The 72089-nt window shown below is 42.0% G+C and overlaps 1 protein-coding gene and 1 long non-coding RNA gene across 2 annotated transcripts; one reads left to right on the top strand and one right to left on the bottom strand.

Annotated features, from left to right (window-relative positions):
* Positions 1–3491: 3491 nt before the first annotated feature.
* LOC148758702 (uncharacterized) lies at positions 3492–26021 on the bottom strand. Its single transcript, XR_016020909.1, has 4 exons — positions 24793–26021; positions 10650–10777; positions 9179–9354; positions 3492–8962 (listed from the first exon to the last, which is right to left on the bottom strand). It is a non-coding gene; the product is annotated as an uncharacterized LOC148758702 (long non-coding RNA).
* Positions 26022–34753: 8732 nt separating this feature from the next.
* Positions 34754–71766, top strand: TMED10 (transmembrane p24 trafficking protein 10). The gene is made up of 5 exons (XM_019733650.3): positions 34754–35027; positions 53545–53656; positions 59448–59521; positions 68131–68257; positions 68673–71766. The coding sequence occupies exons 1-5, from the start codon at positions 34803–34805 to the stop codon at positions 68792–68794; spliced, it is 660 nt and encodes a 219-aa protein (XP_019589209.1). The 5' UTR covers positions 34754–34802; the 3' UTR covers positions 68795–71766.
* Positions 71767–72089: the final 323 nt, after the last annotated feature.

The following is a 72089-nucleotide window of genomic DNA, read 5'->3' as shown; positions in this document are numbered from 1 at the left end:
TGATATATGGTGGATAACAGCTCATTTTTTCAATTGTAATATTGCAATGATTTTTCTCGAACTCTGGATTTTCTTTTTACCACATAATGGTGACTTAGTAAACAACAACAACAACGTGTTAGTTTTGTAAAAGTGTAATATAGCTTTCTTTTTCTAAATGTTTAGGATTTTTTTTTTGTCCTTTTAAAGAAATCTTTGTATACCCAAAGGCTATGCGTATGCTATCTTATAATTATTTTTAAAAGCTATTTTATTTTTACTTCCCACATTTTTATCTGTAATCTTCTTGGAAGTGACTTTTGTATATGGTGTGGTATAGATAGGGTTTACATTCATTTTTTATGTGGATTTTCAGTTGACTCAGCAGCACTTATCAAAAAGCCTGTTCTTTGCCTGCTGCTCTGAAATTCTGCCTTTTCATAAATCACGGATTTGCATATGTGTGGTTCTTAGAGGTCATCTTCTTGACCTCATATCTGAGCAGGGCTCTCTCAGTTCTCCATGATATTTTGTGTGTATGTAAATAGATTCAATTCTAGTATAATATATCCCCTAACAGCCCCTAAAACAAGATATTGTTTCAGGTCTCCCCTCTAGCTTTAGGCTACAACATTTCTCTTGACTGTTCTGGGAATATCAGAGCCTCTATAACAGTGTCTTTAAAATCACATGTAATAATGCTGATGATTAGTGGGCTGCGAGCAGCTGGCAAGTCTATGCTTATATATCCAGGCCTCAACTCTTAGCCAAATATTGTTCCTCCCAGAGACCTCTAGGACATCCCCAAAGCACACCAGAGCACCCCTACTGAACTGTTAGCCAACAGCTTCCGTATTTCATGTGGATGGAACCTGTTGCTGTGTTGCCCCCTCAAAGACAATTGTATGGGCCAGTCCATGTGGTTTGACATTTGGTTTAGAAAATACAGTCACTGAAGCCACCCATGACCATAAGAACAGGGGACAGGTCTATGAGGTTGCTTTGCCTAATTCCTCCCCCACCCTCATATATATGTGTGCACACACATGCAGTCCTTCTTTACCGGCTCCGCTGATAAACATAAAGGCCTGTAACAGGGGACAGAGAGTTTTATTTTTCTTCGTGTAAAAAACATTTGTGGAATAAAAGTTCCCAAATGGGACTCTGGGTACACCCAAGTCACACATTTCTTTTGCCACCATTTTGCAACCCTGGTCAGAATTTCCTTTGGCCTCAGAAAAAAGGAGGACGGATTTCTCATGGATCAGGGCATCTAAGCCCAGGCACTTGGGGACAGGGACAGAAGAGAAAGTGAGGGTGGCATGGCGGCTCCTCTCTGTGCCTTTGATTGAGACATTCCTTGTGCTTCCTGGGTGTAGACACCTCTCTCCGAGCCTATTCTCTTGGTGCTAAATGGGTGTAACAATTATACTGACCTCATGGGATCATTTTAAGGATTATATGAAATAATGTACGTAGGGCAGACAGCTCAAAGCTTAACACACAAAAAGCTATCCAGTGCCCTTTAGCTATTACCATTATTTGACCTTTAATCAGGCTTAAAAGGGGTCTTTTAGGGTCTCAGAAATTGGGTGGAAATTGGTCCACCCCCAGAGTTTCTGGTTGTTCATCAAGTCTTAGGGTCTCTGGAAGGTAAGTAGGTCTGACAGACACCTCATTATAGCCTGTTCCCCAGTTACATCACCCCCCACCCCAGGAGTGGCAAGGAAGGCATTTGGCAAGAAACCCAGGAGTGAGACAATAGGTGTGAATGATGAAACAGGAAGTCTGGTTGGGAAGCAAGTGCCAGCAGTAACTAGTCATGTACAACACTAAGTCGGGCTGCTGCTTGGGCGCTGAGCCATCACTCAGCTCAAGCTTCAAGGGGAAGTTTCGTATCAGTGCCCCCAAATTAAAGAAAGTAGCCCTTCAGGTTATCAGGGAAATAGATTTAGTTGGAGATAAAGGGCTCATTTGAGACAGCACAGGCTTTAGCCTTCTGGATTCAAATCTTAGGTTGCCCAGTTACTGTGTGACCTTAGGTACATTATTCAACCTCTCTGAGCCTCAGCTTTCTTATCTTTGAAAGGGGCAGGGCTGTTGGGAAGGTTAATTGGGATAACATGGAAAGAACCTAGCACAGCACCTGGCCCACTCCATAAATGTGTGCCCCTCCCACTGTGCCTCCCAAGTGTCTGGGACACCCCTCCACCCTTCCTTGTTTCCCAGCTAGAGACAGTTGACTGCTGCCTGAGATGACGCTGGTTCTTGATTATTTGATATTGCCACATATCTGGCCTTATCACTGCTTATTGACTGTAAGACTGGCTGCTCTCTGCTCCACCTGGCTCCTTCCTGCCAGGTGGCTTGTCCTGACGCACTTGGACAATGGTGAAGGGTTGGGCCAGGTCACCTGGGGGCACCAGGATTGATGTGGGAAAGTTTCTGCTTAATATTCCAAACTTATGAGAAGGAATTACTTTAAAAATACATATGTATCTCTGTGGCTATAACAGAGAGCCCTTGACAAGTCTACCTCCCTAGGGTACCCTGGCTCCATCCTCCCTATGAATGCCCTGCATGGTCCTCCCTCCACCATTTTTGTGGTTCCCAGGCTTCTCTTCAAATTCCCTGTGGGTTCTTCTTCCTCAGCCCATCTCCCAAGTGTTGGGATTCCAAGGGTTCCACCCTGAGCCCTCTTCTCTCATCCTCCTCCACATGCTGTCTGGGTGATCTCATCCAGGACCTCAACCACAACCACTCTCTGTTGATTTCCTAACCCATCTGTCCGATTCACACCCCTCTCCTGACCACAGCTTTGTTTATACAGCTGCTTCTGGAACATTTCTACCCGGTGGTTCCATAGCCCCTCAGACTCAACGCTACCACCATGCAAACCCAGAAGCTTCAGCAAACCTCCCAATGGGTCTCTATCTTCTGTGAATTCTATTTCCTTAGTCTCTCTTGACTGTCTCCCTCCTTTCTATGTCCATTCTGCAGTCTGCATTTCAGGCTGTCCTCTTATCTCCCCTGCAATACTGAACTGACTTCCTGACTCTGGCTTCATTCTTCATAATTGTCCCGAGGGAGATCTTTCTTTCTTTTTTTTTTTTTTTTTAAAGATTTTATTGCGGAAGGGGAACAGGACTTTATTGGGGAACAGTGTGTACTTCCAGGACTTTTTTCCAAGTCAAGTTGTTGTCCTTTCAATCTTAGTTGTGGAGGGTGCCATTCAGCTTCAAGTTGTCCTTTCAGTCTTAGTTGTGGAGGGCGCAGCTCAACTCCAGGTCCAGTTGCCATTGCTAGTTGCAGGGGGCACAGCCCACCATCCCTTGCGGGAGTCAAAACCGGCAACCTTGTGGTTGAGAGAACGTGCTCCAACCAACTGAGCCATCCGGGAGCTCAGCAGCAGCTCAGCTCAAGGTGCTGTGTTCAATCTTAGTTGCAGGGGGTGGAGCCCATCATCCCTTGTGGGACTCGAGGAGTTTAACCAGCAACCTTCTGGTTGAGAGCCCACTGGCCCATGTGGGAATCGAACCGGCAGCTTTCGGAGTCAGGAGCATGGAGCTCTAACCGCCTGAGCCACCAGGCCGGCCCCGGGAGATCTTTCTAAAATGTAAAATCTCCTCTTAAAATCCCTCAAGCCCTTACGATCAGTCAGGGGCCACCCAGGGAACGGACACCACACCAGCTCTTCTAACCGAGCTCATTTAAGATTAATTTCAGATCAATTGTTTACTAAGTCTAAAGTTGTCAACTAGGACACTGAAAAGACAAAGAAAATGCTGAGCTATCACTGAGGTAGCAACTATAGAAAGGCTCTCCCACCCACCCCCAGGGCTGTGGGCACAAAGTGGAGAAGTTGGGATAATTACTTCCCATTACCTTAACATTGGAAAGAACTAGTTTGCTGTGTCCTGCTCACCTGCCTGTCCTTCTGTAGACACAGCACTGGCTTCCCCAGAGCTCTCAGATTTCTAAACTTTTCTACACGTGCTGCTGCTGCCTGGAATGCTGCTCTCCATCTTTCTCATCCCTCAAGAAAGGCTCAGGAAGGCTTTTTTTTCATTCAGGAAAGGCTTTCCTGACCACTGCCCCCCACTTCAGGGAGAATTCAGTGGTCCCATTTCTTAAGGGTTTCCATAACATCTCGGTCGTGTCATCACACTGTATTGTCATTGTCCTTTTAGCCATCTATGAGCTCCATGGCGCAGGACAGAGCAGTCCCTTCGTCCTCTGCATCTCCAGCTTTCAGTACAATGCCTGGAACATATAGTACGTGCTCAATAAGGTGTTGACTGTTAAAGTCAGACACACATTTCCTCTCATGTAAATAATCTCTTGCCTGCATTCCCCATCAAATCCATCCTTCCTAAGGGCAGCACTGATCACATCTGTCCAACGATCAACAAGTCTTCAGTGGCTCCCCATTGTCTGAGGAATAAAGTCCGAACTCCTCAGCATACCATGTCTGGCACGCGGCTCTGACTTCCCTATCTTGGCTTATTGCTCCCTACACCCCGCATGTATCATGAGCCCCTCCCATGCTGGGCCGTCCACTATTTCCTCAATACCTTGAACTCTCTCCTTCCAGATCAGAGTTCACTTGGTTGCTTTCACCAGGAATGCTTTTGGGGGCTTCCGTTGCCTGTTGCAATTCTCCCCAACCTTCAAAGCCCAGTTCATAGGTCGCTTACTTTAAGAAAGCTTCCCGCATCCTCCTTTAGTGGTAGAGGATCAAGTCTAAATGTGTAACAGGCCCTTCCCATCCCTGTGGGGTCTGGCACCTACTCACTGGTCCGGCTTTATCTCTCTCCACTTTCCTCCTTGCTCTGTCTGCCCTAGAATCCTGGCTTTCTCGGTCCCTGGGATGTGCCGTGCTCTTTCACGCTGCCGAACCATTGTGCAAGCTGTTCCCTCTGCTTGGAAGGCTGTTTCTGATCGCCCTTCATCCCCTTCACTTTCCTGAAATCCAGACCAAGTGAGTGTTCTCTGTTACACCCTCTCCCTGTGTTTCTCCTTTTATTCAGCAGCTGTCCCTATGTCTATAAGGTAGACTGTATGCTGCATGAAAGCAGGCCCTCTGTGTCTCGTTTATCATTATATCCCTGGCAGTTAGCCAGTGCCTGGCTCACACTAGATGCTCAATGTAATAAATGTTTATTCACTAACAAGCTCGCTCATTCATAGCATGCTCAACAGTCTGCAGCGAAGTAGTTATTTCTGTACATTTCTCCCCATGTTGATCTTAAGCTTCTTTCAACAACAACAACAACAACAAAAAACCTTTTTATTTTGGACATTTTCAAAGATACACAAAAGTCAAGAGAATAATATAATAATCCCCCTTTTCCCATCAGGTTGCCTCGACAGTCATCAATATTTGGCCAGCTTTCTGTCATCTGTTCTAACCTGTTTTTCCCCTAGATTATTTTAAAGCACACCTCAGACGTCATAAATTAAACACGTCTTGAGGGTTGGGATGTCTTGTTCATCTTTACTTTTCACATAGCCCTTAGCTTACCGTCTGACCCCTAAGAGATGATAAATGTTTATTGCATTAATTAATTAGAGAAAAGTGTCATTTATTCACAAATTAACTCAACAAAGACGTATTGAGCAGCCACTATATGCCAGGCACTGTTGGTACTGGGGAGGATAAAGTGAATGAATGAATGAATGAATGAATCAATCAATCAATGGATGATGACATTTTAAAAGTACCCCATAGTACTAAGATCTGTGCAGATCATTAAACCAGACGAGGTGATAGCAAGTGCTTAAGTGACATTCAAACAGAGTTCTGAATGGCAAGAAGGAACTAGAATGGCAGCTGAGGGGAGAAAGTGGTCCAGATATAAAGAAAAGCAACTGCAGTGTCCCTGAGGTGGGGCGGCTTAACTGTCGGAGGAACGGAGAGAAGGGCGGTGTGGCTCGCTGAGGAGGCTGGGGGCAAAGTGGCAGCAGCTGAGGTCTGAGGAGCAGGCAGGCCACATCCTATGGGACTTTGTAAGACAAGGCAAAGAGTTTGGGTTTTCTTGAATGTTTGTTGGGCATCCATTAGAGGCTTTTAAGGGGCAGGGTGGGGTGCTACGATTTGTTTAAAAGCTCATTTGAGCTGTGGAGTGAATGATACACTATGAGGGAGCAGCAGCACAATTGCAGTAGCTTAGGAGAGAATGGTGGTGCTTTAGACCAGGGTGAGAGCAAGGACAATGGGAAGACCCAGGAGGGATTTTGGAGCCAGAGTCAATGGGTCTTGCTGAGGGACTGGATGTGGAGATGAGGGAAAGATTCCTGCTACAAGAGAAAGGTCACTAGGCATCAGTGGCAGGGGAGGAGGTGATCAGGAAGTGCCACTGAGTGAACAGCAGTGTGGCCATACATGACACCAAGTAGAGTCTGCTAGGCTCAAATTGTTTTCTTTTAGAGGCTTCCACACCAGCCTCAGTTTCCTCTTCTGTCCAGTGGGCATGGTCATACCATCTTGAGGGTTTCTTTTGAAGGTTGAATGCAAAAGTGTGTCAAGGGTCAGCAGTGTCTGGCACAGAGAGTCAACACACAAGAACGTGTGTTTCCCTGTTGTCCCAACCCTAAACACACCTCTCAACTCATCAGCCTGAGGATTCATCCTGGGGAGTGGGTGTACTTCCGTCCCTCCCCTGGGAGTGTTACAGTCTCCAGGGAGAACTGGTTTACCCACTCACTTGTTGGGTAATTCTTGTACTTTTGGTGCTTCCAATAGGAAGGGCTGGGACAATAGGGAAATTGTGGCCCTAGGGCTATAGTTTTCTTAGATGAGTGAGACCCAGACCTCCTGGGGGACCTGGACTTCATGAGAGGGGGGCAAGAAGAGAGGGAGACCTTAGGCACTGCCCCTCTGTCCCTGTGGGACCCAGAGAAGCAGGACCCCGAGGGACCCACTGCTCTCTGCTCAGAGTTCCTCCCTGCCCCTCAATGACTGAGTAAGCACCATGGCCCTCGTAACTTGCCTCCACTTGCCCTTAGGGGAAATGCATCTGGCCCTCCTAGAACTAGAACCTACAGCAGGGACCAGGGTATCCGAGAGTTGTTCCTCTCATCGATCCCCCTCCCCAACAGAGCACAAGTGCTAATCTTTTTCTTTTTTTAAGTTACCTATGTATGTGTGTATACACACAAGCACACAGGTATACACACATATGTTTTATAATTACGCATATGCATAGAAAGACAAAAGAGACATACACTAAAATGCTAAAGGTGAATTTTCTCTGGGTGGATAAACGATGAGTGGTTTTCACTTATTTTTGGGCTTTTCTGTGTTTTCCACAAGGCAGTGTTTTCTAATAAAGACAAAATGTTATATAGTTAAAGAATCTCTAAAATATCTTTCTTTCAAAGAGTGTACAATCTTCCACGATTCTAATCTGTTCCCGAAACCGTCTCCGTGGGGAACGTTTGTGAGCAAGTGATATTAGAGAGAATTCATTTCATTCATGCCTGTATTCAGCAAATATTTGAGTGAATAACAGGTATTACTGCTGGACCCGATGGTAATCCAAGACATATAAAATACAGTTCCTGTCCTCAGGAGCTTTAAAATTCAGATTAAAAAAAAAAATTAAAGAAGAATACTGCAAGGAAATAAGTGAATGATGCAAAAAATAAAGGATCTTGACGAGGAAGAGATGGCTTCCAGCTAGACGCATCAGAGACAATTACACACGAGAAAGGGCATTTGAACTGGGGCTGGAGGGGTGGGCAGGATGTGGATACGGGAGCAGGTGGCAGGGTATTCAGGGGCAAGGCGAATGGCATAAGCAAAGGCACAGAAACAGCGAAGTACCAGGAATGTTTGGAAAACAGCAAATAAAAGACACTGTTCCTTGGCTGCCATGGCTGACCAGTAAAAGTTTGCTTTGTATAAATGCATATATACTCTCTAGAGAATTTGCTCGGAGTAATTTTGTAAAGTAGATGAGGCAGTAGCATACTCCTATTTCATAGGCGGGGAAAGTAAAAGTCTGAGGCAGCGATAGCCTCTATCCAAAGCCCCCAAGTAGCACCGTAAGACACAGCAAGAGAAAGTTCTCAGATCTCCTGACCCCATGGGTGTTCACACCTAGGAAAGAAACTGTGGCTAGAAATAGAGGGTTTTTCATCAATGGAGAAAACCATGTCACTGAGAATATGGAGCAGTATTCCATTACTCACAACCAGATGACCAAACAAATCAGCCCCTTGTGTGTGTCAGTAGACTGTACATCATTGCTTGGGCATAGAGAAAGGTGTAGAAAAATATATACCGTGTCGTCAACATCTGTTTGGGTGGAGAAGGGTACAAGAAAGAAAGAAAGACGGTGGGAAAAAAAGGAAGGAAATGAATAAAAATTTTAGAGACTGCAGTTGGGAAAAGTATATGTACGTACAAATATGTTCATTTGCAGGCATAGTTTATAATGGCAAAAATGGAAATAACTAAAATGTTTAGGCATAGATTTTAGGTAAAATAATTATGGCATATTTGGACCACAGAAAAACTTTTTAATCCTTCCAAATGATAAAGAGCATATACAATCATTCACATGAAATAATGTTTAGAAGACAGATTTTTAAGTGGAAAAAAATTATTTAATAGTATGGAGAATATGAATCCAGCTCTTCATGTTAATTACCACGTGGAAGCCACTTCAATGATGGCTGTCAATGGCTATAGGCTTATATTATTTTAACATTTTTTTTTTTTTTAAGATTGGGAAAATTAGCAAGAATTCGAATCTGCTTTTAAGTTACATTTGCTTGTTTACTGGACTTAATCTCAGGCGTTGTCCTTCCTTTCTTTTCCTAACTGATCTAACGGCCCCCTTGGAGCACGATGGAGGACTGCGGCCCGTTTCCTGAAATGTCCCACTTGGGGGATGACTTGTCCTGCTGTCCATCCTCGGGCTTATTCACAACAGATTCTCAGCCCCAAAATAAACACCCTTGGTGTTTCCTCTTCCTAAAGGGGAAGCAAAAGGCCCTGGTGAGCAGAGGGAAGGGTGAGCCCTGTCTAGACCATCATCCAGGGGGAATTCTGTCTACACAGTTCCCCCTGGAAATCCCCAGACTCTGCTGACTCAGGCCCCCCATTCTGATGGTGCCTCAGATCCCAGCCATCCTTCTTCCTTCTCCAGCACCCTGCTCCATCCCGTGTCCCTAAGGAAAGGTAACTAACCTTAGAGCCAGGTAGTGCAGGGTGACCTTTTAATGGAGAATTTGCTCAGATGAGGTAACATTACAGCTTCCTTGATAGATGGCCTGTCAAGTCCAGCGTTGGGCCCTGCCTGGAGATAATCCTCTCCTCTCTGCTCTGGGATGAAAAACAGGCTGGGGAAACATGGCCTGAAGAGACTCAAAGAACAAAGAGACACTTCAGGAATGCAGATAAACAGGTCTCATTTTTGTTTCTGAGTAAAAGAATCAAGTGCAATGAATTTTAACCACGGGCACTTTGCCCACCCCCTCATCCCCCATCCCCAGGAAAAATTTGGGAACGTCTGGTGATATTTTTGGTTGTCACAACTGGAGGGGGTGTTTGTGTACAGCTGGCATCCAGTGGGTAGAGGCTGCTAAACATCCCACAATGCACAGGATAGCACCCACCCCTGTCAAAGAATTATCCAGCCCCAAATGTCAATAGTGCCAAGGTTGGGAAACTCTGCTCTAAGATGTGTTCTCTGCTTTACAGATGCAAAGAAACGCGTTCTGGGAAAATCCCCAGACTTGGGATATCTAAAAAGGAAGACCACTGGGAGGAAAATTTTCCTAAAGATAAGAGCCATGTTTCCAAGCTACCACTTCCCATCAGAACATGGTATAGCTCTATTTCAAAAGCTTTTTATTTTTTTTTATTTTTTAAAGATTTTTATTGGGGAAGGGGAACAGGACTTTATTGGGGAACAGTGTGTACTTCCAGGACTTTTCCAAGTCAACTTGTCCTTTCAATCTTACTTTGGAGGGCGCAGCTCAGCTCCAAGGTCCAGTTGCCGTTGTTAGTTGCACGAGTTGTGAGAGTTGAGGAATCGAACCGGCAACCTTGTGATTGAGAGCCGGTGCTCCAACCAACTGAGGCATCTGGCCACCCTGGAGTTGAGCAGCAGCTCATTGACTTCATTCTAGTTGTGGAAGGCGCAGCTTGCTATCCCATGTGGGAATCGAACCGGCAGTCCTGTTGCCCAGAGCTTGCACTCTAACCAACTGGGTTACCTGTGTGCCCCTTAGAAGTATTTTTTAAGTGATTGTCTTATAAGTACAAGAAAAAAAAAAAAAATGTGGGAAAGGGTAGAGGATAGGAAAGTGAAAGGCTTGGATTCTGGCCACTAGCTTTGGTCTGATTCTGAGCATTTGGTGATTAAAGACAGACTCTTTTATCAAGAACCCAGCAAATAAAGCAAAAAGTGGAATCCGTATTTGTCTTGTTAACCCTTATAATTGTTTGGAACCTTAAAAATAGCTTTGACCATGCCAGAAAGTGTATCAACACAATACAAAGTGAACTACAAATGTAATAACACTTGAGTTAATTTAACTAATAGGTGGTCAAATGTCTATGGTTGCATCAGTGAAGACTTGAATTAACTATGTCTGCAATGATCACATCTGCCAGATCTTCGCTTTGCTTCTCCCTACAAATCCTCGGTACTTACTTGGATATCTTGAGCTTCTGGTATGTTGCTGTTAGATGTCCTCCTCCTTGGAATCCTTTCCCAGGATCTGATTTGATTCACCAAGCATGTACTGTACCCTTCCAATGTGCCCAACAGTATGGTAGCTGCTGTGGATACACACATAGTGCATGGATGTGAATTTGGGATTAGTTTAGGATTTTGAGACTAAAGACTTAAAAAGAATGTGTTGTCTCTGATGGTAGAGGACACTACCGTGTTTCCCCAAAAACAAGACCTAGCCGGACCATCAGCTCTAATGCGTCTTTTGGAGCAAAAATTAATATGGTCTTGTATTAATTTTTGCTCCAAAAGACGCATTAGAGCTGATGGTCCGGCTAGGTCTTGTTTTTGGGGAAACACTGTAGGTGAGGGAGTGGGTCCTGAATCGGACTGGAAGATAATGACTCAGGACGTGAGATTATCAAGAACATCCCAGGGGAAAATGTTCATGAATTTGTTGGACGTGGAGAGTTGGGTCTCAGGTGAGAACGTGAGCTCAAGATCTAAAAGTGGAAATTTTCATGTAACAATGAGTCCATTGAGAGGGGCAGAAAATGGAACAGAAGCCCAAGGAGCAGATGTTGAGGTGTAATTCATAGTTGAGGGGTGAGAGGAGGAAGAGAATGCAGCAAAGGAGATGATTAAGAACAATTAGAGAAACAGGAAGACAATCAAGAGAGCACAGCACTGTTGCAGTTGAGGAGAGAGAGTTGGTGTTTTTTTTGGTTTTCTTTTGGTTTGTTTTTAAGGGACAGTCAAAAACTGTCAAATCTTCACGGCATGAACCCTGAGAAAATGACCCTGGGATGTACAACTGTTCTAGTTTGCCCAAGGCTATCCCGGTTTTAGTACTGAAAGTCCCACATCCCATAAACATCTCAGTCCTGGGCAGACAGGGCAGTTGGGATGTGCAAAGCCTTGAGCAAGACACAAAGTTGGGGTACCAAAAATGAATAATTCAGCAGCTAGTAATGTCGATACATACCCTCTAAAGGACCACATTTTTAAAAAAATTCTGCATTGGCCACATCCTCTGAGCATGGCCCTGGCTCGGACACAGGCCAAGATTAATAAGCTAAACTAGTTGGAATCAGTCTTTGAAAGCCTTTGATCACTTTTTGAGGTTTTTAGCCTGGAAGCATTTCCTATCATAAAATTTAGTTAGCCGAACTCTCATTTGGCTCAAGTACTGTTTCTCTAAATTGTCTCACTTAGATGATTGCTTTTACTGGAAACCCAGCTGTCAAGATAGAGTTGATGGGTTTCAGAAAAGAAAGTATGCCTAAAAACCGATGTACCTGATAGAGAGATTAAAGAAAACTAGCTCACTCTATCAAAGTTGTAGATCCAATTTTGAGGAAACCGAAACAGATTTGGGGAACTACCAGGTAGATTTCTGACAACTTCCAGAAGCCCGTAGCTTTCTGGAAGACCAAATGTGCTATGTTTTTGTGAACAGTTGTCGCAAAGCTCTTGTTTTTGTAGTACTTTGTGATGCTTTGGAAATCAGAGGAAACTGGGAATGATTTTCATGTTTTTTGTTTTTGTTTTTTGCATGCTTTTGGTTCTGCCCATTTCCTTTAAGCTGGAGTCCAGAAGCTGGCTGCCAGGGGGCCAATTCAGCCTGTGAATGGGTTTTGTTTGGCCTACACGGTGTTTTTTACAATTTTGAATTAGCTGCCAGCATTAAAAAATCAGATTTCACCAGGAAAAAAAAAATCCGGATTTCCTGCTTTTCTTGAAAAATTGGAAGATCTGAAGACGTTGGGGCTGCATGTACACATGGCAATAATCCACAGGAGCTGAGCAGCAGCAGCCCCCTTTGGACAGGACATGTGCCCTTTCCTTGGCCCTCTCCCCACCTATCTTTCTACCTTCCTTTACTTTACCTGCTAGGCACATCCCAAGACTCCACAGAGAATGAGGCTCCCAAAATACCTCAGTCATTAGTTCTAAACCACTTGCCTTGACCTGTTTCCTGTTTTATATCCCAACATGTTCCCAAGCGTTGGAGATTCTGATGTCCTAACTGATTTCCTGTTTGGGTATTCGACTCAACACCCTGGCTGGACACCTGGCACCATTCCCCCAGGTTACCTGTGCTTCCTGCCTCTGCCCCTTTAAATCAGGCAATCGCACCCCCCTGTTCCATGCTGCTGGCAGCCACAAAACCAAGCTACAGGCACCCCTGCTTGGTTTGCTCTCACTTTGTATCTGTCCCTGCTCTTATTCCCCACTCACTACTTCTTTCAGGGCTCACCTGATTGCTCATCCTTCAACTTTGTCTCCTGTTTCCATCTTTGAAATCATTCCTTGGACTTGACCTTAGTGTTCAGCTCTTATTTCAACTCTTGGTTCCTCTCTCTTAAGCTCTGCTTGTGACTCTTCCTACCTACAAAATCTTCAACTCAATCACCTTCAGCTCTTAGAAATAGAGTAATGTTAGCTGCTATAACAAATACCCAACATTTCAGTGGCTTAACATAATAAAAATTTATTTCTCACTCACACAACAGTCAAATGGGAGTTTTCCTGGCCTGAAAGCAAGATCCATCTCCTTCTAGCTGTGTTTCTGCCGTCCTTATGGGCTTCAGAATCCTCCTTATCTGGCTAGTAGGTAGCAAAAAGGAGAGAGTGGTGAAGAAACCCCTGCTTCTTAACTGCCTTCCAGCCTGGCGGTGACACGTCACTTGCACTCACATTCCATTGGTGAGAACTAACCGTGTGTTCCCACCTAAATGTAAGAGGAGATGGGAAATGCAGTCTGTGGGTGAGGTGCCATCCCCCAGTGACAGTGTCATGCAATGGAAGGGAGAGCCTGAGTTTGGCCATCTCTGCCACAGCACCCAGTCCAAGCAGAGGCCCGCATAGCTGGTTCCTTGGCTGAGCGGCTATCAGGCCCCATTGGGAGCACATAGGAATTTGCACATTTCTCTCCAGGATTATAGAAGTCTCCATGGCAGAACTTTCTATGGCAACTGACAGAAACCCAAATCAGCCTAAGAAAAAAGGGCATTTGTTAGCTCACATAACTGGGAAGTTCATGGGATGAGGTGGCCTCAAGTATAGTTGGATCCAGACATTTAAATATGGAAGTTAGGTCTCTCTCTCTCTGACCATTTCCTTATCTCAGCTGAGGCCTCTCTCTCCTGCCGATTTTCTCCATAGGGCGGGGAAGGTGGCCAACAACTGTCCTTGCATCACATCCTCCCAACTTCATACTATAAAAGGAAAAAGCCCCTTCTCATCCAACTCCAAGTTTTAAAAACCACAGAAAAGGCTCTGATTGGCCTGGCAGGGCTCACAGTTCTACCAGGGAGGCAGACAAACTGTGAGTTCCTTGCCCACCACGTTGGAGTGGGAGAAGAACAGCTTCCTTAGGGAATCAGGCACTGGCAATGACTACACAGACCTTTGACCACGCAGCCTCTGATGATACCTCTGTGGCCAGCCCAGACCCCGGGCCTCAGAGCAGGTCCGGGGAGCAGCCCCCTGAGACCAGCGCACACTCACTATACACTATGTTAGTCAAAGCCATGGCTTCCATAAGAATTAATAAGGATCTTCATGACTTTCCACGAATTCACCAGAGTTGGAAAAGGCCTGTTGATAAGATTTTTACAAGATCTGAAGATTTCATCAAGTTCCACCAAAGTGATATACCTACGCATATCGGAAAGTTCATGGTTTTTTAGGCAGGTATTCACTTCAAATGCTGAAGCACCTTCTTTATTCACCCATCTAACAAATTAATTAAGAATCTACAATGTGCCCAGTGTGCAGTCAGATGTTGTATGTGCAATAATGGATAAGTTCAAGTTCATGCCCTCCCCAAGCTAGCGTCTCTATTATATAAGGAAACACAGTTGAGGCAAAATGTGATACCATGACAAAGTCTTTAAGATAATATCGATACACAATGGAACAGACAAAAGATATCCTGAATCTTGAGTATAGAAGCAAGAAATTCTCAAGAATAGAAGAAATTCGTGAGGAAATAAAGGTGAGGATCAGGAGCAAACTCATGGTGCATGGCAAAGCACTGCAGAGTCTAGGTATCACTGGTATGCTGTCTTGCCAATATGCCATTGAGACCAGCCATCCTCTAACTTCTTTGATTTGCTACTGAGACTTTTCCCCATGAACACACATTTCTAATATTTCACTGTTAAGGCAATGGCAGTTGTTTTACATTTTCAGAAACGTGTACGACTGTTACACAAAGTAAAGAAAACCTATATAGTCTAGCTCTGAATTCTCTTAATACTCTTTTTATTTGGGGATCATTTTAGATTTACAGAAAAGTTGCAAGGAATAATACAGTGAGTTCCCAGATACCCCTCCCCAGTTTCTCCTGATAGTACATTTGTCAAAACTAAGAAACCAACATTGGTACATTACCACTAACTAAACTCTCTACTTTATTCTGATTTCACCAGTTTTTCTACGAATGTCCTCTTTCTGTTCTAGGATCCAATCCAGGATACCCATTGCATTTCGTAGCTCTTGGTTTTTAAGGCTCTTTGTTCTTCAGGCTGGGTCAACTCTGCCTCTTTTCCTCCTTCCTGCCAATGCTTTAGACATTTCATGGTTCATTAGCACCTGCTCTAGAGTATGAGCAAGGGAAGAAAATAATTTTGAAATGCAAATTAGCCAAATGTTGTTATTTATTGGTTTGTGGCTGTTAGCTCAGTTGCTAATAAGGCCAAGGTTATTGGCTTCATCTCTGTAGATGAGTCAGCCAGCTTAGCAATGACAGGAGAAATTTTGTCCTACGGCTATTATTTGCACCCTAAACCCTGTCTAGCTTCTCTTAAATGCAAGCTTTTTGCCACAATATGGTGGGAGTACCACCCTATTACCTTGCTATTCAAAGTATGTTAGAAATGGAGACTGTCAGGTCCCACCCAGGTCTAAGGATCAGAATTTGCACTTTAACAGGATCCCCAGGTGATTAATAAGCATGGCCACTCACTAAAGGTTTGTGGAGAACCTGTGTTTGAGGTGCTGGGGTTTCAAAAGAAAGAAAGAAAAAAATATTGACCATCATAGAATCTACTGTCTGTCCAGTAGGAATTCCAGACAAGCAAAAGGACAACTACAATTACAAAGGCAATTGTGATGGTGAGGTATTGCTGGAGAACAAAAGAGAGCTTAATCTCCAACTGGGGCACCAGAGATTTTTCAGAGAAATGTCATATTTGAGCTGAGACCTGAAGAATCAGCAGATTTAGCCAGTTGAAAGGGAGGAAGGCACAGGGGTGAGGGTGGAGAAAAACAGGTTAGGGGTGGAGGAACTCAGAGGCAAGAGAGACCATGGTATCTCCTGGAAACTGCACACAGTGCAAATGGCTAGAGCATCAAGTGCCAACACTGGAGAATTTTCTCTCTGTATGCGTCAGTACCATCAGCACACATTATTGAGCACCAGCTATAGGCTACGCACCATGCTAGGTGTTGGGGATATAGGTAATAAATGTCACAGTCCCATTAGATATGGCACTCCAGTCTCAGTCAGGTAAATGTTGTAATTACCCAAACAACTGGAGGGAAGAGGTACACGATACATCAGAGGCCATACAGGACACTTCAAAGATCTACCTGTATTCACATAGGGTCCATAAAGTGTGACAAATATTGAGAGGCTAAGGGAAGGGGTCCCAGCTAAAGTATCCTATAATAAAAGGGTACGTGAGTTCTGTAGAGCCAGGAAGTAATGCTGAGGTCAACACTGCACAGGGAATGGGATGTGTATTAGTTTTCTATTGCTGCATAACAAATCACTACTAACTTAGTAGCTTAGCAAGATAACCACGTGTTAGCTGACAGTTCTGTAGGTGAGAAGTCCAGCAAGCTCAGTTGGGTTCTCTGCTTAGGTTCTCACAAGGCTGAAGTCAAGGTATTATCAACCAGGCTGGGCTTTTACCTGGAGGCCCTGTGGAAGAAGCCACTTCTAAATTCATTCAGATGTTGGCAAAATCCAGTTCCATGTGGTTGTAGGACTAAAGTCCGTTTCCTGGCTGACTGCTAGCCAGGGTCTGCTCTCTGCTCCTAGATGCTGCCGACATTCCTCAGGTGACCTCCTCTATCTTCAAAGCCCACAACAGTGCTCTGACTCTCCGTCATGCTCTGAACCTCCAACTTCCTCTTCTGCTGTCAGCCAGAGGAAGCTTTCAGCTCCTAACCGGCCATGTGATTAGATTAGGCCCACTTGGATAATTTCCCTATCTTAGATCAACTGTGTCAAATAACATAATACAATCTCAGGAGTGATACCATATTCAAAGGTTCTGGGGATTCGGACCTCTTTGGGGGGGAGAAACCGTTTTAGAAATTCTGTCTTCTATAGGAACTAGGGGTCAGAATGGAGATTTGGAACCCTAACTAGGAGGCGTTGGTCTGTAGCCCAAGTTCCACATGAGACATGCGGTGAGGGTGGAAATGAAGTCCACATTCTATGGCCTCCTAGGGGGTGTGCCTTTGCACTGTTCTGATGCCACAGAGTCAGAGAAGTTCTCATAGCCATTCCATGATTTATCTGATCTTCTGGTGATCACCGTCACTCCTATGGTCAAGCTCCTCCCTCCCCCAAATTAGGGCAGTCTGCAAATCGTCTCACCATCACTGTGAAGGGTCTCTGTCCCATGGCAGCCCAGATCTGGAGCTCAGTCCAGTTCCAGTCTTGGTATAAAAAGCCACTCCTGTGGTCCTGGTGGGAACAGCAGACCTTACTGAAGTTTGATACATGCACCCTATTACCCTCCCAATAGCACCAAGTACCCCTCTCTTAGAGGTTTTTCACGATGCTTATTTCTGTCCTCTCTGTTCCCTCTCTAACTTCTCTCCTCACACTGCTTTATCTCTTCCTGATCATCAGAAGCCAACCCCGTTTCTCCCTTTATCATATGCAGAGCAATTCCATTTTCCCCAGCCCCCAAACTTCTTTTGCACAGCAGCCGATTTGGCTAAAGCTTTGGTGTTACCACTTGTTAGGATGTACAAGATGCAGTCCTCAAATCAAGACCACTCTCCTCCCAAGTCCTTGTTTTTCTGTGGCAGTGAGGTGATGGTGGTTTCCTTCTTCCAGTCTCACACGCTATGGATGGAAGTGCCAGTGTAATGGGAGCAGACGGTTGGTGCACCTCCCCAAGCAGGTTACAGGGAAGCAAAGACCTGAAAGCGTGACTGGGAGGGTGGAAACCAGGTCCTAACTGAGGGGAATAGTTTTTATCAGTGAGGGAGCAGAGAGTGAGAGAACAAAGGCCTGTTTTAGGAGGTGAGGAAGTAGCACAGAATTGGACCTTGAAGGAAAATTAAGTTTCAAGTAAGTGGAGAGGAGGAAACAGCTTTCCAGGCTCTGTTGACAGGAAAGGCTGGGAGGAAGACTGGCTGCTTCTTTTCAGTTACTAGACCTCTGAGCAGAGTGGAAGGCAGTCACACTGTCACAGAACATGCTGGGTGTTAAGGTCAACTGGTAAAAGGCACAGAACACAAGACTACTACTGGACTTTACTTCTACAGTCAGCGAGGTGCCACTGAGGCTTTTGGCATGACACATCAATTTGTGCCACCAAGGTCACTTTTATTGACTTAGCTGGTATGTTTGCAAGTATATACTTTCAGATTACACAAGACCTGCCTTCGCACACATACACACACACGCACACACTCCTCCCATTCACAAGAGCAACTGTATGGTAGTATAAGAACGTGCATCAATCTTATTTTTCCCTTTGGCTTAGTGAATTCTTAGTTCCCAGGGAATCAGCAGCAGAGCTGACACTGACAGGCAGGCAGTGTGTTGGATACAATTACTACTCCCTACTCCCAAAGACCACCATTCTTTTTAATTAATTGCCTCTCAGCACCCAGTCCCACTTTTACTGTTGTTGTTTTTTTTTTTTTATAGCTAGAGAGCTATAAACTGTTTCTTATTCTCCCTTGCGGCTGGAGTTCTGGATGATGCAAATTAGATTCCATCAATTAGATCCATTCATGAGAGATACAAGGCAGAATAAAATCAGGAGTCACCTTCCTAATGCTTTGGCTATGTTCTGCTGACAAGCAGTAACAAGGCCATGTGGACATCTGCAGCAGCATGGCCTTGGACATCTGGACCTCCGCAGGGTTCATTTCCCAGATCCACAAGTGTCAAGTGGGACAGGAGGCAGGGGAGATGGAGGCGGGTACCTGAGCCCTGGATTACAGCCGTGGCGGTGAAGCCTTAAACCGAGCAGTCTCGTTAGTCGCGTTCCGATTATGGAGCAGTCACAGTTCTGGCAGGTCAGTTTTGTGGTGCTCTGGTATTCATTCCAAGAGGGAACTCAGTCCTCCAACACTTCTCATATTATAAATTATAAAATCATTAATTTCCTTCTTGCTTAAAACACCTTGGGTGGCTTCTGTTTCCCGCTCTGACCCTTAACTTCTGTAACAGGAGGTTATAAGAGCATAGTTTTCCACTAAATAGACATCTCAAAAAATATTCTTATGGTTGACATCCAAACTGATGAAGTGAGGGGTCTGGACCACATGCCTCTTAGTATATGGACTTTTCCAGGATAATGTTCCCAATGTGTGACACATACACGGCTAATGAGACACATCCCTCTCTCTATGGGAGAATTTTAGCTAACACATGGATGAACATTTACACAACTAAAAAAAACTTTTTTTTTTAACTTTTATTTATTTTAAGTGTGTTTTTCCAGGACCCATCAGCTCCAAGTCAAGTAGTTGTTTCAATCTAGTTGTGGAGGGCACAGCTCACAGTGGCCCATGCGGGGATCGAACCAGCAACCTTGTTGTTAAGAGCACCGCACTCCAACAAACTGAGCTAACTGGCCGCCCCAACTCTATTTTAATATATGTGTATTTATTTTAATGTGTACTACAGGAAAATTTACAGGTAGCAATCAGATCTGATTTCGTGAATCAGTGACTTCGTGAATATTAATATTGTTTATGGCAAGGCTAGAGTAGGTATAGTGATAATATTAAAATATTCAGTAAATAACAGATAGCTGGCACACAGATCTGGCAATAAAGAAACACATGAGGATGGTATTCAAATGACTGAGGTTAGGAAAGCCCTTTCCTAATTATTCATTCTTATGAATCCCCTCACTACACAAATGGAGGGGAGAAAGCTGAGACCATAAAGCCTGTTCTCCCACCTGCACCAGACCCGACTCCCAAAGACCACCATTCTTTTTACTCCCAGATATTACTGAAAGTCTATACTTCTCTACAATGCCCCGGAGAGAACACCCAGAACTTGTGGGTTCTCACACGCCAAGGCTGGATCAGCCCCTCAGCGGGACCAAAGGGTGGGGTGGGGAGGAGAAACTGCAAAACGAGCCTGGCTCCAGGAACAGTATGTATTCAGCACAGAGCCATAAGTTCAGAAATGCCAAACTTGGGTGTGTTTGTTATGGAGACTTACTATAGCGAAGGGGAGGGTAAGAACCCAGGATCATTCTCCTCAAAGGGAAAGCTGGCAGAGTCATCTCCCAAGAGTCCCTATCAAAAGCCACAAGTCCCAGACACGCTAACGAAATCACTGGACAGCCAGGAGCCACCCTACCTCTTTTCCTTGTTTACATCCCTTGGACCTCAGAAGAGATACTGCCGATATATGACTCTAAATGTAATGAGCACAAATTGCAGCTACTCAAAATCTATACCTTGATAACACTTAACTGCAACAGCAGAGAGATAAGACAAGAAACTGGACTAGAGGACATTTAGAAAAAAGGGTCTAATAGGTCACTGATTTCCAAATGCCCAGCTACAGATCCAGTGTCCAGCTGGCGCTACAGAATAATGACCTGTCTGGGGGTTTGGTGTGTGCTTTTAGAATTTGTTTGCAGCTTTAGAGATATAATTGACATATAACATTGTGTAAGTTTAAGGTGTACCATGTGTTGATATGCTTATGTATTGCAAAATGATTGCCACCGTAGGATGGGTGTGTGTTTTAAAATTATAGGTTCCCAGTCACCACCCAGTGCGAATTCTAGTTTAGGTCAGAGATGGACTCTTAGGATGGGTGTTTTTAATGAGCTGCCCCAATCATTGTAATGTTCTGTCTAGTTTACAAACTACTCTTTGAGCCCTTGTGCCTGATGTCTCGTTGCTTCCCCCTTCCCTTCTGGCCCAGCCTGGTTCATTCCTTCCAGGTTGGTTGACTCTAACAACTTGCTAACCTGTCTCCTGCCTCTCTCTTTCTTTAAATACTTTAGAGCCAAACCAATGACTCTAAAGGACAGAAATATCACGTAGTAAAGAGAAACAGGATTTAGTGTCCAAAAAGAGCTTTACTTCTTGGGGAAAGCCATGTAAGTTCTCAAAACTGCAGTTTTCCTCACCTTCAAAATTAGGGGTTAATAACTGTGCCCATATTACTGGGTTGTTGAAAGAGTAAACAAAATTATTGATTCAAGCACCCAGTTACATATGATCTAAGTTGATCACATCATTTCTATGCCCAGAAGCATCCAGTGGCTACTAAAGCAGACTTGTCTTGTCTGTCTGGCTAGCATCTCTTCCTTTGGGTACTGTCTCCCTTCCCCTGTTCTGCAAGATTCTGGAGGAACACCAATCGTAGGTCCTCTAAGGTGGGCACATGACCTAAGCTAAGCCAATCAGACTCTCTCCTAGAATTTGAATGTTGAGTGGGAATCCTGGGATGAGAGATTTAAAGTTGAGTCATGAGTTCATCTTCTGGAGATCCCCTCTGGCCTGATCAGTTCCTCCTTGAACTCTGTAAACTCCCCAATATCCTTTCAACAGATTGCCCCCTTTTTCTTTTCAGTTAACTCAGAATTGGTTCCTGTTTTCCAAAACTGAAAAGTCCTAACCGATCCAGCTCCCCACTGTCTACAGAATGAAGCATGCATACTTCTCATTCTGTTGTACAGATTTTCCACATTGTGTTTAGATCTCACTTAACGGCCCCTTGCTAACTAAGCTTAAGCCCCTGTGTCACAGTTCCCTGTGAACTAGTTATTAGATTGCATTTTATGGATAAGGAGGATGTCTAACTCATCTCTTGTATCTTGATCAGATTTAATTAAGAACCAGCTCTGACGTTTAAAAGAAGAAAAGGCATTCTGTGGCTCAGAGCAGAAATGGTTCCCAGAGACTAGGATTACAGAGAATCTGGGTACAAACCAGGTTTTGTGCATGTTTTAAAAGGTATATTCCTAAGGGTATATTCTATTCCTTTGGCTAAAAATTACGTTTTGAGGTTTAAGATAGGGGGCCCAAACCAACTAGCTCACTGATGCTCAATGAGGCCAGACATCTCTGTGTCTATATAACCCTTGGGGTTATGCATTTCAGTGTTCAGAAAGGTTATTTGTGCCCTCAGGACATCCTGATGACCCAGGAAATCTAACTCATAAGTACTGAGTTCTGGGAACTTAAATCATGCAGACTATATGTGTGTGTGTGTGTGTGTGTGTGTGTGTGTGTGTATGTATATGTATATACTATTTCTTTCTCTCCCTACACACACACACACACACACACACACACACACACACACACACACATACTCACACACACATAAACAAAAGGAAAAAAAAGAAAGGACTGCAAATTCTTAACTGATCACAAATAAAATTAAGAAATGAGGTTGATTTTAAATTGATCTGGTGGCAAGACAATTATTAGTAAATTATCTTTCCTTCTTATCTGTCCTGTTCCTTCCGTTATTAGCTCCAGTCACCATTAGCTCCAGATAGCCATTGCTATCTAGGGCCCCACTCATCAGAGGTTTTTTAATTCCTTAATAGTGGAGACAGGCAATGACTCAAGAACGATACAATGACAAGGTAGCCTTGGAGTTCAGTAAACTCAGGTTTACATCCTGCTCTGGCACTTGTTTGTAGTTTAACGTCAAGCAAGTTTTCTGCCCTCTCTAGGCCTCAGCTTCTTTATCTGTAGAATGGGGATAATAATGCTGGCCCCCTATCTCTAAGATTCTGATTCTGTGGGACCTTGATGGCCATGGATCTTTGGAATTTTAACAGTGAATTGTTGTGTAGATTAAATGTATGAAAAGCCTTAGAATGGTGCCTGGCAGAGTTAGTGCTCAGTACATGTTTCTTTCCCTTCTCCTTTGATGCCCTCTTCCCTGTTCATTTCCACTCCAGACCTTGAATCACATTGTATACAGGTATATATACATAAAAACTAGATTTTCATATATAAACATATTCTATGTACACATTCACTCATTTGTTCAACAAATAGTTATTAAGAATCCTTTTGTGCCGGCACTGTGATAAACCAGTCAGACAAGTTCCTGTACTCACTGGCTCTTCCTTGCTAGCAGGGGAGTATTCCTTGCTAGCGCAGGGAGGTGTGAGTGTGGGGAGGAGTGTCTCGTGGAGTAAGCAGGTGAGGGAAGGCTTCTCTTTTTCAGGGGGCCGGTGAGACCCAGAGGATGAGAAGGAGCCAACCACCAACCAGCCTGGGGAAGAGCATCCCAGGCCCAGGGTAGGAGCAGCTTGATGTGTTTGAGGAACAGAAAGGGTCAAGTGCCAGGAGGGCTGGGGGTGAGAGGGAATGGGGGGGGGCCTGCTGGCTGAGATGAAGAATTGGGATTGAAATGTAACATACTGGAGATGCTGCAGTGAGGAAGGGATGGGATCTGATTTGTGTTTTAAAAGCATCACTTTGGCTGCTATGTCTCAGAGTGGATTGCAGGTAGCTAGGATAGAAGTCCCTGGGACTACCACACAAACATCCTACCAGACACACGGACTCCCACAGTTAGAAAGGAGCACAGAGGAGCTCTGGCAGAGAGGCACAGGAACGCCTGGGGAGTCACCAGCTTGGGGAACACTGGTCCACATCCCCACCTGCACAGTGCAATCACCTGGGGACACTGTTATCCAAATTCTAAGTATCCATAGCCACCAACCACCCTGGGCTAAGAGAATCAGAATCTCATAGATGGGAGCCAGGCTGATGGGATTTTTTACAAAACTCCCCAGTATATTTTATGTGCATTCAGAGTTGAAAATCACTGTGTCTGGGTGAACGCTGCAGGACTCAAGCTCTTGCTGCTGCCTGAGGCAGCTTTCCAGCATCAGACATCCTGTTACTATAACATTCTTTTTCAGGGTGGGCTGAAATTAGCCTCCCTGTACACCCACTCTAGTGGGGCCAGCCTCTCTCTTTTTTCTACTAAAGTTACCCATCCCTTCACCCCCATCGCCACGCCTACCATCACCCAAAGCAAATCTCAGCAAAGGGGATTGAAGGAACCCAGAAATGGGAACCCTGCATAGGAAAGGAGTTGTCAGGCTTCTGGGACTCTCCCCCACCCCACTGCAGGGCCCATCTAACGGCTCTTGCATGCAGGGACCACTGCATGTGCTGCTCAGAGCCCAGCCGTCCAGCACCAGTGAACAAGTCCCCGGGAGGCAAATGAATGACTGTCCTCTCCCACCCAGCCCACACGGAGAATTCTCTCGAGAACTGGAAGAGGCTTTAGCATAAGTAGTTTAATTCTAATTTAACCATGGGTTGGCAGGGGAGGGAGCCAGGCTCTAAATATAGTCAGTCTTGTATATCTAAGGCTTTCCTAGAAGCTTGAGAGAGGGAAAGAACTTGATCACCTGCATTCTGGCAGGCTCTGGGTTCTATAACTTACAGTCTTCACAAAAACTCCATAAAAGTTGTTATTCTCCTTTAGAAATTAGGCAACTGAGGTCCAATGAGGAAAAGTCACTGGGCCAAGGTCGTGCTAATGCTCCATGAGAACTGAGTTGGCCTCACACTAAACGCCAGGCTCTGTCCACCACTGCACGATGTTTCCTCTTGGTGTCCTTCTCTAGAACCATCCTTCAGTGGAGGGATAGTCAGCATCACCCTTTCCCTGGGTCACCCCATTGGAGGCCAGGAGGACACCTGAGCCAGCTTTCTAATTCCTCTTACTCCCTGCTCATCACTTTGTGCCCCCCTCCCCCCTGCCTTAGTGCCCTCTCCCAGTGCCAGCCCCTTCAGGCCCCCTCTTTCTCCCTCATGTTTCCTACAAACCCAGGCCAGAACACAACAGCCATAAAGTATTAAGAAAGAACCAAACATGGAGGTTGAACTTACTTACATGCTTTGATGGAGGAGCAGACGGAGGGAACTGTTTTTACTCCTGTGTCTTGACATGTCGCAGATTGCTTTGCCTGGGTGGCTGTGATTTTGCATACTGACTCCTCAATGGTGAGGAATTTCCCAACCACTCCAGGCCCCCAGGGATCTCTCCACCGCAGGCTGTGGCCACAGAGTTAGCACTTACCTAGGAAATCAACCTATCCTGTACTGTTCTCTTGCTATTGCATACGGACACATTATGACTGGTCACCACCACCCTACCTTAAACAAAGGTGTTGTGTCTTGTACTCCATTTGTGTTCCCCAACACTAGGGCCTACTCCATTTATACCTGAAAGGTGGCACTACACCTACTCCGAAACTTCATAACAGCACAGAGTAGAGAAAGACGGCATTCTTTACAGCATTTTGCTTTCAAGGCAAAATTGAATCCCTGGAGGAAGCCACTCCTGTAACCACATTCCTCTCCAACCTGAAGGAAGCCTCCTCCAGCTCCTGGAAGATTCTGCACCCCCCCCCCCCCCCCCCAGGAACTCAGGAACTAATGTCTGTATCTCAGGTGCTCTGCCAGGCCATTTTCAGATCTTATCTTAGTTAATTCTCACAACAAGCCAGACAGCATTATTCCATTTCACAGCTAAGGAAACTCAGGATCAGAAAAGGTAAGTAACTTGCTCCAAGGTACAGACAACTGATAAAGGGCAGAAGTGGGATTAGAACCCAGGTACGCTGGGCCACAAAGCCTCAGGCCATCTGATACTCATTTCTGTGCTCCATCTCCACCAGATTCAAGGCTTCTCAAGGTGGAAACCAGGTTTGGGCTCCCCACAGGCCTTAGCCTAGGGCAGGGTCATAGTGAGTGTTTGCTCAGTAAATTATCAGAGGAAGTTTACCATGATTACCTATTGTGTGAGAACCAGTATTGGGGGAAAGAGGAAGTGTTTGTGTAGTGATAAGGCCTGTGTGCCTGGCCCTGGGCCAGTGACAAGAAGTGAGAGGGTAGATAGCGGAGTGGCACAGGGTGACAGGCCCCTCCCTGACTGGGGCTGAAGGAAGGGTCGGGGGTGGCCCAGAGCCCTGCGATTTAATGGAGGATGGGAGTGGCATCTGAGGGTTGACTGGCTGTTGGCTCCCTGGCATGCAGACCCGCTGGAAGGAGCTATAGAGACAGGGAAGGAAGAGGGAGGCAGGCTCTGAAGGGACACAAGGGCTACCTGGGTGGAGTGGGTGAAACCAGCCAGAGCGGCTGTGTGTGAGGAGGCAGGATTTGGGTTAGGGAGACCCAGGGGGCAGATGTCGGATTGGAAGGAGCTCCCCAGGAAGATGGAGGAGAAATATGGTTTGATTCAACACCTCTAAAAAGAGGACATCTTCTTGGAGGGCCCAGACCAAATCATTATTCTTACTGACTCGAGGAAACAGAGGCACAGATAGTTTAGGTAAATAGTCTGAAGTCACACAGTGGGTAGCAGAACTCAGGCATTCTGACTCCAGGGCCACACACTTACATGTTGCCTCTCATCAGCTTAAGTAAATCTAAGACATCTAGAGACACAGCGGAGAACCAGTCATGGCGTTCGCAGCATAGCATGGGGCTTCCCAAACCTCTGGTGCATTAGAATCTCCCAGGGAGATGTTCTAAAATACATGCTCCAAGGCCCCAGGCCCAGAGAACCTGACTCTGGCAGCAGTGACAGTGGTAGGGGCTGGAGCAGGGAGAACAGGAAATTGTATTTGTAACCAGCTCCTTGGGGGATTCTGATGCAGGCGGTCTGGAGGTAGGGGGAGAACACATGGGCAGTGCAGGGATAACCAGATGGCCCAGTGGAGCCGATATCTAGGTGGCATGAAGTGGCAAGTTCTCTTGGATAAGGTAGCATTTGACCTGGGGTTTAAGGATGGTTAGTATTTTGTACATCCCTCTATCCTTCTCCATTAGGAGGCTGTATTGAACTGTGCGGCCCCAGAAGATTGTGCAAGTCCTAACCCCTGGAACCTGTGAATGTCACTTTATATGGAAAAAAAAGTCTGCAGAGGTAAGTAAGTTAAGGATAGCGCATCCTGGGTGAGATCATCCTGAATTACTTGAGTGGGTCCTAAATCCAATGACAAGGGTCCTATAAGAGACAGAGAAGAGACATGGAGAGAAAAGAAGTCTACTCGAAGCCAGAGGCTGAGATTGCTGTTGTGCAGCCACAAGCCACGGAGTGCCTGGAGCCACCAGAAGCTGGAAGAGGCGAGGAAGGATTCTCCCCGGGAGTCTTTGGATGAAGCACGGCCCTGCTAATAACCTGATTTCAGATTTCTGGCCTCCAGAACTGGGACAAAATATATTTCTGTTGTTTTAAGCCACCAAGTTCGTGCTAATTTGTAATGGCAGGGCTCGGCAACTAATACAGGGGCTTTCATCCTAGTCACCCCATGGGGAGGTGTTTGCAGGTAGACTGAGTGATGAAGGTCACGGCCTGCAGACAGCGCCACTGTGCTTGCTGAATTCCCAGCCAGGACAGCAGGCCTTGAGGAGGTGCTGGAGCACAGCAGGTAGTGATGTAGCAGCATCACTTTTGTAAACTTGCGACTTCCCCACTTCTTTTTGGATGCAGGCTTGTAAGAAGTCAAAGAAAGGCTCTTTCCTCAAGTCTCACGTCTTACAAATGGGAGTGTCAACACCTAGAAAGTGTAATTTCCAGCTCAAGGTCCAGTGGGCCGAAGGGCAGAGCCAGGACCCCTGTCTAGAGCACACATCTCTGGTGAAATGCCCAGTCCACAGCTCTCACTGTGGGCTTGCCGTGAAGCCCTGATTATTATAAAGCTGTTACTTTAACTTCACTTCAAAAGAGTTGATTATTTCTAATGATTTTGCTTGGTGGTCGATCTTTCTTGTCTCTGACCAACATGTGGGTAGTGGCTTTTGACCTTGAATTTAGAGACTTTGCTGGTTCCCTTCTCCATAGCTGGGTCTTCTGCTTTAAGGACGCAAGCTGAACTATCTTTGGAAGCCGCTTTCGGAAATGCAGAAGTTGGCCATCTGTAGAACTGACAGCACTGGTTGTGGTCAGTGAAACACACAATCTTGGAGAAGTACTTCTTTAGAAAGCTTATTAATACTTCCTTTGCCCATGTGCCACAATGACTTTCTGCAAGGGAGAAGAAAGGCTCCCTCATGTGCCTGCAGAGAGAGCTTCCTCCTTATCTGAAGCCCTGGCTTCCCATTCCTCCCTCTTGACTAACACTTGAGCTGGTAGAACGTGGCCAGCAGAGGAATGAACCCTGTCCCCAAGCTGGTGTTCCTGGTACTCTGCTCACCAGAGGACTAATTTCACATCGGGTTCTAGGAGAAAGGGCAATAATACTTCAGCAGGAGAAACAGGGATGTAAGTCAAACCGAGAAGTATTTATTGAGTGCATGCAATTAAAAGGCATTGAAAGGTTGGGTGCTAAAATAGGAATGAGCAAGGGTTAGGTTGGAACACTAGTTTTCAACCCTGGATGCTTGTTGGGTCACAGGGAAGATTTAAAAAAACCCGATGCCCAGGTTGGACCTCATACTATTAATATTTACATCAGAATGTCTGGGGGTGGGAGCCAGGCATCAGCACTTTTAAAGATTCCCCAGATGCTTCCAAGGTATAGCAAAGTCAGGGAACCACACAATATGCTATTCCCACTGACCATACCCAGATATTTTTTCAGTGGTCTGAGTTGGGTCCTAGGTAGGTTCTAGGCAAAGGCAGTTTTTAAAAGCTGCTCAGGTGAAGCGTGCAGAGGTGATTTGAGCAGATAATAAAGGGAAAGTCATACGGGCATTAGCAAAGTGCCTGCGGTTGGTGCTCTTTTCCCATATGTAAGGTCCATCTCTCTCACAAGATGGAGTTTTTGTTGAAGGAGAATGAATTTTTGTGAATCTCAAAGACAGTTGGCGATGGTGGACACCAGATACTTACAGCTTAGTAGCTTAGCAAGGAAAATGCACTGGAGAGGAAACCCAAAGCTCTCTCAGAACCAGGAGAGAAGGCCGAAAACATTGTAATCCCCTGCTCTACATCACCAAGTTTTAAGGTCTCAGAGCACTTTCGAAGTAATCTCAAGCTCTCTGAGGATCTGTGTGTGTCCGGTCTTCAGGCATGGCTGTGTCTAGGTGCAGAGTGTAACTAATGTTTGGGGGTAGATGCCATTTAACTCTCTATTAATCCTCCCTCGGAGGGCCTCAACTCTGGGTCTACTTCACAAAGTACTGAGCAATTTACCCATTTCTTTCTTTCTTTTTCAATACATTTTTTTTCTTTGTAGCATAAGTGACAACAGATGTAAGGTAAACATTTCCCATCTTAACGTATCTGACCCTACTTCCTTCTCCCCTGGAGTCCCATCTTTGCAGCTCTTCTTTTTTGTCCCTTAGTTCCTCCATTCCCGGCTGATCCAGTAGAATTCTTTTCATCTCATTTCCTTTCCTCCAGGACTTTTTCTGCACTGGGCTCTAGGGCTGGTGTTCTCCACAAGCAGACAGTGCTTATGGGGCAAAGAAGCTATCTCCCTTCTAGTCTTCCCCTTTCCAACTTTGGCTTGTTCTTTAGGCATGTGGATAGTGGTGATGGTTCATGTAACGGTTCATGTGATGGTTCTTAGGTTTTCTGAAACTTATTTTTTGGGGACACATTTTGTATCTTTTGATTGCGTCATATCTAAAGTTCTTCCTAATACCTTTTTTATTAAATCCAGACTTCTTAGTGCTCTCAGCTCACATATATCACTAGAAGAACTTGCATCCTCGCAATCAGGACTTATAGGCAGTAGCTTATAAGGCAGGGGCTTGATAGTTTATCTCGACAATGTCCTATAGACAGCATTGATGAAGGATATTGTCATGGAGAGTTGGTGAGAGGGTTTATGTTTCCCACCTAGGAAGAAAAAATTTAGCACCATGGGAATCTGGAGAGGAAGATAAACTTATTTTTCAAGCAAAGTGAATTGAAGGGTGATGCTAGTAGATGCTACGTTTCACATGAACTATTAACCTCTTTGTGGATGTTCTGTTTAAATTTACTTAAAACCCACAAAAGTTGTATTATGAATGTAAGTGAGGGTAGAAGACGACGACCCAGGAATCTTAAACTTCTTAGCAGAATGGGAACTAAGTAATAAGTACCACGTTTTAGCAAATGTAATGACAATTATGTCTGAAAACTAGTCTGTAGTTAGGAGCTCTCGTATCTATTCTCAACCCTAACATTGCCTCATAGTATGGCTAGAGGAAAGTCACTTAACAGCTTTGGACCTCAGCTGCTCCGTATGGAAAATGTCAATTAAAATACTAGATAGAGGAACTAGCATTTATTGAGAAACTGCTATATGTTGATGTGCTAAGTGCTTTATATGTTGTGTTATTTCATTCCTTCACTCAGCAAATATTTTTGAACACCCACTATGTATAGGATATTATTCCTGACCTCAGGGATCTATCAGTACAAAATGAAGATATTGTTCTCTTAGAGATTCAATTCCAGTGGGGCTGGGTGATGATAAACAAGAAAAGAAATAACAAGCTACTCTGAAATAGTGGCAAGTGTATATAGATAATAAAACCAGATCACATGATAGAAAGTAACAGGGAACAGGGTTACTTATGCAGGGTGGGCTCTCTTGGAGTTGACATTGGAGTTGGGACCTGAATGATGGAGCAGTCTGCAGAGTCCAGAGTCCATGGGACGAGATCTGAAGAGCAGAGCTCCAGGTAGACAGTAAGTGCAAAGGCCCTGATGCAGACAGTGGAAGCTGTTTAGAAGGCCAGGACAGTGAATGGGTGGGTGTGGTTGGAGGAAATGATCATCGGGTAACATGAGATTAGAGGTAGGGAGAAGCCAGACCACAGTGGCATTTCGGGCTGTGGTAAGGTATTTGGACTTTATTCTGATCGATTTGATTTACACACACACACACACACACACATACACACACAAAATCACTCCAAGTATTTTAAGGAGCATGACTACAGTGGGACAAGAATGGAAGCACAGACAACAGTAGTAGGGAGGCTGTTGTCTTGCTTAGGTGAGAGAAGAAAACTTTTTCTGTAAAGAGTTAGATAGTAAGTGTTTTAGGTTTGGTAAGCCATCTAAGCTCTCTATGGGACATTCTTCTTCTCCTTCCCTTGGTCCTGTTCCTCCTCTTTCTTCTTTTTTAACAACCCTGTGAAAATGTAAAAATCATCCTTAGCTCTTGGGGGATACAAAAACAGGAGGTTGCATGCTAAATTTGGCCTGCCTAGCTGGGCAGTAGTTTGCCGTCCCCTAGCTTGTAGAGAAGTAGAAACTGATGGCCATAAATTTAGGACACAGGACTGGTAAGATTTGCTGATGAACTGGCTCTGTGTGGGAAGGAGGTAAGAGGAAGAGGAAACAAGGATGGTCTCAGTGAATAAGTAGAAGGTCGTGTAATTTACTGAGATGGGGAAGAAGCAGATTTGGGAGTCGGGGGAGAGGGGAAATTAAGAGTTAAGTATGAGTTGCCTATTAGTCATCCATGTGGAGATGTCAAGTGGGGACCCTGATACAAACTCTGGAATTTAGGGGAGAGGTCAAGGTTGGACATGCACATTTAGGAGTTATCAGCCTATGGATGCATTTAAAGTCATGGGACTGGATGAGATCACCCAAAGTGCAGAACAGAGGTTCAAGGACCAGGTCCTGGGGGGCTCTGGAACTTAGAGGACCCATAGGAGAGGTCCTCGGAATCACCCTCTGGGTCAAAAAGTATGACATGACAAATACTGCCCAATTGCTTTCCAAAAGCGTCTTTTGTATCTTCACAGAACCCATCTTGTGTTAGCTGTTCAAATACACACAGTGAGTGGGACTGTACACACGAATGGGTAGGAATATTGGAGTGAGGAATCCTTTACTGCTTTTGCATTGGAACTGGGGAGTCTTAAGCCACACTGGAGGATTAGTTAGGCTGGTTAAAGGAGGCGCTGAGAGGCCGGAAGTGCTTCCAAGGACTTACAACCACAGAATCGCCTAGCAAGCTTATTACAAATGCAGATTTTTAGTAAGAGCTTCGGATTCAGTGTCTGGGGTGAGGTGTGTTTTAAACACGCTCCTTCTCATGCAAAAGAAAAGGTTGAGAAACCTGTTTTAGGGATAGATTGGGTAGAGGGTGTGTCCTCGTGGCATCTCTTCACCTCCAGAGACTCATGGGGGCTTCAGGAATCTTAGGTGGGTCTGGCTGGGGAAGTTTCAGGATGGCGGGGGGGGCGGGATGGCAGAGGACTGTTAGGCCAAGAAGAAACATTTTCTCTAGTTGTAGGACTCTTTCCATTTGCTCTCCAATTCAGAAAGAGGACTTTTCCCCCACACAGATGTAAAATGGTACCTTTTTAAATGCAGATGAAATTTAAAAGTTTGAGTTCCCTAGGAGTCTCTACTCTGCCCTCTAGTTCCACAGCATAGAGGGGAGAATATTTCTGTGTCTTTATATGGAAACACGAACACACATTTCAACTCAAAAAGAAGATATGCATGTTGTTGGTGAAACTGAAATGCTATCTACTCTTTAGATACATTATGGATTAAATAGATTTGCATGAAAATAGCTAAGGAATAATGTAAGGAATTTGCTGTTAGGCCTTTTGCTAGGAGTTAAGGAATAAACCTAGTATTCATTGAACCAATATTTATTTTGCCTTCTAAGTGCCAGGCACTATTTCAGATTTAGAAGATAAAGCAGTGAATAGACAAAAAATCCCTGCCCCTCACAAAACAGATACCCTAGTTAGGGAAACAGATTCATAAACAAGATAAATAAGTAAAATATATGCTGTGTTAGATAGTGGTGAGTGCTAAGTAGAAAAATATAAAGGAGGGATAGGAAAGAGTTAGGGGCTCAGCTAAGTGAGAATATACAAGAAAAGATTTGAGAGGTGTGACTTAGGAAAGTAACTTAATTTATCCAAGTCTCAGTTTCTTCATCTGCTAAATAATAAATAATAGTGACTTCCTGAAGAAGGCTCAGGCCTTCAGTCTGACTTTGTCACTTTTAAACTATGGGAATTTGGGCCTCTCAGAACCTCAGTTTCCTTATCTGTGAAATGAACTTGCCCAGCCTATGTCACACGGTTTTGGGAAATGTCAAATGAGATAATATATGTGAAAATATATATATATATATTTTTTTTTTAAGGAGGGCGCAGCTCACAGTGGCCCATGCAGGGATCAAGCCGGCAACCTCGTACTATCAGCACCATGCTCTAACCAACTGAGCTAACCAGCCACCCCGCTGAAAAAAAAAATATTTTTAACTTTTATTTATTTTAAGTGTGTTTTTCCAGGACCCATCAGCTCCAAGCCAAGCAGTTGTTTCAATCTAGTTGTCGAACCGGCAATCTTGTTGTTAAGAGCACCGCACTCTAACCCACTGAGCTAACTGGCCGCCCCCTGAAAATATTTTAAAACGTAGAGCTATTATATAAATGTAAGATAAAAATTTGAGGGGAAAAAACCCACACAGCTATTTTACAGATCGCAAATCTCTTGCTAAGGGTCAGTCAGAGCAGCCTCAGGGCTGAGAGTAAACAATGAGTTAGATAACTTCTTGGTACAGAGTCCCTACACTGCAAGGAAAAGGCCACAGCAAATTATCAGGATGTACTGACTAGACTAGCAATCTTATCTTAGGTCAGGGATAAAATAATCAAACTAAGTGTTCCTAAGTGGACACCTCATAACATAATTATTAAATGGCATGTCAAATTCTAATATGCTTTTATAGCTCCTTTATATTTGTTCTTGTTTATTTCAGTTCCAAGGAGAAGGAGAAGAACTAGCTGGATTGAAAGGAGTTATAAATATAGCACAATCATTTAAATTACCAAGAGCAAAGGAGTCGTCTTCAGGGGTATTTCTGTAGATGCCCAGTAAACATTAATCAAAGTAGATGATTCCAAACACAGGCTGTTGTGTATTCCTTTTAATTCTTCATATTGTCTTCAGCCCTGAATATTTGATAGCATCCCAATACAGGTTTGTTAAATCAATAAATATGTTGGTACACACGCATGGTATAGTGTCTGGCACATAGTAGGTACTCAATAAATACTTGTTAAACAAAAGCATGAATGATTGTCGTGTAAATTTGCTTCCTATAGACTAGCCAATTTGATTTGTAAAATGGTTCTGCATTTAAAACACACAAATACTGCCTTCCTTTGACAATTCTTAAGCATTAGGTCCATGTCTCAGACTGGACTAAAACACAGTCTTTTATTCAATTTAAATACAAAATCCAAATTTCGTTTGAATATTACCTAGCATAGCAGGCGCTCAATGTTTGCTAAATAAGATGCACATTTAGAAAGCAAACAGTTACTCCAATCCAAATACCCTGCTGGGGAGCATGAACTGGCCGCCTGCCCAGCTCACATTCACCAGGTGACGTCCACACCTTCTTTGAGGCACAGACTCCCGCTCGCCTCACAGACAAATAAGAATCTTTCCGCTCAGCCCCTCGAAGTTTTCCTCTGAAATGCTCTATGTCCCAGTCGTCACACAAGGCGGCAGGGCCCGGTGATTGTGAAGCCTCCGCTTCCGCTCCAGCCCAGAGCGCCTCCGTGGCTGCCGGATGGCTCAGCGAAGGGCCTTGTGGCTGTTTCCTATTGGGGCTTGGTTGCTATGGTATCACCTACCTTAACACTTACTGGCACTACTTCCGCAAATTAAAGGAGAATTACTTCCAGGGTTGCCCTTACTTGCTATGGCCGACTGGGCAGTGACCGAACGCAACAAAAATAAAAATTTTGCGGAAAACTTATAAAAGGTCTTATTTAACCACGGTAACTTGTGGATGTGACGTGGAATTATAGCTTTTCTTCCTTTTTAAAACATTTACTATGTATTCTTCGTCTATTTGCCAGTCTCCAAAATGGCGCCGGCAGCATTGGTAGGCCAGAGGTGAGTCACGTGGGCCCTCCCGGTTCCGGCGCCGTAGAGGCCGGGGGTGGCGAACAGTCTCCGGCACCATGTCTGGTTTGTCTGGCCCACAAGCCCGGCGTGGCCCTTGTCAGTTAGCGTTGCTGCTTTTATTCCTGCTTGGTCCCAGCTCGGTCTTCGCCATCTCCTTCCATCTGCCGCTTAACTCCCGCAAGTGCCTCCGGGAAGAGATCCATAAGGACCTGCTGGTGACGGGCGCATACGAGATCACCGACCAGTCTGGGGGCGCTGGCGGCCTGCGCACCCACCTCAAGGTGCGGCACTGGGCGGGACGGAGAGGGAAGACCGCACGCGTAGGCGAGGGAAGGCTTAGGATGGGGAAGGGAGGTCAGGCCGGCGGAGGCCCGAAGGGCGGCCTGGCCTCCCTGGAGCGCGAAGGGCGCGCTGTCGAGACCGCCCCCTCACTCCGCTGGTTGGCGTTTTTGGGGCGGGGCTGGGCGCCAGTGCTGGGGAACCCACAGAAGGGCTGCGAGGCCTTAGCGGATGTGGTGACAGCTGAGCTGGTGCAGCCTCGACTTTGGTCGTTGTCAGCGCCCTGTACCTGCTTTGGTCCTAGGTGCCTTGATCTGCGTAACTTGCTTCTCCAAAGAAGTCTTTGGATGTTGTTATTTGTGGGGATTGCGTCCGAAGACACGTTGATGCTGCAAGAAGATAATGGAGGCATTGAAGCTTACTGTGAATAATGAAACCTATTATTTATTGAGCATTTGCTGTGTGTCAGGTGTTGTGCTGCTTTACATACATTACCATTTAGTTTGTACACTCCTGTGAAGGAGGTACTGTTAGCTTCATTTTACACAGAAGGAAACTGAGGCTCAGAGAGGTAGTAGAATAAACTGGTGTCAGAGCTGGAATTGATTCTTAGTTTGAGTTGAGTAAGGTGAAAGAAAAGTGCTGCAATTTGATTCTCTCCAATTTATTTGTGATTGGTTAACGTTGATCACTGGTCACTAAATGGTCTCAGTCTCTAGTCCTTTACTTTCTGGTACCCCAGAGTCTGGACTTGACTAAGTTTTATGTTTCAACGATACTCTAGGATGGTGACAACTACTACCATAAGGCCAGTTTGCTCCCATTTTGCCATTAGGCTGACCAGAGCAATTTTTGAAACGTAGTATAATTTGATGTCAGTCACGATTGATTGTGTTTTAGGTAATTTTATTCATTTACAGTAAGCAGGTGGTTTTGTTTTTGTTTTTAACAGAATGGGTCTTAGACTAAATAGGAAAAAAACATTTTTACCTTTTAATAGACTGAGGTATAAGATGGCCATAATTTATGTTTACGATATTGGAACCTAGTAATGGTAATAGATGCAATTTACTTATACTTTATTTGGGAGACACACACTATTTTCAGGGCTATTGCTCAGTGACCCATCCTTTTATTATTCTCTTCAGGTACCAAACTAATGCTTGGCGAAGAATGCCATGGTGACACAATTTTAGAGGCTTAGGTACAGTGTTTTGGGGGTCATGCTTCTGGCTCTTCTAAGGATATAGTGCATAGAATTTGAGCAATGAAAGAGACTGCTCTCATCTCCAGTGTTGCCCCCTCTGATTTGTACTTATATTTTAAAACCCTTTAGTGGCTTAGTATTGCTCATCCGATAAAGTTTAAATTTCCCAACAGGCTCTACAGTGCTCTTCATGGTCTGTTCCTGAAACTTTGTATACTTTGTCACTCCCCATTTTGCATTTTACATAATAAGCTACCCTGAACAGTCCCCTAAACTCACTTATTTTCATCTTACATTGTAACCACTTATGTTTATACCTTGTCTTCTTTATTAAACTGTTAGTATCCTGAGGGCAGGAATTATCATAGTTTCATGTTCATGTTTTCCAGAATGTCAGTCATACTGCCTTGCTTCTAGTAAGCACTTAATAAATACAGGAAGCGTAGCATAGCATGGCTTTATGGGAATTATATCTGTATCCAGAACTGTGGAAGGGGCCTTAACAGCAGAGTCTATTTATCTACATAACGTGTTTCTCCGAAAATAAGACCTAGCCGGACCATCAGCTCTAATGCGTCTTTTGGAGCAAAAATTAATATAAGACCCAGTCTTATATAAGACCGGATCTTGTAAGACCCGGTCTTATATTATATAAAACCGGCTCTTATATTAAAATAAGACCTGGTCTTATATTAATTTTTGCTCCAAAAGACACATTAGAGCTGATGGTTTGGCTACGTCTTATTTTCGGGGAAACATGGTAGCATTTTGTCATTACTCAGTTGCCCCATCTTGTCTGCTCTGTTCTCTTGCTGCTAACCAGCTAATCAGACTACTCCTGGGCTCCTAAACCCAAATATCAAGTAGATAACATATGAATGAATTGGGCCAGGTATAAGGAAAAACGGTAGCAGTGCTGATAAAGGGATAATTGGGAGCAGTGGAAGCTGTTAACATGGAATGGCCAGTACTTATCTCTGACATGGGCCTTGTTGTCATATTTGCTTTTTCAAATGAAATCAGAAATCCAGATTTTGATGCAAAAGCTCCTGATTTTTTAAATGTACCAACTAATTCACATTGGTTCTGGCATTGTTTTGTTTTCAGTTTTATAGAGAAGAGTATGGTCAGTCCACCACATACACATTACTGAGTTTCTAAGATCTTGCCACACTTGGTTCATTTTAACTGCTTCTTCCCTCTGCTCGTTTTATGCTGAATTGTTTTAAAGTAAATCTCAGATATCATGGTATTTCAGTCCTGCATACTACATGAATCTCTTAAAAAATATGAACATAATCACAGTGTTATGTGGTTATAATCACACCTCACTAAATTAACAATAATTCCTCAGTGCCATCTAATAATACCCAATTCATATTCAGATTTCTTCACTTGTCTCAAAAATATCTATTTAAGGGGCGGCCAGATGGTTCAGTTGGTTAGAGCGCGAGCTCTGAACAACAGGGTTGCTGGTTCAATTCCCACATGGGCCAGTGAGCTGCGCCCTCCACAACTAGACTGAAGGACAACGACTTGGAGCTGATGGGCCCTGGAGAAACACACTGTTCCCTAATATTCCCTAATAAATTAAAAAAAAATCTATTTAAAATTAATTTGTTTTATCTCTCAAGTTTCTTTAGAGCAATCCACTCTCCCTCCATTTTTAATGCTTGCGGTTGTATTGTTGAAGTCAGTTGTCCTTAAAGAATGACCTACATTTTGGATTTGTCCATTTGCTTCCTTGAGGTGTCGTTTAACCAGTCCTGTCCCACATGTTTCTTAAAAAAGAAATCAAATGTGAAGATGTAATTAGATTCAGCTTTATCTTTTTGGGTGGTTTTGTGTATTTGATGTGGCCCCATGGCAGACCACATAGGAGTACTTTTTGTGCCCCATAAGTGCTGCTAAGATTGATCAGTGTGTTCCGGTGTGTATTAGTGTCAGGACTGAAATACCATGATACAGTGTCTTACTGCTGCTGTGACAAATTACCACGAACTTAGTGAGTTAAAACAAAACACATTTGTCTTACAGTTCTAGAGGTTAGAAGTCCCAAAATCAAGGTGTCAGCAGGCTGTGTTCCTTCTCATTTTATGAGGAGTCTCTAGAGGAGAATTAGTTTCCTTGCCTTTTTCAGCTTCTAGAGAGCACCTGCATTCTAGAGGTGACGCCTTCCATAGTAACATAATATCTGCAAATCTTTTTCTCCCACCTATCTCTCCCTCCTTTGCTTCCATCACCTCATCTCCTTTTTTAATTAATTAATTAATTTTTTATTGGGGAACAGTGTGTTTCTCAGGGCCCATCAGCTCCAAGTCAAGTCGTCCTTCAATCTATTTGTGGAGGGCGCAGCTGAGCTCCAAGTCCAGTCACCGTTTTCAATCTTAGTTGCAGGGGGCACAGCCCACCCTCCCATGCGGGAATTGAACCAGCAACCTTGTGAGAGCTCGCGCTCTAACCAACTGAGCCATCAGCTGCCTGTCATCTCCTTTTTTGATTCTCCTGCTTCCCCTCTTTTCCTTATAAGGACCCTTGTGGTAATCTTCATATCTCAAGATCCTTAATTCAATCCCATCTTTAAAATTTATTTTGCCATGTAAGATAACATATTCTAGAAATTAGGATGTGGACATTTGGGGGGAGGTGCCATTACTTTGCCTACCAACGTGGTAACAACCTGAAGCCTCAGTTATAAAGCTTCCCGTTATTTTTTCTCTTAAGAATCTATTGATGACTGTTGTGTGAATTTGTTTCATTAAGGTTGTGAAACGATTTTCTAATTCTATTATTCCTTCCATATTTTTAGCTGGAATTATTCTTAAAGAATTCATCAGTTAAGACCATTTGGTCACCCTGAAATTTATAATTCACACCGGAAAGGCAGGAAGAATGCAGAATTTTAATTGACATTTTTCAGAGTAAGGAATTGTTGTCTGTCATTTGCAGCGTAGTCCAAAGAGTTAACTATTATTCTGACACCGTGTTTTTGTTGTTTGTTTCAGTTTTTAGAGTCATTGGTTTAGTCAATTGCGTTCGTTCTTTATGCTCACACTGTCTCTGGCTCCCATATTCTTTTGACACAATCCCATTAAGCTTTGATAGCTTCCCTGTTTTGTGGAACAATAAGATGGCATAGGCTCATCTTTTGTATGTCGAACTTCTGATCTGGAAGCAGCTATTCCTCCAAGGAGTTCTGGTTCCTTTTTGTGGGGAGTGCTATTTTAGAGACCACAAGCTAGGTGTCATTTTCAAAAATTTAATATACTGTGCAGACCACAGAATACATTTGTGGGCATGATCCAACCCCTTACCACAGTTTACAACCTTTTTTGTAGCATCTGTTCACTTAGTTCTGCTTTCTCTTAAATTTTGACCACTTGTGGTCCAGACTCTGCCTCAAGGATTCTTTCTATGCATCACTTCAGCTTCTGAAGTGCAACTCCTGGATGCATGAATCTGATTGGTTCAGCTCCTTTTCTGCCAGGACACTTTCTAGGTCTTCTCTGTGGTCATATGTCTACCTCTGGTTCAAGCAGTTCTGGTTTGTGTTGAGGTTGGAAGGAGAACTGGAGACTTTGTGTAGTGTAAAGCCTGGCCAACTGGGCTTCGCTTTAGTTGTTGCTCTGAATGAGACAGTCTCTCTTAGAAGGGTCTTTGGAATGTAGTGCCTTGATTGACCTAATTTACTTTCTTCCTGTCCAGGACCCCTTAATGTCCAATCAATACATCAGTGTTATATATCACTCTATGCTATAGTTGTATGTTTACCCATCTCCTCAGATAGACTGTAAGCGCCCTGAGCAGAGACTGTTTTATTCCTCATTGAAATACCTGTGTCTAATACAGTGCCTGGCATATAGTAGGACCTCAACGTAAGTAATGAATGAACAAATGAATTGCCACGGTCCTAGCCTCATCTCTGATCTTTCCCATGCCCTTCCTCCTCACTTCGGTCCTCCTACTCCCATCTCGTGGTACTGAACACCTAGCAGTTCTTTGAATACAATGTTCTCTTAATTGGGACCAGTCTTTGCCTGTACTCCCCCCCCATCTGCTTCCATTGTGTCATATTTGACATGGCACTTTTCATGTAGTGGGTGCTTGCTTTGTGAACTCCTCAATGTCTTATTCGTCGTTGTGTCTTTAGTTTCGTGTTCTATGTGCACATTGTACAAGTGAGTTAAATACCTGTCTTATTGATCTGCCCCGTGGTGTAGTAGAAAGAGCCTAGATTAGGAATCAGATTTGAGTTCAAATCCCAGCAGATCCACCACTTACAGGGAGTATGGTCTTGGGGGAGTTACTTGACCCTCCTTGGGCCCCTTATCTGTAAGATGGGGATGATAGAGCTTATAAAATTGTTAGAAGGACCAAGAGATGGGTGCTTTATTGCACAGGGTTCATTATGGTGGGCCAGAGAAGTTAGTAGTCTTTTCTTTCCTCTATTGAGTGAAAATTGAATTGCTAATCTGACTTCCTGCCCTAAATATCGATGCAGTGACCAGATAAAGAATATTTTAATGAGAGGAATTCTGAGTGTTTTGTTTGTGATTCTCCCATTCATTCAATAAATACTTAATATTTAATATATGCCAGACATAGCTGGCAATATAGAGATTAACAGCAGACAAGGTCCTTAAACTCTGGTGGGGAACAGACAGAAAGCGAGTTTTAAAAAATACACACAATTTGAAGTAGTGATAAGTACCATAAGGAAAAATCATGCAGTAGGGGTAGGTAATGATTGGTGGGATAAAGAGTATTTGAGTAGTCAGAGAAAGCCTCTTGGAACAGAGAAGGATTGAAATAATGGGTGGGAGGGGCTCTGCTGCAGATTTCTCTTTCAGGCCTCTATTGAGATGTATTTTGTGTTGCGATTTCCAGTTGAGTTGATCCATACCACCCTTCCTTACTCATTTCACAAAATGAGGCTAAACCAGGCTAAATGGCTAAATAGTATCATATTTAAAGACTTTGTTGCACAAAATTAAAGTGGGAAGTATCGATTTATCATTCATAGTGAATGTAGACATTTCCTCATTGCTTCAGGTTCATAATAAAAGCCTGTTGTAGGGACTCAGAATCGCGTTGATTTTGAATTGAAAACCACATTTGCATGAAGACTAGATGATACCATAATAGTTTAATAGGCTCCAGTGTCACTTATTATTTAGAATGCTTGTTAATAGTGAAAATTCGAGGATTAATTAATTTTAGGGGATGAGATGATTTGTTGTCTAAGGGTGATTTATACTTTGGAAAGAGATTACAGAAAAAGAGAAAGCAACTGTGAGGACATACTGTCTTTTGCCATGTGTAACGCGCTCCTGTGTATAATGCGCAACCACGTTTTTGGCCCAAACTGTCAGAGGAAAAAATCTTTCGTTCTAATTTTTTAATTCAAATTTTTATTTGTTTACATTTAGGTACTTGTTTTTGTATTATAAAGGAATTTTAGCATTTACTTTTTAACATTATGGTATAATAAATTTTATGTAACAAATAATTACAAAACACAAGAACAGATACAAGGTACAAGAAACTTTATGTACTGGTAACCAATTTACGATATTTACATATCATACCGTGTTTCCTGCAAAATAAAACCTAGCTGGACAGTCAGCTCTGATGCATCTTTTGGAGCAAAAATTAATATAAGACGCAGTCTTATTTTATTATAAATATATTCTACTATAATTTTTGCTCCAAAAGAAGCATTAGAGTTGATTGTCCGGCTAGGTCTTATTTTCGGGGAAACACAGTAGAAGGCCAAGAACTCTTAATCGTTGCAAGTTTGTCATAAGTTCAACAAAACCTGTTATATTCCAGAGTATTATTTTGCATACAGATATCATTATTGATTTCTAGTGTTGCTCTTTTAACTCATAAGCACAAATAAAAGAATTAAAACATTTATATAGATACGGAATTAGCACTACCCATGTATGATGCGCATCCTTATTTTTCCCTCACAAATGTGGGCAAAAAAGTGCACATTATACACGGCAGAATATGGTAATTAGCACTAGACAGAAAAGAAATACTTGATAGTAATAATTTAAGTCATTTATACTTTTTCACCTTCTTCCAAATAATTTAATTGGTCTAATTTTTTTCATTGCCAGTTTTCAAGAGTGCTAATGCTAATTAACAACTCATTTTGCTAAAATGAGATTATTTTTTTGCATATTTAGGCAGTTATGGTCCCGATCTTTCCCAATTAGCTTATAGATGAGAAAGGCCAAACAGATCATTTGAAGAATTCAGCCTTGAGTCATAGGCCTATCACAATTTCAGCCTAAAAATTATCAAGAAGCATTTTAGCAGTTGGAAAAAGTTATAACTCCCCCCACACAAAAAGCTGTATGAAAAGATAAAAGATACACATATATGTATGTGGCTGTATATGTATATACCGGGGGTGCCAAAAAAATGTACACATTTTAAGAGATGTCATCTATGTATTATTTTTTGAAGTTGAATTGAATTACGATAGCAATGTGTAGTATGACGTGCGCACAAAAGATGGCGTTAATCAAATGAATATTAGTGTCATTCATTGTATTGCAATTTTAATCCAGTTTTTTCCTTAAAATGTGTATACATTTTTTTGGCACCCTTTGTATATATGGTATAGTTTTGAGATGATTTTATTTGGGACAATTGTATATCAGCTTATTATTATGGTGTCTGTACTGAGGGCTGATCTTTTTCTGTTGGGAGGAATATGTCTTTTTCAAATTTACATTTGATGTGACTACTGTCCAGTGGGTTAGAAGCAGGTCAATAAATAGATGACTTAGTACAGAAGCCTTTAGAACAGAAGGCTAAGGTTAATGTTACAGTAACATTTAATAGAATTAAAATCTAGTTTCTTTCTGTATTATATCCAAAATTTCTAGCTTTAAATTAAACTTGACCTTGGGGTGGCCGGTTAGCTCAGTTGGTCAGAGCACGGTGCTAATAACACCATGGTTGCACGTTCAACCCCCGCATGGGCCACTGTGAGCTGCGCCCTCCTTAAAAAAAAAGCACCAAAAAAACCCAAAAAACAAATTAAACTTGACCGTGTGTTTCCTTCTCCATAAAAACTAAACAATATGATACATCATTTAAATCTCTCCTATTCAATGAAGTTGTCCTCAGCCATCTCTGCTTTGAACTGATAAAGAGAAAGGGGGCTGCTTAGAATTTGAAATTGCTACACCATATCGTTATGATGACTTCTGAAGACTGAGTCTAGTTTCTAGGAAAACGGATTTATAGAGGTAATGTACTGGGGAGGGCAGTGTCTCTATGGTGTTTCTTGTGTGAATTGCTGACTGGTGGTTGGTCCTGAGCCATTGCCCACATACGCATACGCAGCCTGGCAGTCTGGACAGTAGAGCCCTCTGTGAAGTCAGCCAGCTGGCCACAAACCAGAATTTGGGCTCCCAAACAAGCCTCTGACTTGAGGGAGGTTGATGTCATCTGCTTTATCCTGTGCCCCAACCTCATTGTTCTGCATAACGCGTAGGAAAATCAAGGGACTAGTTGTTAAGAAAGAACAAGGCTTTGTTTGTGCCTAAAAGGGTCACGCTGGAGGTTTTTACCGTAAATAACTTTGGAACAGTATGAAAAAAAACATTTGATCTGGCTTCACCCCCGCAGTAGTATTGTTAGGGCAACAACTGGTCTTTCCTTCTCATTCCCCTCCCTTCCTCCTTCTCCCCAGCTCTCCCCACCCCCGTCAAGTGTGACGTAGGGCCTTTGCTGAGTTAATGTAGCACATGCTGATAGAAGCAGGAAGAGAGCCTCTATCCAGAAGCATACCAGTGCCTGGAAATTTTCCCTTTCTAGTTGTGAACACTTCTCCAAGCCTCTTTAAGCAGTGCTTCGGTGCTGTGCTGTGCCATCGCTGAACTGTGTTGGAAATTGGAAAGAATTTAGTGTTGCTAAATGCTGCTTGTGGCCTAAATTTGACTTTGTTCTGGGTTAAATCTAGATGTGATCCTTTGATTTCAGGGATGCAGTTGATAGACTTGGACTTGGTATTTGCTCTTGTTTGAAAGATCAGGGTAAATTCATTGGTTCTCATGGAATTTCCTATGTACCTCATGTTCGAGAACAGTGGTGACTTGTAGTCTTTTGAAGGTATTGCTGATACTACTATTTTTCTAGACTAAAACTACAGTGATTTGGTGTTTTCCCTGCTCTTTTATGTCTTACAGTAATAGACTCTATGGTGTAAGAGTCACTTGTGAACTCTTAACCAAATGAAGCGTATAGACCCACAACCCCTGATCTATAGGCACACACATTCTCTCTTCCTTCACCCCAACCTAGTATCTTTTGGTCCTTCATGTAGTTTATTACTTATTAGGTTAGAAAACACATGCAGGAAATACTGGAGTCGTCTTGTGTTTCTTGCTTTCCCTTGTTAGCCGCTCAAGTTTTCGTTGAAGACCTGCTTTGTTAGGCATTTTGTTACCCTCCAGTTTCTAAATCTTGCTAGTGCTGCCTTGAGAGTTCACCTGTCTTTTTCTTTCTGTTTCCATGCAATAACCATTTGGGCCCTAATCATCCCTGGGTTTAGTCAACGCAGTGTACTTTATTGAGTTTACCATCTATTAGTGCTGTTAGGTTGGAAGTCTAGTTAGTGACCTAAATGTTTGTGGAGTTCTGAGTTATCATTGACACCCAGTTATCATAATAACAAGAATGCTAACAATGACAATCATAACATTGATTACTTACCATGTTCCACACACTGTTCCTGGCACCTTACCTGCATTAAATTTAATCGTTACAGTAGTCTCATGAAGTTCGTACTATTGTCCTTATTTTGCTTGTGAGGCACAGAGAAAATAAGGAACATACCCAAGGCCTTACAGCTAGTAAGTGGCACAGTTGTTACTCGAACACAGACCTGAGGTCTGACTCTAGAACCTTTAGTCTGACTACTGTGCTGTATGTTTCTCAAAAGGAGAAAAGGCTACGTGTTTCTGTTTCAGTTCATTTTTATTCATTGTGTGGAGCTTCCACAAGGGACTGGCTGTTTCTGAATTCCTGGGTTAGTCATTCAGGAGCTGCAAGATGGGTGGTTATCCTTAAAATAATATGGACATACATTGTCTTTTCAGTATTATACCACAGACTGAATAACCCCAAGGAAGACAGAGAGCAGGTAGGAGCCTATTTGAAGGAAATGACATCTTCAGATTTTTACCAACTACACTAAAGCCGCTAGCTGATTGCCCTCTGCTGCTATAGTAGCACTCTTGGAAAAGAAGTGTTTTTCTTTTAAAAACACATTCTTGGACTGGTGGGGTGTGGAGCTGATTCAGCAAATGAAAGCAGTGTGTGGCCTGTGCCAATAAGGAGACACAGACTTGCCACCTCCCCCATGGATTGTGTGTCATTTTACAGGAGTAGCTGTGTAGACTTGTCCAAATTCAGTTTGCGTAATACTTCATAAAAAGTATGTGAAAATGCTCGTTTGCTTGCTTTGCTCTGAGTAGACTGTACATTTGAGAATTGCGATATGTGTGTGTGTATATATGTATGTGTGTTTGACTTAATCCTTTTGGACAGTATTTTTTAAATAAACTTTTTATTTTAGGACAGTTTTAGATTTACAGAAAAACAATGAAGATAGTACAGCTGTCGTGTACTCCATATCTAGTTTCCCCTACTGTTAACAGGTTAGTGTGGTACATTTGTCACACCGAATGAACCAGTATTAACACATTATTATCTAAAGTCTGCACTTACTCAGATTTCCTTAGTTTTGGCCTCATGTCCTTTTTTCTGTTCCAAGGTCCCATCCTGGAATATATTACGTTTATTCATGTCTCTTAGGGCTCTTTTAGAGTATGACAGTTTCTCAGACTTAATTGTTTTTGGCAACTTTGTGAGTTTTGAGGAGTACTGGTCAAGTCCTTTATGGGGTACCCCTCTATTGGGAATTAGCTGATGTTTTTCCTCATGGTAAAACTGATTATGGGTTTGGGGGAGGAAGACTACAGACATAAAACGCCATTTTCATCACATCATATCAAGGGTACATGCGATCAGCATGGTTTATTACTGTTGATATGACCTTGATCCATCTGCTGAGGTAGCGTTTATCAGGTTTCTCCTCTGCCAGGTTCTCCCCTTTCCATACTGTGCTCTTCGGAAGGAAGTCACTGTGGATGTCGCCCATACTTCAGGAGGGGACTCAGACTTGACTTCCCACTGAGTCTTCTGCACAGACTTGTCTCTTCTTCCTTGTTTGTTTGTTTAACTTATATCCGTATGGATTCATGGATATTTATTTTATACTTTGGATTACAACCCAATGCTACGTAATTTTGTTACTCAAATTATTTTAGCTTTGGCTATTGGGAGCTGTTTCATTTGGCTCTTGTGTCCCTTTGACATGTTCTCTTTCTTGGTTTTTGTTTTGTTTTGTATTTTGAACACTTCCTTATTTTTTAGCACTATGAGATGCTCCAGGCTCATCTTACATGTTTCCAACCTCAGTTCTGGGATCAGCCATTTCTCCTGATTCCTTTTATTGAAGAATGGTATTTGGAATCGAGATCTGGGTGGATAGTATTATTAGTGTTTTTCGTTGTTGTTGTTGTTTTTTGTGTTCTTTTTTTAAGGAGGGCACAACTCACAGTGGCCCATGTGGGAATCGAACCGGCAACCTTGGTGTTGTTAGCACCACCCTCTAACCAACTGAGCTAACTGGGCACCCCTATTAATTTTAAGACATCTTTTCCTGGCACTTTTTTTTTTTTTTTTAACACACTTGTAGCAAGCAAGCGGCCAAAAGTAGTCCTAGCCTTCTTGCAACTTTAATAAGGCTGGGACTTCTGCGAGCAGCAAGAGGAGCTAGAATGGGGTGAGATGTGGTAGTGCTACACCGGGCAGACAAGCAGGGCCTGGGACCATGCACCTCGTTCCTCAGGCCCCACCTCTGCAGTAGGTCAGCCACGTCGGTGTGGAGGGGCAGCAGAAGCACCCACGTGAACTGGATTTGTAGCTTTGGCAAGGCCATGGTTGGAAATGGAGAGTCTGGTAGTGGTCACAGCCCTTCTACAAGGACCTTCCTGATAAATTGTTCTTCATGTTTAGTTCCAGGAAAATTATCTCTGAAGATAAATTTGTGAGCTTTCATCAGAAAACAAATGATACGTGACCCAACTTGTTTCTCTGTTAGACTTTTAATCTTGGCTTCCAGAAAACTTAAAGTCACATTTATTGTGCAGATACCATCTGTTCAATTCAGGTTCTTTTTTTTTTTTTTTTTAAAGCACTTAATCTTTTTTTTTTTTTTTTAAGATTTTATTGGGGAAGGGAAACAGGACTTTATTGGGGAACAGTGTGTACTTCCAGGACTTTTTTCCAAGTCAAGTTGTTGTCCTTTCAGTCTTAGTTGTGGAGGGCGCAGCACAGCTCCAGGTCCAGTTGCTGTTGCTAGTTGCAGGGGGCGCAGCCCACCATCCCTTGTGGGAGTCGAACCAGCAACCTTGTGGTTGAGAGTCCACTGGCCCATGTGGGAATCGAACAGCAGCCTTAGGAGTTAGGAGCACGGAGCTCTAACCGCCTGAGCCACTGGGCTGGCCCCTCAGTTCAGGTTCTTGATAGCGCCTATTTGACCTGTATTCTCACTTATTTGACAGTTTCAGTGTATTCACATATTCTGGACATCAGCTACTCTGCACATACAATTAACACTTTTCCCCCTACTTTAAAAAAAAATTTTGTTGGGGAACAGTGTGTTTTTCCAGGACCCATCAGCTCCAAGTCAAATCGTTGTTTTCAATTTAGTTTTGGAGGGTGCAGCTCCCTGGCCCATGTGGGAATCCGACCAGCAACCTTGGCGTTAGCAGCACTGCGCTCTCACCAACTGAGCCAACTGGCTGCCCCTCCCCTACTTTTTAAGTTGTGAACTTTGGTTTACTTTTCTTCAGAAGGTGTTATCTAGAAACAAATTTTTATTACTTCCCATTGCTTGATGTCATATGAGCAAATTTTATGACTTTAGTGTTACGCTTGTTTAGTTAAGAACTTTACAATAGATATTATAGTGTTTTTTTATTGTTAAAAGCGCAGAAAGGGATCCTTTAAGCGCTTGCTGTCATAGTAGATAAAAGTGGCCGTTATTTATCAGACTACCTAGGTGGTGCTCTAGGAGAATTTAAGGAAGAAAAAAATAAAATCTCTCAATTCTTGAGAAACCAGATGACCTTTGAAGGTGATCTGTAATCAGAACATTTTAATTAAAGGAAATTTAAAACCATCATTCCAGCCTGTCAGACTTTGCCAGCTCTGGCCAGTCACTGAGCTTGGCCCAGTTTTCTGTTCCCTAATTTTAGCTACCTGCTGACTTACGTAATTATGTTGAGGTTAGGGCATATGATCTTTTTCCCCCGTAAGATCAGTAGTTTGGCTCCTAAGTAGCCGCAAAGTTATGAACTACATGGGAAACCTACTGGTTTTCAAAAAAAAATTCTAGGATCTGTTAGAATGCCCAGCAGTCCATAAGAGCCTAACATGAAGGTTAAGGTGTCAAGTTGCCTGCATGCATTTCCAAATATCTGGATAAATACTCTCATATACTTCTGTCAACTCATACGGAGTATAGAAATGTAGAGGCCTTGAGGGAATTGCGATTATCATACACTGTTTCTGGGAGGTAAATTTCATGCTGATGAAAGGTTCAGGCAGTGATGGGGTCCTTTGCCTTCAGCCTCTTGTAAAGCATTTGAGTCTTTGCCCTAGAATGCATTTTTAATACATTTTCAGATGTTCCAGAAAGAACCAAGAAAGAAAGTGGTTTTACCATGATTGTGGTTCCTCAGTACAACGCAAAACAGGACAGTTGAAACAATTTTTATCCCTTCTGAGTACCAGTTGGAGGTGTAAATTGTACCAGAGTCTTTCAGAAAAACATGGCAGACTTCTTAATTCATTTTGCAAATTACTCCATGAAGGATTTTTGCCAGTGCCTTAGTGAGAGTTTTCTGATCTGTATCTCGGATCCTTTATCATCTAGAGAAGCTTCTGTCCTTAAATTAATACTTTTTTTGAAGAACCTTTTAATATCATAGGAGAATACAAAGAGATCATAAGCTATTCTTCTAGGAAATACGCTGGTTGGGCATATGTGTGCCAAATCTTGTAAGCCTGCTTAAGTTGGGTTGTTTGTCCTAGACCTGGCTTCTTTCCTTGCCTGACAGTGGAGATAATGACATCTGTGATGACTGTCCAGCATTGTACCCTTGATGCTTATCCCCTGTTGTCCTCTACTCGTTTCATTTATATTTAAACATTTCTAGCAACCTATAATCCTTTCCTTCTCCCATAAGCATTAAACTAGTGCAGTGAGCAAATCTGGAAGCGTATTTCTATCCAGATATGTCTTGGAGAATTTCCACAATTTCTGCAATTTTATTCATAGGAGCCACATCCAAATTAGTTTTTAGATCAGCTTGGAATGTGAAAGTCTGTCAGTCCTACAGTCTATATTTTTGAGCTTCCTTTTTGCTCTTAAAAATTGTCATTGTGGGGCCGGCCCGGTGGCTCAGGCGGTTAGAGCTCCATGCTCCTAACTCCGAAGTCTGCCTGTTCGATTCCCACATGGGCCAGTGGGCTCAACCACAAGGTTGCCAGTTCAACTCCTCAAGTCCCGCAAGGGATGGTGGGCAGCGCCTCCTGCAACTAAGGTTGAACACTGCACCTTGAGCTGAGCTGCCTCCCGGATGGCTCAGTTGGTTGGAGTGCGGGCTCTCAACCACAATGTTGCCAGTTCAATTCCACGACTCCTGCAAGGGATGGTGGGCAGCGCCTCCTGCAACTAAAATTGAACACTGGCACCTTGAGCTGAGCTGCCGCTGAGCTCCGGATGGCTCAGTTGGTTGGAGCGCATCCTCTCAACCACAAGGTTGCCGGTTCAACTCCCGCAAGGGATGGTGGGCTGCGCCCCCTGCAACTAGCAACGGCAACTGGACCTGGAGCTGAGCTGCGCCCTCCACAACTAAGACTGAAAGGACAACAACTTGAATCTGAACAGCACCCTCCACAACTGAGATTGAAAGGACAACAACTTGACTTGGGGAAAAAAAAAAAAAGGCCTGGAAGTACACACTGTTCCCCAATATAAAAAAAATTGTCATCGTGCTTTTGGGGGCTAAGGAGTGGGAAAGTATGAGCATCTGATGGGCAAACAGATTCTGAAGAAAGGAAGAGTGGCGCCACCCTGGTGACTGACTACACATTACTTTGGGATTTGATTCGTTCCCAGACCTTTTTGCCCTATAATATTGTGTATCCAAGGTTCTGAAGTAGTCCTTTGTTATGCTTTTTTCCTTTACTTGATGATTTAGAAAAAGCATCACATGAACTAGAGGCCTTTCGACTCTTCAGGGCTAAATGTTTGCCGATTATCTGTCGGTTGCTGCTGACTCTAAGGCCTCTGCCTGCGGCTGCCGGCTAATCCCTCCAAGGTGGGTAACGCAAGCGGAACAGTGCTGCTTCCCACTCCAGGGGACTCTCGGGCTTTGCATGTGCTGACCCAAAGAATCCATCAGATTCCGTCAGTCTTTCTTGGCTTCTGTGCATTCCACTTCTTTCAGACAGTCCTTTTGTGGGGAGGCAACGTGCAATATGGACAGAGCATGGGTTTTTAGATCGCTTCAAATCCACGTACACAATTTATTAACTCTATAATAATGGACAAGTTCCTAAGTTTCCTTATCAGGGAAATGGGGATAATAAGACTGGGGGTAATATAACCAGCTATGGGATTATTGTGCGGATTGAAGATTATATATGTAAATTTCATAGTATAACTCCTTAATCCCCTTGCTTTCCAAACCATTCAGTTGCAGAACCCCAAGCCTAAACCACTGACTCCTTTTTCTTTGCTCTTGCATCCTGGCTGCTGGGTGGTGCCACTAGAAATCCGTGGTCCAGGATCTCAGCTGAGACCTCAGTTGCTGCCCAGCAGTTCTTTGTGATTTTAGTCAGCTTTCTTCCTGTCCTTTGCAGAGGTCAAAATTGGTGGCCCAGAACTAGGTTCTACAAACATCTTTTGTTTGGCCTTGAGAGAGTTTTTCAAATGTTGGGGTTGGTTGTGAGGATTTAAAAATTAGGAGATTGCAAATAAAAGTTAAAATGTCTAGGTTCTTTTGAAAAATTGTATGATCTGAAAACCTAGTTGCAATGACAGTCACTGTTTTCTCCCTTGAGACGGTCCCATCCTGTTTGCCACGTTGTCCACCATACCCTGTGGATTAGACGGGTCCCCTAGACTCAGTTATGTCTTGATCCTTGCGGGCATTTACTTTTTGGTCTTGTCCTGTGAGCTCTTCCTCCTTAGAATCCCTAAAATGTGCCCCCTTTTCTCCATACCCAAAGCCCTCATCTTTTCTAACCTGGAGCATTGGAGTGTCCTAACCCATCTTCGTACCGCTGGCATTATCTTTCTTGAGTCTGTCCTCACAGTATTATCAGATACGTCTTTCTAAATTGCAAATAGGGTCGGTCACTCTTGCTTCAGAGTCTTCGTTGCTTTCCACTTTGTACTAAATGAAGTGGTGTTGTAGTTCTACATGACCTGGTCAGGACCTCCCCAGCCACCTAACCTCTCTGTGCCTCAGTTTCCTCCTGTGGAACATGGGAGAAATAATTCTCCTTACCTATAAGGTTATAGTGAAGATTAAATTAAAATGCATATAATGCACTTGGCACAGTACTTGGCACTTAAGTACTCAATAAATATTAGCGATTAGTATTATGATGATACCATGTTTTTGTTTGGGGTTTTTTCCTGGATCGCAGGCCTTCATATTTGCTGTCTCTCCTACCTGAATGTTTTCACCCCAATTCTTTTGATTTCACTTCACCCTTGAGGACTCAGCTCCATGGTACACTTCCTGACCCTCCAAACTCTGGGAAAGCTGTGCAGCTTTTCACAGTGCAGTGAAGTGTCAGTTCTTATTCCATTCCTCATTTAGACTCGTAAGCCCTTTGCAAATAGGAACCATTGTGCACATTCTTTTATCCCCAGTGAACAGCACAGATCTAGGCATTTTAAATGCTTGACAAAGTAATGGGCGATCATCACTAGTCATGATAGAAGATACCTGATTAATACTGCTGTTGCTTTTAGGGAAGTTAGAAGGTGTCGTAAAATCTTTTTTATCAACCTATTTAAAATATCTTAATAAACCTATTTTATTGATAACTGTTCTTTAGTTATTGTGTTTTTCCCAAAAATGAAATGCCTTTGTAGAAAATGGAAAGAAAACAAAAGTGTAAAGAAGGAATCTCACTACTCAGCAATAACTAGTGTTATTAAAGTACTTTAACTATATAGGCTTGTGTGTATGCTACTCAATTTTCGTATTTAAAGTCTCACCTATAAATGGATCTTGTTTTACAAGCAGCATTAGAACATCCAGTTGAATATAATGAAGCCACTACTTCTGTGTTCCACATTACAAGTAGCTTCCTGTCTCAGGTAATGAAAAGGGCTTTCTGCTGAGACAGCCTTGTGCTCTAGGAAAGAAGCCTGAGATCCAGTCTGTCTTTTACCTTGTCATTCCCTTCTTCATAGGTGACCGTTCACTACCAGTATATGCCACTTCGTTTGTGCTTACAGGCCATTCTCTAGGAATGGAGCAGTTTAAGTTTGGAGAACTAAAGCTAACAACCTAGAAGAAAGGAATGATCATTTGTGGAAGCCAAGGATGTCTTTTTTAGGAGACCCTTCTTCCTTATCCTCCTCTCTCTCACCCCTTGTAGCCATTGATATAATTAACATGACATTTGCGGGAATAAATCTACCAGATTTTCTTCTCTATGTATGCCTTCTTTTCCTTCTCCTCTTGTATCAGGTGACCCCTTTCCACTTCCTACCCCCACCTCCACCCTGTCAAGATTTATTTTATGAAGAAATGTGTTCTTATGTATCTTTCTCCTTTTTGTAGTATATTCTTTTGGTAATTGTCCACTTCTGTTGTTGTAACATGTCCCTTTCTAGGGAATGATACTGGTCTACATTCTATAAAGTGAAACTTTGTTACTAAACCCAATTTATATCTCTACTGTCATTCTATAGTGGCAATAGATTTTAGCCTGCAGTGTGGATAGGCAGTTTGAATGAAATTTGCTGTATTTGGATTTTCTCTTCTAATCCAATCCCTGTCTTTGGGAATGGTTGGAACAGTCGTCACAATGAGAGATGTCAGCTGTCTTTTATAGACAGTGTTTCTTTACATTTCTCCAAGTTTTCTTCCTGAGTGTTATTTGCTGCCTGTTCTTACTTGTAGATAACAGATTCGGCTGGCCATATTCTGTACTCCAAGGAGGATGCAACCAAGGGAAAATTTGCCTTTACCACTGAAGATTATGACATGTTCGAAGTGTGTTTTGAGAGTAAGGGTAAGTAATCAAAATGTTTTCCCTGAATTAAGCATCTTCTTTCAAGTTAAATAGAGCATGAATTTTCTCTTTTGGGCTAGCAGGAAGAGGAGATGAAAACTGCATTGCTGGGGTGCAGGCACATATAAGAGAAAGTAACATTCTTGTGCAGGAATAGGCATTTCTTGAATGCTGTGACACACTTGGCTTGAATGATTAAATTTAATATAGTATAGATGCTAGAAAATACAGTAAGTCCTCAATGTTGTTGATAGTTTCTGCAGCTTTAAACAGAAACAACATATAATGGGGGTGGCTGGTTAGCTCAGTTGGTTCGAGTACGATGCTCGTAACACCAGGGTTGCTGGTTCGATCCCCACTTGGAGCACTGTGAGCTGCGCCCTCCACAACTAGATTGAAACAACTACTTAACTTGCAGCTGATGGGTCCTGGAAAAACACACTTAAAATAAATAAAAAAAGTAAAAATAAAAATATAATATTGGTTTTTGCAATTATTTAAAAAACAAAAGAAACAAAAAAATGCTGTATAATGAAACCAATTTTACCATAGGCTAATTGATACATAAGCAAGAGTTAAGTTCCTACAGCATTTCATTAACATAACAAAAAGAGGTTGAATGAAACATTACTTGCCGGCCTTCTGTAGTGCATTTGTGTGCTAGTGACACATTTTCTCAAGGATTAGAAGTAGGATCTCTGACAAATAAGTCAGAAGCAGCTTTGGTCTTCAGAGCACTTGTTATTTTGTAGTCCTGACATCTTGCTATGGATTCTTCTGTGCATCTCAAGGCCAGGATCCCATAGTAACTTTTAGGCTGATTAGCTTCTGTGCTCAATGATGGGTGAAAAAGCAGATTCCCTTCCACCCCCTGTTCTTTAGCTTCAAGGACACTAGACTCTAAATGCTTTATTCAGTTATACTTGTATTAGTTGGGACCCCTTTGGGCTGCAAGACACCAAAACATAACTCAAACTGGCTTAAAGAGAATGAAGAGAACGACCATTTGACTCTCTGAACCGGAAGTCTTCAATGTGGTACCGACTTCAGGCACAGCGGAATGTTAGGGTTTTAACAGTGTCATTGGAACCCTACCTATCCTCCAGTGCTTCCTTTCCTTACCTCCATTTGACTTTATTCTTAGGCTTTTCCTGCATGGTAGCAAAATGACTTCTGGCAATTTTGCATTTATAGAATGTTCAGAACACATGATCCTAGAAGAAGAGCAAGCACCTTTGCCAACAGTGCCAATAGAGTCCCAGGAATAGCAGATCAACTTGTTGCTTTTGACAGTTAACCAAGAATTGACTCCCTTGATCTAAAGTGGATCAGTTAACCTAAAACCTAAGGGAGTTTTCCTGAGGGAAATGGAATAATAGATTAAAAATAGAAAATTAAAGGACTTTAATAGTGATTTCATGACTGATATCCTTCTCCCTGCCCCCACTCCTGCCAGTTCCAAGATTTCTCAACAATATTCTAGACATTTCCACATGATTGTGCCACTCTTACCTCAAAACCAAGATGTCTAAGACTATATTCATAAACTCCTTTTTCAAACTAGTTCCCTTCTCATCAATATCACCACCATCCTTCCAGTTACTAGGGCTCACATTTTTGAAATTATTTTTGTCTTTTCCAGTCTGTCATCAAGTTATGCTGATACTTCTTTCAAAATATCTTCTGTATCTGTCACCACACAAATCCAAACTCTTAATTTTTTAAATCATGAATTATATCATTAGCCTTCTAACTGAGATCCCTGTTCTTAATATATCCAAATACTGCCTCCAGATTTATCTCCTAAAACGTCTTTCACCATGTCAGTCCTTTTTCAAAAGCGTTCCCTTCTCTGTAGTGGCAGTAATGTTCCTGTTCTATAGAAGGAAACCTTGAATCATCACATTTTTAAGCTGGAAGAGATTTTAGGTGTCATGGCATTTAATAATCTTTATATGCTCACTCCAGCCTTATCTTTTATCACTTATCAGGCCCCAGTCAGTCTGGTTTGCTCTGCCCTCTAAACATATCACGTTTACTCATTTGCTGGAATGCTCTCTTCCCATATAAACATGAGTTTACCTTTACTTCTTTTAGAGTACTTCCCTCAACAATCTAGTCTGCTTCTTTTCTTTCTTTTCTTTTTTTTTTTTTAAGATTTTATTGGGGAACAGTGTGTACTTCCAGGACTTTTTTCTAAGTCAAGTTGTTGTCCTTTCAATCTTAGTTGTGGAGGGTGCCGTTCAGCTTCAAGTTGTTGTCCTTTCAGTCTTAGTTGTGGAGGGCGCAGCTCAGCTCCAAGTCCAGTTGCCGTTTCTAGTTGCAGAGGGTGCAGCCCATCATCCCTTGCAGGAGTCGAACCGGCAACCTTGTGGTTAAGAGGACGTGCTCCAACCAACCGAGCCATCTGGGAGCTCAGCGGCAGCTCAGCTCAAGGTGCCATGTTCAGTCTTCAGTTGCAGGGGACGCTACCCACAATCCCTTGTGGGACTCGAGGAATTGAACCAGCAACCTTGTGGTTGAGAGCCCACTGGCCCATGTGGGAATCGAACTGGCAGCCTTCGGAGTTAGGAGCATGTTGCTCTAACCGCCTGAGCCACCGGGCCGGCCCTGCTTAGTTTCTTAATGAATTGATTCATTCAGCAGATATTTACTAAGTGCCCTTATATACCAATCACTGTTGTAGGTGTTAGGGATATAGCAGTGAATAAAACACAAGTCTCTGCTCTCATGGAGCTCACATTTTCTTTGGAGCAAACAGACAATAAACGAATAAATATAAGTCAGGTGGTAATGAGGGGCTTTGGACAAAAAGCAAACACTTTGTGATGCTGAGCATGTCTCAGAAACAGCAAGGAGGTTAATGTGACTTCCTCCAAATAGCACATCACTTACTGGTTGGATTAGGTATTTAGGCATTTGAGTATATACCAGGGGTGCCAAAAAAATGGTGCCAAAAAATGTACACATTTTAAGAAATGTTATCTACCATGTTTCCCCGAAAATAAGACCTAGTCAGACAATCAGCTCTAATGCATCTTTTGGAGCCGAAATCAATATAAGACTCGGTCTTACATTATATAAGACTTGGTATTATATTATACCCAGTCTTTATAATGTAATGTAATATAATATAATACAATACAATACAATACAATACAATGTAATACCGGGTATTATATTAATTTTGGCTCCAAAAGACTCATTAGCGCTGATTGTCCGGCTAGGTCTTATTTTCGGGGAAACACCGTATGTATTACTTTTGATGTTGAATTGAATTACGGTAGCAATGTGTAGTATGACGTTCACTCAAAAGATGGCGTTAATCAAATGAATGCTAGCGTCATTCATTGTATTACAATCTTAATACAATTTTTTCCTTTCTTAAAAACGTGTATACATTTTTTTGGTACCCTCTGTATATCACACACAGCCTTGTGTTATTTCAGTGTCGCATGTACATGTCTTACATTCCCAATTTGAAACTTTTTGAAGAGTTTAAAATTAACCTAACCTACCCTAACCTAAATCCTAGCCAGTAACCTACCCTAATTCTAACCTTAAACCTTACCCTAATCTTAATGCTAAATCTAAACATAACCCTGAACACATCTTTTGTTCTGAATTTCGTATATGCTGATGCTGTGCATGTAGATGCCTAGGAACTAATTTTTAAAAATATATAATATATGTAATATATGTATAAATGTGTATACACACACATGTTACAGCAAGCACTCAGCACTCAATTTCTGGTTTCATTTGTGTTCTCTGTTCATTCGGACGTGGAGACCTGGTACCTTTGTAGTCTTGGGAGCACCTTTTAAAATATTGTCTTTTTGCTAGGCAAATGCAGAGAGAAATTACTGAAGGGTCTTTTTATAAAGGAGACCCTTTATGGCCATGATGTCAGCTAAGGGATAGGCTGGCTCTTCTTTACAGGCCATAGTATGTTCTGGACTCAGACCAGCCAGAGCTGTGTGGTTTTGTGATTTCACTTGTGCTTGAATAATGCTCGTGCTTTGCTGTGGCAAACAGAGAAAGTGGAAATGGTCTCTTTTAGGAGGAGAATACCTGCATCATTTGGACGAGGTAGGGTTGTGAGCTGCTTGGATTTCACAACTTTTTAAATGAGCAAGAAGGAAACATTTCTGATCAGGATTACATATTGGATTTGGAAGGCGAGACCTCTCTGGGTGCCACTTTTTTTGTTTGGTTTGGTTTTGGAGACTTATTATTTTAATGCTCAGAAGACATCTGTGACTTGTCCTAGTTTCTTGATCCTACCTATTCAGTCTTAACTTCTATTACTTTCAAATTGATCTTTCTAGTCTATCCAAAAGACCTTCTTTACTGTCCTTTAAATGTGCCATACTCGTCTCAGTATCTGAGCTGTTGCCCATGCTTGACTTCTGCCTAGAGTACTTTGTCCGGACTTCAATTCTCCCTCTTTTTTTTAAATCTTTTTAAATAAGAGTTTTATTAAAATATAGCTGACATACAATATTATATTAGTTTCAGGGGTACGCAATAGTTACTCAACATGAAGTGCTCCCTCTTTAGTGCAGTCTATCCACAACTGATGTCTTCCCTCCTCTAACCTTTGCTCCATAGCTGAGATTATCTGAACAGTTTTTTTCTTAAAGTTTTATGCTGCTTTGCATTTTCACTATAGCTGTTACGCGTCTTTATGTCTTAATCCCCACTGAATTATTTGAAGGCAGAAATTATAATTTTCAGCAGTTCTGGCACCCAGTGCATTCTCAATGAGTAGTTACTGAATTGACTTCAGTGAATTTCAGAAAACCTCCAGCGTCTCTCAGGCAGCAGAGGGTACAGTACCATTCTCTGTGGCCCATAGTCTCAGGAACCCCAATGCTCAAGTGGCACTGTTTCCCAAAACTCTTAATTTCATGCAGGCAGTTTTTATTTTATAAATACTCAGGTGAGTTCCAGGGGATTGGAGCTGAGCAATTTTCTGGGGGCTCTTTGCGTCTTTCCCTTTCTCCTGTTTGATGATTTAAGATTAGAATTCCTTTTTGATCAAGGATCAAGATGAATCAGATTACCTTTCCTAATATGAACATTGCTCTTTGGCCCTACTATCCCACATAGACATTTCTCTTTATAAGAAGCATCCCTGAGAATTGTACTTTTATTGTCAAGTTTTTTCTTGGGCGCTTCTCTCTTAAAGGGCTCTGTGTGAGTAGTCCTATAACATTTTCTTTACCTATTAAAATGGCCTTACATTGACTAAAATGTTTGAATTAAAGTGGAATGTTAGATAAATCTTGAGTTCTGTTCAGCAGTCATGTTTGTATTCAGTTAATCCAAGCTTTGTATATGCCCAATAATCCTTTTCTCAACATTTGACAGGACAGCCTTTTCAGACGTAGAAATGGGCTTTTCTGCCTAAGTTGGTGCCCACTATCTATTGGTCTATGTGCCAGTCAGTTTTATACTCAAGTGTTGACTTTGGAGTTTAGTGCCTGTTCCAAGAAGCCTCTTCTATTCCTCTGTAGTTCCAGCTGCAGTATCTTGTGTCCCCTGCTTAGAGATGTTTGCCAGCAGCATGTTCTCTTTGCTTTCCGGCACCCCACACAGACAGGCTTTGTCCGGAATGCTTGCGATTTTAGCCGGAGCCAGGAATTTTCTGCAGCTGAGTAGGGGGAGGAGTTGCGGCTATTTCCCTCTATTGAGAGGGGAGGGGTTAGGGAGAATGAGGGTGGGTGAGTGATTTCCCGGAATTTTAAATATTCCGCACAATGAATCCTTTGATTTTTTTTCTCAGGAACAGGGCGGTTACCTGACCAACTCGTGATCCTAGACATGAAGCATGGAGTGGAGGCGAAAAATTATGAAGAGGTATGTCCTGTTGTAACCGAGGAGGCAGTAGCGTTCTGTGCTGTGAGGATTCTGTGAGGATTCTGTGACCTCGTCAGGCCAGCAGGCTGTGCTTTGCCCAGAAGGCTGTGGTTTTCTCAGCAGTCATGTGACAACCAGTTAAAATTTAATTGATACAAAAATTTGTATTAACAGCCTTGAACAATAATTTTGGCTGTGCTGTAAGCCAGATGACTAAACCAGCTGTCCCATAGAAATGCTGGTGTGATAAAACACTCAAGCATATTTACCATTAGCACTCTTGAGACAGAAACCAGATATATATATGTATGTATGTATGCATATATATATATATATATATATATATTTATAATCTTTAAAAGCTAGAATTCACTTATATGTTAATGTCCAAGGTTAAGAAATGTGATTAGTGTTTAATTCCTAAGACTTTTATTCCCAGACTGACAGCTCTGTGTATATCTAGGGCATGGATTCAGTGCTGTTTAGACGTGAGCAACTGTGCTGCCTTTGAGAAACAAAATAATTAGAATAGCTTTTAGTAAAAATAAGTTCAAACTTTTAAGGAAGAGAAGAAGATGGAAGAAAAAACTGCAATAGACTAGAGATACTGATAATGAATAGAAATGTTTGCTGACAGGAAGTGTTACAGAGACTGAAAACTGACATTTATTGGTGGTATGGAGGGGAAGGTTGCATGGAATAAGTGGAAGGAGACTGAGCCTCTGTCAGCTCTATTATGAGAGACTTTGGGGGCAGCACAGAATGGTTCTTCAAATCAAGAGCACCTTTGAAAAACCACAAGAACTATTTAAAACTGGAGGATTGATCTTTACAATAAGATAAGAGTATTTTTACTGAGATCAGAGTCTTTACAACAGTACCCGGGGGCACGAAGAAGAGGTGGGGTACAGGAAACGTAAATGGCTTTTGAAGAATGTAAACCAAATAAGCAAGGAAAATTGTTTTCAGTGATTTAAGAGCATTTTCTAGGACTGATGGAACAGAAGTTGCTCTATCTTTGGTCAGAACTTGGAAGGGAATATCCTTTAAAATGGAAGAAGATTGGAAGTGACTGGCCAATTCTGCCACAGGAAGTAGTAGTGCCGTAACAGCCCTTCAGGGCTCCCCTCGTTTTCCTAGTTCAAGTGCTCAAGTGAACAAAAGTAGATTGAGTTATTTGTAGGCAGTAAACAGGAGCAAGTGGTGCAGCAGTGAATGAAACACAGTTCCCGGTAGAAACTTTGATATGCTTGTTTCGGTCCCCAGGGTAGATTAATGAAAAGCAAGCAAGCATTGAGAGCCTCTTTAGTTGATGAACTTAAGAGTAAAGTAAAAAAATCCTTTTAAACTTCCATGATTTAGAAGAATCTTAATTATATTTAAGATAATGTATGTTAAAGTGGTGTTGTGAGGTGTGAAACACTAAGGAAAATATTGTAGTTATGAGGTGGAAGAATAGGTAAGATCATTTTCAGGTTTTGATTATTGCTGCTATATCCTCAGACTGTTCTCTAAGTAAGCATTCATTGAATTCCTACTATGTGAAATTATACCTGTTGTAACTTTTCCCCCCATGTGATGGTTATCATTAGTGGTATACATTAAATAAAGGCTACCTGATTAGACATCAGACATAGCTTGTTCCCTAAAATAGGAGGTATTATTGTGAGTCTACATGTAAAATGTTGTGGACATCACTGTCAAATAGCATTTTAGAATCCTTATACTTCCTGGAATTTCCATCATCCTTGGACTTCGTTGACGCTGGGAAAGGGCCATTATCTTCCCTGACCTTTTGCTTAACCCAGTAGGGGAATCCTTAGCAGAAAGCAAACCACAGCACTTCCTTTGCGCTGCTTCCTGCTTTGGAAGTCTGGCACTGTCCTAAGCCTTTACGTATATGGTTACAACACGGCTCTAAATTCTGTTTCTTAACCAAGAAACTCCTCCCACTACTTTCTGTGGCAACGTAACTCCCCTTCCCTCCCTCCCCCCCGCCCCAGGGGAAAAGCAGACCAAATTGAGACAGGAGGAGAAGTGGTTATGACACAGGCCAAAGACCATTCCTTTTCTCAATCTATGGCTGGGCTCCCTTGAACTCACCTTAGAAGTAGCTTTTAGTTGTCTCTGGGCTAATGCCTGTGACAAGAAAATGGATAATAGAACCACTCTTTCTCTGGTTAATTACCAGTGAGCATTAAACATATGTAGAGGTTTTGAGGCATTTAATTTCAGGCCTTTCAGATAATGGAGAGACTTTGTCTCCAGAGGATTTGGGCCCTTTATCATCAGTATTTAGCTCAGGAGGGTGGCACATTTCTCTAATTTTCTTCACATCCAACATTATCTCTCACATTGTGGATTTCGTAATTCTGAAATCCCATTTGCTCCTGTAAAATTCAATAGTAATCCGTATCTTAGTAGCTGGGCAGAGTACCACACTACCTACTAAATTGTTATGGAGGATTTAAGTAGTTAATACATGTGGAATTGTATGTAAACATAATACAAATGTAAGATGATACTATTTGGAAGACAGTTGCCAAATTGTAAAGAAGCATAGTCTTGTTTGAATCTTTAAAAAAGAAAGAATACTTATGTCCTCAGAAATAAAGCCTTTTGATTCCCTCTGTTGTATTTTAAGGACCTCGCACCACTGTCCTTTGCCCATCAAAAGGAGCCATTTTTGTAGTTCGTTGAGCCATTTCTTCTTAATTTGTGGTCTGTGAACTAGAGCAGCTGTTTGCAGGGACTTACTGTCTAGTTGTGCAATTGTGGGAATGAAGGCAATTACTGTCCCGCGAAGAAGGAGCTATCAGACATATCCCCTGCCTCTTGGGCTGTGTATGCCCTTTGCTGTGGACGTCAGCATTTCACCTGGCCTAAAATCCTGTTTTGCCTCGCGGTTGTTTTAATCAGTCATCAGCTATCAACAGATACACGAAAAACACAGTTGCCCTCATTGGAGCAATAGCTGAAGACTTTCTAAAAGGTGTTTCTCTGAATTCCCCCAGAAAGTAGGAACTCTGGTTCTATGTACTACCCTGCTTCCCCAAAAATAAGACCTAGCAGGACCGTCAGCTCTAATGCATCTTCTGGAGCAAAAATTAATGTAAGACCCGGTATTATATGATACATTATATTATATTATAAACCTGGTCTTATAGTAAAATAAGACCGAGTCTTACATTAATTTTTGCTCCAAAAGATGCATTAGAACTGATGGTCCGGCTAGGTCTTATTTTCAGGGAAACACGGTAGATCCAAAATCCTTTCTTCGACTGAAGTTAAATGAGAGAATATGGGTAAGGCATCTGACACATAGTTGGTCAGTTCAGTAGATTTTAGCTCCCTTCTGCGGCCCTTTCTGCAAACTGCCACCTGGCTATGACAGAGTAAATAGGATCTTACTAAATGTCATTTAGCCCTAAGATTGGCAATATTATCTGGACTTATTCTGGCACATTGGTGACCTGTGCTAGAGGTGACCTGTGCCTCTTCTGTGATTCACATACCCCACGTGCAAATAGACTTGTCCTTGGGGGTAGTTCTGTCCTCTTTATCTTGATTGTGGGAGACTGGATGGTCTCCACATTTATTGCTGTGTTTCTCAAATTTCCAGGGGCTGTGGTGGGGGGTGTGGAGGTTACAAAGTAATTTGACTAAATTTGGCTTATCACAGAAGCTTCTTAGTTGAGTCTCAATGCTCCACCAAGGAAAAGAATCTAGTGATTCTCTAAAACCTGGTTTGACGTGTATTTTTCAGAGTTAACGCCTTTCCTTGGCACAATTACATGATCACTCTGAACTATTTAGATTCAAATCATCGTTAGAGGAGGGGAAGATTTGAATATGATTTAAGAAGAGTAATTATAGTTATTTTGGAGGTGTTGTACATAGGCAAGGAAAAGCTTTATAACTTTTAGCTTTTCCCAACAGTACCTGCCACTACTGATGAGAATGATAGATGTCATGGTTGAGAGAACTTTCTCCTAGGCAGTGGGCCTCCTGAAAATGAATGCTGAGTGAAATGCTGAGTAGATGCAGAGTGCTCTTAGCATGTGGGGAGCGCTTGCTTCAGGGGACCAGCAGCACTTACTATCTGCTACAAGGAAGTTGGCTCCTCTGAAGAAAGCATGGAAAGGACGGAACAAGTCAGCTGTAAGTGTTTGCCATGTATTAATTAGGTTTGTGGAACTATACAAAGGATACATCGTTTTAATTTCCTGGAGTTCAAGGGCCGAAACTAATGTGGCGGAAAAGGATAAAAATCAAAACAAGGTGAATGTGACAATATGTGATTGAGTGTTGTGTGGCTCAGCCTAAGTGCTCCAGTGCTTTAGGTAAGAGGGAATCAGTGCGGACAGGAGTGGTTAAAGGAAGCTTCGTGGTTAAGGTTGAAAGATAGTAGGGTCTGGAGACACTAAGTGTGTGTTTTTCGAAGTCAGGGGTTTGGTTTTGCTTGAATGGTACAGCAGAGCTTGGCAGTACTGATGCTGAATAAATGCTTTCGTGACACAGGGTAGGGAGTTAAGAGACCATGGTTCTGCTAGTCTTGGTCTTCCACCCAAAGGACTGAGTAACTTTGTAAAATCTTCACTTTCCTCATTTATAAAATGAAGTCCCTTGTAGATCTAATATTCTTTGATTAATTTAACAGCTAAAGGCAGCCTGCAAGGGGAATGCTACCCCCTAGTGGAGAACTTATGTCAAATAGGCTTTGGTTTTGTCAGGCTGTGGGCAACTCACATATCATCCTTCCAGCTATGGAAGAGAGAAGTAGACTCGATGAATAAGCCTGCCTTCATGAAACATGTAGAAATTCACATTCGTACGGACATTTGGAACATTAAATCAGATATTTAGAAGAGTACAACAGTCAGTGGGGATTTCGATAGAGGTTTTCTTGTTAGCTTCTTATACTGGCTATGATAAAAAGTCTTGATGATACTCATTGAATGTTTAGTCCCAGACAAACAAAGAGGGTTTTCCTGAGACTACTTATGATAATTTGTTTTAAAATTTTATTCTCTTAGTCTGTAAAAATGAGAACAACAGTATAAAACCTAGGAAGTTTGACTAATAAACTAGACAACTTACCCAGATCCTTGTTGCCTAATATAGTTCATTCACGTCACCTTTAATAAAAAAAAAATTAGTGTGGTTTTTTCTTCATCTGGTTTTCTTCATCAAATTTTTAGTTCCTACAGAATAAAATGTAAACTCAGACTTGGATTCCAGTCCCAGCTCCACCAAGCTCTGAGACCTTGGGAAAGTAATTTAACACTCTTGGCCTTAATTTTTTCATCCTTAATTTTTTTCATCTGAAAAATTGAAGAAGAATAATATTCACCTTATATGGGGTTTGAGGATTAAGGGGATTACAAGATATAAAATACCACATGCTGGGTATGCACTAGTAGGTCTGACTCATTGTACTACCTTCCTCATCCTCTTGCTCATTTTAGCTCCGACCTAACTTTTGAGCCCTGTATTTGCTATTATCCACCTCCACCCCCCAAGCACGTGTGTGTTGACACCTGAGTGCGTGCACATGCACGTCAGACTACTTAGGACTAGACTACAGTGGTGTCCCCAACACGGCCTGCACTGTGCTCCCTCCACGTTTTGATTTGCAGGTTCCTCTAAGCCTTGAATGCCTTTCTCTCTCATCTCCTTCAAAATCCTACACAACTTGTGAAGACCCAACTTACCCACTTCCCATTAAGCTTTCCTTTATCCTTTCAGTTATAATTAATCTCATGCTACTTTCTTTCCATTCCACTTTTAATGTGTGCCTTTGTTATAGAAGTTAATACATAATGCCTTATATTATGGTTATAACTTTTTATGTGAGCCTCTCCATCAGCCTTTGAACTTTTAGGAGCAGAAATCATTATTTATCTTGGTTTCTTGCATATAGTAAGCACTCAAAAAAAAACACACATTAAACACCCTTTCTACATTTGTTTTGATTTCTAGATTTAGATTAAGTGTAGAAATAAATATCCATTATTATTTTATTGTCATTGAATATTCATGTGTTCGATGGTTGAAGTAGCAAGTTGGTTTTCAATATTGTTTTAGTCTTTTGGCGATTCTTTTAAGTTTCCTAGATCTTAAATTAATATCAAGAATAAAGATAGTTATTAGGCAGAGATTTTTTTTTTTTTTTTAGGAAAAGAGACCTTCATCCCACTCAGAAGTATGAAAATAATTTATTGAATTAAGGACAGGATTGAATAGGAATATTTTATTGAGGTAATACAATTGACTTAGACAATAGAAATTGGGCTGCTTGGTTATGAATAGTCTGCAGTAGGACCTACACGAGGAAAGGGCTTGGGGAATTGAATGACAACTAGACAGTGTGTAGTGTGGCTACTGTACAGCAGTTAAGAATGAGGTGAATCTGCAAGCACTGAAGTTTCTGGAACGAGCTTATTAAATGAAAAGAAAAGCAAGCCATAGAACAGTATACACGTTATGATCTCCCATTTATAAATAGTTTTTGATTATATTTTTCTATGTATATTTATATACAAACATAGTGTATCTTCTATCAAGGTCTGGAAAGATATACACCAAGTTCATAATCATGGTTACCTCTGAGAAGGAATGTATGGATGTGGGAATTGAGTTGTGAAGGTGGGCTTTTTGTTTTTGTTCCCTTTGCTTCTGAATAGTTTAAATTCTTTGGCAGGAGAACATATTTATGAGTTGCTTATACACCTAAAAAGGAAGTGAAACACGAGAAAAGAAAAGCTTTGGGAACAGGTACTTCAGGCTCTAATCTACAAATGCCACCTCAGTACCAAATTTATTTTTATTCCATCATCTATTTTGGGTTTTAGGCCTTTGGGCTATTGTCATTTAACTAAAAAAAGAAGAAGAAAAAATGGGGGAAGGGGTAAGAAGTAGTCTTCAAAATAATTTTTTAAAATATTATTTTCATCTGGCAGAGGCACAACCTTAGTTTCACTTCCAGTTCTTTTTGTAAGTTTCTATTTAGGGAACCTTAAATCATTCATCTCTAATTAAGTATCATAGCATTGTTTTTATACTACCTCATTCAGGAAGCTTTGGAGGGGGAAGTATAGACCAGGAGGGAAAACATTAAACAGGCTAAGGTTCAGCTTCTATATCTCTTGTGTTGGTATCTTTTTCCTGGGGAATTCCTTTGCTCTATGGCTCTACGTGAAATACATGATACATATTTTAGGTTAATGACAAAACCTGGCATTTGGGTATTTAACCAGGAGAATTAGCTTGATGCATTAATTAATCACTGGTTAAATGTTATACCCAGTTAGTTTTATTCTGTTCTGCAGCTGTCAATTGTACCATTAACTCGAGCCAACATTTCACTATGTAAGAAAATGTACATCCAGTAAAAAGTGTCTTTGGTGTGGATCATTGCAAATCTATCACCACATTTTATGTACCTTAAATATCAACTCAATTTTTATATCCCTATCCTAACAGCAGTTCCTCGCATTCTTTATTTTAAATAACTTTTGTCCCGTTCTTCACATGTTTAGTGAAGAGTACAGCGAGGCAAAGAGAACGTAAGAATACACTTAAACTCTTCCCATTCATTCTGTGTTAGTTGCTGTTAACATTTAACAGAAAAAGAACAGGAAAGTGAATTGGACAAGAGAGGGAAAAAAAAAGTAGAGAGTTCTGTAGATAATGTATGGTAAACAGGGAGTAAAGAAGCAGATGTAGAAAAAGAATTTTTGAAGAGTTCTCTATATGGAAAAATTTAAGAGCAACGATTGTATGAGTTTTAAGATCTGGAAAGCTTTGGTGGTATAGCCCCATTTTAAAGCATATGATAATCTAAGATTGATCAGAAAAAACATTAGAATAATGAAATCCTTGCTCTTGTCGTATCTTGGGGGGTTTCACAGATGTCTAGATTGAGAAAGGAAGACAGTTCATCTCTTTCTCACATCCTTCATTCCTTAGCATACTGGGAAGTCCCTGGAGATTTTTGTTTTTAGAATGGCAGTGTCATTCTAAAAATAAAAAATGCAATGCAATTTTTTTAGCAGACCTGGGATTCATCTGGCTTGTGGCGCAATAAACCTAAAGCTATTGTGGGATTTAAATGAGCAAACCAGAATTTTCCAATTTTATAATTTGAGTTATTATCTTAATTCTTTAGTTATATCTATTCTCTTATTCCTGTATATTCCCTTTTGGGAATTTCGTGGTTTTTCTTCTAAAACCACAGTTGACTAATATTATGACTCCACACTTACTGTGCTGATAATGTGTATTTCTTAGACATGAATAGAAGGGTGAAGTGCTTTATTAAAGTCAGAAATCTTGGGAAAATAATATATCTTACTTACAGCCTACCGTATTGTAGTACTTCTAAGGAGATTTTAATCAAAATTGAAGTGTAAAAAGAGTTTGAGATGGAAACCTGTAAACACTTGTAGGGAAGGGAAGAAGCCCAAACGTTAAAATACCATATGTTAGCATGATGACAAAAGAGCTTTTATGTTTGGTGAAACTTTTAAAAGATTCCTCTGTTGTCTTGTGTTCTTAACCAAAGCAATTTCTTCAGGGAGTGGGTTCATAATTTCTTTCTTTTCCAGATTGCAAAAGTTGAGAAGCTCAAACCTTTAGAGGTGGAGCTACGGCGCCTAGAAGACCTTTCCGAATCTATCGTGAATGATTTTGCCTACATGAAGAAGCGAGAGGAAGAGATGCGTGATACCAACGGTGAGCAGAAGGCAGCTTTCATTTCTCAATCAGTGAATCAGATCCCCAAACTTTAAATCCTGGGGAACCCTTGTCTCAGTTTTACCAAAGGTGGGATGTATGGAAAGATAATTGCTTACTTTGGCATTGCTGCTACAGGTAAATGAGCCTTGCTAAATTGTCAAGGGAATAGAAATTTCTTCTGTGATACGCAGTTGACCATATTCTCAGTTAGCTTATCATGTATCAAATTGATAGTACTAATCTCTGTAATTCTTAACATTTACGTGTAGGATAATGAAGATTTAAGAAAAAGCTGTCTGAAATCCTCCTGTTAGGCTCAGGGATAGCGTGAAGTTAATTGCCTTTTCCCCATGGCCATTGTTTAGCCTGCGAGCCTCACTTCATGACATTTACAACGCTTTTGTGTTTTCAGAGTCCACAAACACGCGGGTCCTGTACTTCAGCATCTTTTCAATGTTCTGCCTCATTGGACTCGCCACTTGGCAGGTCTTCTATCTGCGGCGCTTCTTCAAGGCCAAGAAATTGATTGAGTAACCAGGCCCACTCTCCTCCCACCTAGTATCTCAGCCAGCAGAACATCACTGGGACGTGCCGGCGGAAGGCATCCTACCAACAGCACCATCAAGGCACGCTGGAGCTTTCTTTCCAGAACTCATTTCTCTTGGTGTGGGAGGACATGGGTCACCGCCCACACCCAGCAAGGCAGTGAGGGACTTCTTTTTAACTTGATAGGATTTGGACTGGTTTTGCAACAATAGGACGATTATTAGAGTCACCTATGACAAAAAATAGGGGTTACCTAGATAATGCCAAAGCCAGTTGGGTTTCCTCATGTGATTTCTTCGAACCATGGTTTTCTTTTCCTCTCGCACTTGCTCACCAGCTTGGGCTTCCACTTCAATTCCTTTACCAAGATTTGTATGACCATGTGGAACTCGTTTCATTCTGATTGTCCTCTTTGGATTTCCGTCTGAAAACAACCTTAACTTTATCTTAACCTTTAGCTGAAGTGTTTAGGTAGCTTCTGGTGATATCCTTTCATAATTTTATCTTTTCAAATTTTATGTCTCTTAAAAGGGTGATGGATTTGACACCTCAGAAATGAGCTTTGAACTGTAGATAACTCTTAAAGAAAATTTCCTTTTAGAGAATTAAAATATTTGTGCTCAACTGCTTGAACTTCTTTCGTGTATTTAGTTCTATGCAACTTTATTACATGTGTAGATTTGTGTGACCACCACCCCAAGATGCAGAACAGTTCCATCACAGGGATCCCTTGTCTACCCTTTTATAGCCACAGCCACTTCCCTTCCTTCCCCCCTGAGCCCCAACCTCTGGCAACCACTAATCTGTTCTCCGTTTCTCTAATTTTGTCATTTCAAGAATGTTATGTAAAAAGAATCATACAGTATGTAACCTTTTGAGACTGACTTTTTTCACTTAGCGTAATTCCCTTGAAATCCATCCAAGTTGTTGCATGTATCAATAGTTTGTTCCTTTTTATTGCTCAGTAGTATTTCATGGTATGGATATACCACCATTTAACTATTCACCCATTGAAGAACATTGGAGTTGTTTTTAGTTTTTGGCCTTTATTAATAAAGCTGCTGTGAACATACATGTATAGGTTTTTATGTGAACATAAATTTTCATTTCTCTGGGATAAATGCCCAAGAGGGCAATTGCTGGGTTGTATGGTAAGAGCATGTTTATTTTTGTAAGAACCGCTCTACTTTTTTTCCAGAGTGAGTGTGCCATTTATGTTTCTACCAGCAATGGATGACCAATCCGGTTTCTCCACATCCTCACCTGTATTTGCTGTTATTATTTTTTATTTTAGTCATTCAGATCGATGTATGTAACGATACCTCATTATGGTTTTAATTTGCATTTTCCTAATGGCTAATGTTGAACATCTTTTCATGGGCTTTTTTGCCATCTTTGTATCTTCCTCAGTGAAATATCTGTTCATGTCCTTTGCCCATTTTCTAATTAGATTATTCTTTTTACTAATGAGTTTTGAGAGTTCCTTATTTATCCTAGATACAAGTCCTTTGTCAGATACGTGGTTGCTTGAATTTTTAACATAACTTCTACCAAGGAAAAAAGTAGTAAAATTTACCAAGTCTTCTAACATGGCCAGTCACTGACTTAATTCCTATTCTTATGTGTCCCCCTAAGACATATGAGGTATAAAAAAAATAACGCATCTGGGATCATGAATAAATACTTGAGAATACGTGTCGTGAAAGCAAAGCCAAGAATCACTGTGAGAATACGAGGTGCCTAAAGGCCAATACTAATGTAAATAAGAGCGTGGATACAAATGACCATGTTTGTAAACAATTATGAAAAATATTATGAAAATTTCCCCACTTCTCTCAGGAAAGGAGGTGGGAGTTTGTCCTTTCTGTAATCTCTTTTTTAACCCTGCTGACTCTTGCAGGGTTTGTCTAATCACAGTGGCAATTGCAGGACCTAGGGCCGTGCAGCTTGTGGTTAAGAAGCAGCATCCTGGAATTAACAGAGAACACTGCTGTGATGACCTGGATAGAAGTACAAAGGTAGAAGAGGAAGTGAGTTATGTTGTTAGAATCTCAGGCTGTTCTGTTAATGTTCCAGCTACTGTGAACCCAAAAGCCCTTTTTCTTCTCCCTTTGACTCCCTATATGAATTTCTGGTGTGGCATTGAAAGTGGTTCTTTCATTAATTTGGGCAACATTGCCATCTGCTGGTAAGAATTGATTGGTACTGCTTCTGAGAACCTGGCAGCTGAATTCTTGCAAAAGAGCAGCAGATGTTGTGAAAGTCTCTCTGTGGTGTTACAAATACTCAACGACAAAGGATGCATCCAAGTAGGGAAGAAAATGACCAAATTTGTGGATTAAGATCCAACCTTAGACGTTTAAAGGTGAAATTCTGTACTATTAGCCTAAGAAGATACTGTTTCATAATTCTGACTGGTGCCTTTCCCCTTTTTAGAAGCAATGAAAGCTACTCAGTAGATTATAGTACTCTGTTCTGACAAAAGGTCAAAGAAGATAAAAGAGGGGAATATTTTATTTTGCTGATATTTTTGTTCCCAAATGTGACTCTGTGAAAGTGAAATTCTTTCATGTCCTTTCCTTTTACTCATGCCAAAACTACCAACTCGGACTTCTGTGCTTTTGGTTTAAAGTTCATTAGTATTACACCTTGATTTTATCTAAAAGTAAAATTACTTGCGTTTGATAAAAGGCTAGTGCAAGGGCAAATCTGTTTTAAAAATGAGGATGTTACCTCGTTTCCTCTGTTTTTGAGCCTATTATTCAACATGGTCTGTGTAATACAGGTGAGAATGATGCAGTTTAAGTAAGATTTGTTATACCATTGTCATAAACGCTGTCATAAGCAATTTTTCTGTTTGTTTAATAGAAAGAGGCATGTGGCATTTATACAGATTCACTTGTAAGAGTTGGATGGGGACTTTTGTGTAAATTTTCTCAAATAAAGGCTAGCAGAAACCATTTTTAGGTGTATTTTTCTGTTACTCTTTGTCTGGATTGGCAGTGATTCGTCCGTATCCCTCAGTTTTAAAGTATGGCAAGTTATACGTGATTAAGTAGAGAAAAAATATTGTCCATAATTTACTCCAGATGGATAAAGTTTTTGTGAATTAGTAATAGTTTATATTTTATATATGTTACATATGTATATGAAAATAATAATTATACATCTTCATAAAGACCAAATAGGGCTCTGTAAGCCAGGCATTATTCCATAGCTTCTCTCTTGGAAACTGGTATTGGAATTATTCCTACAGAAAGTCTTCTCCTTTGCCCTCCATTCT

Source organism: Rhinolophus sinicus, chromosome 3, assembly GCF_057876585.1.
Source record: "Rhinolophus sinicus isolate RSI-liver-muscle chromosome 3, RSI-T2T, whole genome shotgun sequence".
Lineage (NCBI taxonomy): Eukaryota > Metazoa > Chordata > Mammalia > Chiroptera > Rhinolophidae > Rhinolophus > Rhinolophus sinicus.
Note: the sequence above shows the minus strand (reverse complement) of the source record. Positions and strands in the feature narration are given on the sequence as shown.

Excerpts from the sequence above, each read along its gene's own strand:
- TMED10 (XM_019733650.3), top strand. The coding sequence starts at position 34,803 with ATGTCTGGTTTGTCTGGCCCACAAGCCCGGCGTGGCCCTTGTCAGTTA. Across the intron at positions 53,657-59,447 it reads AGTGTGTTTTGAGAGTAAGG|GAACAGGGCGGTTACCTGAC; the intron begins GTAAGTAATCAA and ends TTTTTTTCTCAG. Across the intron at positions 68,258-68,672 it reads AGAGATGCGTGATACCAACG|AGTCCACAAACACGCGGGTC; the intron begins GTGAGCAGAAGG and ends TTGTGTTTTCAG.